This window comes from Amphiura filiformis, chromosome 16 (genome assembly GCF_039555335.1).
Source record: "Amphiura filiformis chromosome 16, Afil_fr2py, whole genome shotgun sequence".
NCBI lineage: Eukaryota > Metazoa > Echinodermata > Ophiuroidea > Amphilepidida > Amphiuridae > Amphiura > Amphiura filiformis.
In genome coordinates, this window is record NC_092643.1 from 6,595,241 (window position 1) to 6,664,539 (window position 69,299).

At 36.7% G+C, this 69,299-nt stretch overlaps 1 protein-coding gene across 1 annotated transcript; it reads right to left on the reverse strand.

Moving 5' to 3' along the window:
- Positions 1-4,021: 4,021 nt before the first annotated feature.
- On the reverse strand, positions 4,022-46,498 carry LOC140136350 (sodium-dependent noradrenaline transporter-like). The gene is made up of 12 exons (XM_072158081.1): positions 46,177-46,498; positions 43,787-43,918; positions 41,801-42,050; positions 39,241-39,379; positions 37,033-37,167; positions 35,520-35,623; positions 11,159-11,283; positions 10,301-10,413; positions 7,922-8,153; positions 6,764-6,864; positions 5,521-5,691; positions 4,022-4,141 (listed from the first exon to the last, which is right to left on the reverse strand). The coding sequence occupies exons 1-12, from the start codon at positions 46,493-46,495 to the stop codon at positions 4,022-4,024; spliced, it is 1,941 nt and encodes a 646-aa protein (XP_072014182.1). The 5' UTR covers positions 46,496-46,498.
- Between the last annotated feature and the right edge of the window lie 22,801 nt (positions 46,499-69,299).

Consider the following 69,299-nt stretch of genomic DNA (forward strand, 5'->3'; position numbering starts at 1 on the left):
ATTTTACAAACACGCGCGCAAGCTTTTTTTGGCCTTAGATATAAGCTATCTAAATCCTGTTTTGTGAATACCAGCTAGTTTTTTGGTAAATTATGATGTGAAAAATATATAAATATATACAAAACTTTGCAAAGGAGTGTCTCTATAATATATATATATTAAAAAAACCCTTTTGTATATATATCCGAACCCTCTAGAATACATAAAACACAATTAAAACAAGTTTATACAATCAAAAGTTGAACACGTAATAGGTAGGGGCCTATATAATACATACGATTTAAATTATTACAATAAGATGTGAAACCTACGGAAGCATATTAGTGCCAAAAAGTTTTAAAAAACATTTAAAAAAATATATTCCTAATAATTATTGGGAATATTCGCAATAACATTGCGAATATTTGCAATAATATTGCGAATATTCTCAATAATTATTGCGAATATTCGCAATAATATATTTTTTTTTTCACTTTTGGCACTAATATACTTCCGTAGAAACCAGCAGTTTGGACGGACTTAAATAATACTCAGTAAAATCAGCCTATAACCTTCCCACTAAATGTCATTTAAAAACTATTTTAAAGAAAATTTAAATAAAGAAAAAGATCATGTTTAACAATAATATTGTCAACATAAATATTATATTGTTTATAATAATAGCTTTGTAAAGGTATTGTAACGAGTCATGACTGGTGACTCGAGGAAAAATGAGGCGACTGACTCACGGACCTATTCAGCTGACTCAACTCGACCCCATTGACTTTGTACAGTGACTTGCCATGGATTGAAGAAATGTCTTGACTCGAGTCCAATTTTGTTGACTCGTTCACCTGTCAATTACAGTGTTATAGTTTGATCAGCTCGTAATCAGCGGGCCTTATAACATTGCGGATTAGTATTTATATTTTGTATTTCGAGAATTGTCTTGTGACATCTCACCAGAAGCATCACAAATTATTCATGTATAAGTCCTAGGCCCTATACGTACGTTGTGTATTTTCTTTGACACGCACAATATATACAACTATATCACTCTTAAAACGGGTCTACTTTTCGGCGTAGAGGTAAAAGCCTAACAATTCTCGCCGATTACGGGCTGATCAAAGTATAGAATACAACCCTATCATCTCGGAGAATTCAGGCCAGATCATAGACCCAAGAAGGAAGCCGTATGAAAACAAGACCACACTGGTTATTTTTATATTGAAGATTGTACAGATGATTCCACGAATACTTCCGTTTTTGTCATGTTTGTAATGACATGAAAATGTGTTACATCGACAGCCAATGGTTCAACTGCAAATGAAAACAACAAAAAAGAAATTTCCATCAGGAAAAATATTGTGATGTACCCTGTATAATCCTATTTCATGAAATAGGGGAAGTTACCTTTATAATCATGCAAGAGTTTGTTTATTATGACATCAGGGGGAAAACCCAGATGAATGCAATAACAACATCATTATTTATGTCAAGGGGAAAAATCCCCTGAGACAGATTGTGAAATGGACATAAAAGTGGGAAAAACCCACAGGAAGTGTCTATTATTAGAATATTGGGAAAATCCCAGTTTTGCTTCAAAACATCATGTTTGCAATAATTCTAGGCAGACCTGTATCGATGTGATTGTAATGTGAATGGATGTAGCTATAGCTCTCAAAAAGAGAGTATTTAATGTTAACCAGTTAAAATCAGGATACTCAAGAAGTATTACTGAGTGTGGCCCTGGAGATCATGAGTTTCCTACAGTGCTATTTAAAACAGCCTCTGAGCGATGGAGATGGATGGATATTTTCACCGACAAGCTGGAAATATGGTTATTTCAAAGCTACGAAAATGGCCCAAAGTAAGACATAGGGTCTACTGCGGATTGTGAAGGACCGTATATGGAAAAGGTTACAATTATTATCATCTGGATACAGATCTGACAGGCTGCAATAGCCTTTAATATTGACACAGTTTATAGTGTTGATCTGGGCTAGCTAGCTAATATGCTTACAGTCCAATTCCTTCAAAGAAAGGAAATTGTTAACCAGAATTAATGTATGTAGTCAAAGTACTACTATTTGCCAGTGTTGTCGGAGAAGATCTAGAATACGTCCAAGAACGTACTTCTTCCAAGAAAGGAATATATATTCTTCTGCCGATTTGCTGAAGTCTGGTTAAAGGAGCAACACAACTGTCAAAATAAGTGGGGACAACTGCATCGCAGTCCTGCTTCCTGAAGATATTGTGTGAAAGGTGGAAATAGCACCAAGTTTGGAGAAAGCAGCGCAAGGAGTTAAATTTGGAGAACTGCGCAAGGAGTTTAGCATAGGAGAACGGCGCAAGGAGTTTAGTATAGGAGAATTGCGCAAGGAGTTATAAACGTGTTTGGAGAACACCATTTTCGTATAAGGATTTTATAAGCAAGGATTTATCAATGCAAGTGTACAAAGGACTTCGCTGATTTTCGCAGGACAAATGAATAAGGATATATTACAGCAGTCGTCCAGAACATTGCAAGAACTTTATGATCACCAAGAAGAAGAATGCTGGCTAAGTACTAAATAGATAAAGAGTGATTATATTTGATTATTGTGTATGTGCATTGTTGTCATATATTGTACCAATAGTAACGTACTTTCAATTAAAGACTTAGATTTTGTTAGCATAATCAAACAGTGTATTTGTGTTGTGCATTCGTGTGAGTTCGGGTAAAAGGTGATTTTGGCCTTGAGTCAAGTACGACTCGTAACAATATTGTGATTTAAACTTATATTAATATTTCTTATTGTGTATCATTTTATGATTTATCATGCAAGATAGTGTAGTTTTATATAAATCCCCGGAAGGGTATCAATCATAATTTAAAATAGAACATACGTATTGCTTCAGATAGCTAATCACGGAGAGTGCACGTGTACTTTTTAATTAATAATATCATCATGAGAGACCACGTGACACGATCTATTCAATCAGTGATATAATGTATTTCGTGTTAAGTAATCCATAATGAGTTTGATCACTCCTTACTGCATACTTCCGCTGTTATTAAATCAATAACTTAATTAAAACTGGTTATATTCTGCTATTTATTCTTGCTTGCTTGTATTCGTTGCATTATGCATGACCTATGTAAAGGGTACACGAGGCGAAAATGCTAGAATCCCTGATTAATCTTTATGTGTCAGTGTTGTATATTTCTGTCTGGGATGATGCTATCAAAAATCTTACATCTGAAATGATAATCCAAATTCACATTACCTAGACTGACTCGCAGCATGATTTTTTTCTTTTTACCTAATCTAAATTCGACAATTTGCGCGAACACTCAAGTGCAGAAGTTCTTTGTCGTGTATGAAAAAGAATAATATAAAACTGCATTAAATTATCATTGTTGCTCGAGAGATTGGACAAGCTTGGACATACTAATCTCTCCAGCAACAAGGGATAAATAATAATGTACTTGAGCGGATGATGTTGACGCGACCACCCCACCCCACCCCTGAGTGACTCGTACATTGGACGCATCAACTCAGGACGCATGAGTCCAATGCTTTCCCATATGCATTCATTAACCTGAGGCCCCACCTGGATCATGCTTATTTCCAAGTCTGTGCACTGAACAAATCTTAATCTTTACCCAGAGCAGCCAGCGCACATAAACGTTGAAAAAAACCAGTGCCTCTAGCCGGATTCGAGCCGGCGACCAAGTAGCACGACGCTCTGCCAATTGAGCCACAGAAGCACACTGGAGAAGAACAGAAGATTTTTAGGTATTAGGTTCGAAGTCTGTTCACTATTTCCATAACGCACGTATTCGTCCATGCTATTTCTCGCACGGTCTGATGGAAGTGAGCCACCAACACTCGTTCCTTAAAGGCCGCTATAAATATCTGGAAAACACATTAAGTTAGGAGCTGTGTAAAGTTTGTTGGTATAGAGGTGAACAATAACTAAACATTGGCTTGATTATATTTTAAGCCTACTTAATTGGGTTACCCTTGAAAGTTTGCCTGGTCAACCCAGTCCCTCTTTAAGTTAGAAATAATGGAGCCATGAATACTAGTAATTTTCTCACCTCTGATCGTGTGCTGTCGTCACCTTTTGCCAATGAACATCGATCTTCAACAGGAGTTATGCTGTACAGGAATTTCTATAATGAAAGACAGACATAAGAAGACTAGTTCGCGTCTGAAATTCTGACAACTGGACAGAAAATGCCGTACTGCGCAGGTCGGTAACCAATCACGGCGCGCCTTTGCCCAGACGCAATTAGTCTTTTTATCTCTGTCTTTCATTATATTGTATCAAAAGAAAACTTTGAGTTAAAACTGTGAGTCTTGTAAAATTGGATTCTTTGTGCTCCTATTGTCGTCCCCACTTTTGATGGGAAGTTGAAATTAAGCTGAAATTTCGTTGTCGTTTACCAGAATAGGTAAAATGGGTACAAAAATACCTCCAAGTTATTGGAAGCGAGTTTCACATTTTGCTATGTGTAAAGTGTAACGGATAGGATACGGTCATGTCATCATGTTATACCATCGTGCCCAATTTTACAACATTGATGTTGTCGCGGATGTTGTTTGATAGGAATACATTAAACATCTCCAAGTCTCGTGCTAATGAATTTCTTGTCACGAAACATTGATTTTAATGTTACATGCTCATGGTGGTGAAAACTGTTAACGCAACATACATGTGGACTGTGCATACAACTGTTGAAAACCCCGGTTGAAAACTCCTCATGAATGTTTATTAGCATATCGACTGCTCAGTGCCAGAAGTAGGTAAGTGCAATAGCTGCCATGTGTAGCTGCCATATGTAGATGAGTACAAAATACTGTGTGTATTTTGTCAAATGGTCACAGGGCAGCTATTGCACTTACCCACTTCTGGCACTGAGCAGTCAATATATAATTACACGCACTAACATGCCTTGTCGTTAGCAGTGGGTCTTAATTAATAATCATGATAATACTAGTAAAACATTTACTTAGGCTCCCAAACTGAATGCACACAAAACGTTAAGCATATTAAAGCAGTGATGTAGGTAGCATCATGTTCACTAAAAGCAGCGCATCCAATATATTTTTTGAAAAGATCATTCTTAGTACCAAATTTTTTTATAAATTAGCAGTATCATCACTGCGACAATCATATTAGTAAGTACGTGAATACTAAAATAGTAATGTCAGAAACCAGAAACACCCTTATGCAATCGCAACAACCCATGACAGTGATTTGCTTTTGTGTCAATAGACATAACCCGGAAACTTTCTAAAAAACAATCTCATATATAAATACAGCGTGACAAAACGGACTTCGAAAAAATTAAATAAAAGGACCTTACCACCAATTGGCTTTGATTTTCTCAAAATATACCTAACGAAAGGATTGATCTATATAAAAACAACCTTAACTCAAATTGACTACTCAATTGATACTGCCCTGGAGTAGGTTATATTAGCTTAGACCACAGATTATAGAAAGAACCTTCTTAGTCCTTCTATCATAATCTGTGCTCAGACTTACTTCTTTAAAACTCTCGCCTTCCGCTTTCGCTAGTTCATATACCGCATACATAGGTACGCATATCATCGACGATATCGTAAGCAACCAGCCTACTATATTGGCCCATGTGGGATAAACGTAGTCATCAAGGGTTAGTGGCACACTTAAAATAAGGCTTACCAAAAAGATAAACTGCAAAATAGATGAGAAAAACCGGTTACATGAGAAATGAATCCTAAAATGGTTCATTTAAGTAAAACTTTGACCTGAACAAAGCAATTATTACAATATCTAGTTTTGATAGGTGATCCGACCTATGGAAAATCAACATTACTATCACAGTTGAATTATTATGGTGGGTATTTTGCTTTCATGTGGGGGGTGTGTATTTGTAGGGTATAGGCGAGTTTGGGGTGTGGGGGTGTGCGAACAAGCTAGCGTGTGTTTGAGTGTATTATAAAGTTTGATAAGCCAAGTATCATTGCATGGATTGTTTATGACAGGGTGCATGTGAGATATTATTTTGCAAGGTGTTCCGAACTGTGGAAAGTTAAATATTTCATACATTAGTATCAAATTTGTCTAGTACATGTTGAACACTGCTGTATAATGGTATGTTTTACTTCGTGTGGGTGTGATGTGTTTGTGGAAGGGGTGTTTGTGTAAGGATGAGGTGTATGCCTGCGTGGGGTGTGTTTGGTCGAACGGGCGGGGGGGGGGCACCAATGTGTGTGTACATTAGTTTTGTGAGGAATTCCTGAAGCAGGAAAGACTACATTGTTATTAGATTTGCTTCACACACAGCAGTGCAACATGCGAAAGACGATTATTACATTTATCTCAGTGTGTACATTTGTTTTGTGAGGAAATTCTGAAGCAGGAAAGACCACATTGTTATTATATTTGCTTCAAATATCAGTGTTGCAAGCCAAACGTTTTTGACATTCTTGAATGAGTTACATTCTTGTGATAGTTTTTGATTTAACATGGCATTGTTTTAATTGTTTTTAACTGAGTAGTATCTCCATATTCTAATTATTTTAAGTGATCAATATAGAGTGGATATAGACCATAGGTTTAAGTATCTTTTGAATTATTTGGAAAAAAATCCCAACAAGTTTAAGGTCTGCTACATACGTTACGATCGTCACCTCAACACGTTTATAATAGCTGTGTGTTTGACTATATCTTCACGATGTAGCTTTTAGTGGTATGTAACGTGGCATTAGCATGGATATTTAAATTAAGAACAAAAAATACTTACTATTAAAAATACAGGGGCAGCAATTTTCCAACAAAACCTCCACCAAGGACCAGGACTAAAACCGAGCATTTCCTTCACATTTGCAGTGAAGTGGTTTAGACCTGAAAAGTAAGAATTGTATCAGCGATCAAGACTGTGTAAAAGGCTATCAGCAACTTGTTCACTTTACTTGAAACTATTGATATGTTTCGCTTATCCAGTGGCGTAGCTGGGGTGGAAATTTAGTACCTCAACCACAGAAAAATGTGGACGGCAAAGAGTAAAATGTCATTAAAATTGACAAATGGGGACGAAAATTTGGTTTTTCCCCCACACTAAAAGGCTGGCTACACCACTGCGTTTATCCCCGGGGGTCACTCCCATTGTGGCCTGTACACCATCCGCGATAATGAAAACGCGTAAAAGGGTCGTTTTTCGTGGTAGGCACGATACGCGCGTATCGCGTTTAGGGTGTCAAAAACATGAAAAATTGGAAAAAGGGTAGCAAAATGGCAATTTCTAAATACGCGGAAATGAAATTTAGGGTATGAAATTTGATGTTAGGAATGAAATCCCTGTTTAGGGTGTCGTTTTAGCCAAGGGTTAAATCCTTGTTTAGGGTGCTTTTCAAAGTTGATTATCGCGGATGGTGTACAGGCCACAATGGGAGTGACCCCCCGGGTTTATCCGTTGTCGTATTATTGTACGTGTTATAACATTAATGTTATTTGTTATCATAATAATTATTATCTTCACAATTTTCAATATTCAATTCATATTTGGGACAATTACCAATTTCATGATTGTTATTGTCAGAAAACATGCCAAACTATTATGTTTTTGCCCGTTTTAAAATATTCGCAAAATTAGAAACTACATCTAGTATACCATTTAGCGCTCTTTCATTTTTCGTTCTATTTAAATTTAATTTTTTTAAATGGGCTACTTTGATTATCCTACCTATTTCAGTCACCATTCTTTTTTTCCTTCCTTCCTTCCTTCCACCCCTTCTATTTCTGTCTGTCTGTGATGTCGCTCTATCTGTCTGTCTTTCTTATTTTCTATCTCTCCCTCTCCCATTCTCCCCATCTCCCCTCCCTCCCCATATTTACTTATTTATTTATTTATTTATTTGTTTATTTACTTCTGTCGACCTTTCTTTAGTCCTTTCTTACTCACCATAAAACCATGATATTGCTATAACTTCAACAGTAACAGCAAACAACAATGCCGTGCCAGCAAAGTGCGTGTCTTCTAAAGTCAGAACATACAGTCCTCCGTACGTGACATTGAATAAGCCGAATAAGAAGACTGACCCTACCACGCCGGTAGCGACCCACTCGCGTCGGTTCTTGAAACTATTTGGAAACTCATCTGTGAGGCCTGTGATAACTGCTTCCATACCACCAAACTGTCAAGCAAAACACAAATGAGTAGGAAATTAAAACAGATTTTATAGTTTAAGCCCATGAGAACGACTTACCGATTGGCCAAAAGAGGTTTTCATTATCAATTGGCCCAATCAGCAACATTGTTAAAATAATTTCACCACGCAAAAAAAATGGGGTGAATTATTTGCAAAGCTCCATTCTGATTGGTGATTAAAGTGAAGGTATCATATAATTGACCAATCAGAGGCAATGTTAGATCGGCATGTAGTGCTCTGGGGGTTAAGGGGCGTGACCCGATCGACAGTCTCGTCACACATTTTACTTCATCAAAACTTGAACAGATTTTTGTCAGGGAGGTCGGATGATATATCGCGATTTTGACGTGGACGCGTATTCATGAAATCTTCACAAACAATTCTAGAATGTGTTATGTGTTGTCAAAACAAACTGTGTTATTCTAAAATCGCTGGAGCTCGACAACGAGCCCCACTGTATGATTAAGTATGTTGTTTTTCAATTTGTAATTGATAACCGTCTATTCTGAACGGGTTTTCAGACTAGTTAATGTTCGTCAAACTCGCACAGCACAAGACGCGTGTCCTGTACCGCCTGATTTTGGTATCAGAAAAAAGCTTTTGTCTCCAATTTATTTTTATCTGGATTTTGCGCCGACACTTGTTAATTTCGTATGTCTTTAAGTTTTAATTGTAACACACAAAGCTCATATGTGATGCGATCACGAAAATCAGTCGGAACTGGGAACTATTAATTTGTCAGTTTCTTATGGGATAGTAAAAAGCATTTAAAAAGCTTCATTTTGCAGAGAACCCCATTGAAATTAAACAACTAGTTCCAGAGATATGAGCAATTAAAGAGTTTCCAAAACAAGAGGAAACAAAAGGAAATATTGCCTTTGTTTGGCTATATCTCAAAATCATTATTTCCTAGTTCCGGCTGATTTTGCTTGATCGCATCACATATGTCAGTCCATTGTGTTTTGGCTTTTGCTATGAATCGCTTGAATTTAACTCAAACTTGGAATCAGCTTGTTTTGGTGACAGGCCTCCACGAGCAGTGGCTTAATTGTTTCCCCCATCAGACCTGGTGTCCCCCATCATGGACGGTGCCCCCCCCCCCCACCCATAGAATGACCCACGCTACGCCACTGTCCACGAGATCGTGAAAGGTCAAAGCTCCATATGAAAATTCGGAGGATCCACTAAGAGCAAAAAACACTTTGCTGTAAATGTTTTTGAATAAAGAGAAACAAAATGCGCTACCATTACATTTCTTGAATATTCAAAGGCTCGTGGCTCCACTTGATTGATCAGTCGCATATTCCAAAACTAAAAATAGATTGGCTGTCGCCGAAATGATTTCTATTTTGGTACAACTTCAACCCCAAAGCAACCCCAAGCTTAAATGTATGTTAATATTGTCTCATTCCCAGTCTATGATATTATTTTGTATCGACATGAAGAAAATGCTTACCAAATAATGCGCTATATTGCTTCAGTATCTTTAACGTAACTGCTCAATTAGCTCATAAAAATTCAAGTGGTGCAGTAAAAATTGCACTGGTTACTCGCGGGCAAAGCAACCACCCCTTCGGGTTCAGAGCGACAAGTGAAGGGGCAGGGAACGTGCTCTAACCATGCATGCAGACCTGAGACGAATATTCGTCTCAGATGCAGACAGTGTCGGGACTGGATGTCAGGAGACCTCGGGGATACTAGTATTCAGACATATGGGAGACCGACTTCTGTATAAAATTGGAATACTAAATATTTTATAAGTTATAGCGTCACTCTATAATATTCTAGAAACATAAACACTATCGCAATATAAAGCCAAATCGGCATCGGCAGTGTGTAATGCATTGTAGGACAGTTTTTGTAGTTTTGGGACACTTTACCCTCTGACCTATTGGGAAAATTCAGAAAAAAAAATTGAGCGTACAAAATATAATCCAAAATGTTTTACAAGAATTATAACAAACCCACAAAACATTGTTAACTTATAAATTAATTATTTAAATATTTTAATGGTATAACATTATGACAAAAATAAATTAATTAATAATAATTACAGTAATTTCCCCGATATGTCAGAGGTCAAAGTGGTCCAAAACCGCTCGCAAAAACCGGATTGGGCTTATTAAACTTACCGAGCTATCTAATCCCAATGTAATAAGCATAATGTAGAATAGTATTGCCCATGCAGTTGAACCTGGGAGAGTCGCAATGGCTTCTGGGTAGACAATGAACACAAGACCGGGACCTGGGTTGGATGATAAAATTAATCATCAATTTAAATTAAACTCACCCATCGCCAATACCAGATCCCTACTATTATATGGCCACACACGCCCTACCCACACCCTACCCATACACTCATCCCTCCCATAGATCTTGATCAGAGCCCTCGCAATAACCGAGAAAGTCCAGTCAAGTCCTTTCAAGTGGTGAACCATAAGCGAACCAGTAATATAGCCCCCTGTGACCAAGAAAGTCCAACGATCCAACCGATCTTCGGTCGCTCTTCATCAGACCAGTATCAGACCCTACACAAATACACACCAGCACCACGTTCTCCCAGCACCCACTAAAAGCACATACCTCTCACACCTCAGCATAACGAGAGCCTAATAAATTTTATACAAAAAAAGGTTATTGTTGAATCAGGAAAGACAACATTATTAGCAGTCTTTAGGCACAACATTTACTTTTTGGTCCCATAGCATTATCGGTGCCCTGATAGGTATACCGATGGCTCTTTTCATCCTGAACATTTACATAGTGCTTTCGTTTTTTATTTATCGGTACCTAACCGGACACCGATCGTGGTACAGGCCCAAATAAGATGTGTTGCCTTACCAAGGCTGCAGTTAAGACTTTTTTCCTGTCCGTTTTCTCTCATCATGCACGTACACCCACCTTCCCCGAAACATACGCGCATCCCTCCCTCACACACACACCCTACAACCCCACCCACGTAACATGCCATCCCCATCCACGTAACATACCATCAGTAGCTACTTCTTCAATAGGTCTGTTAAGTTTTTCTGACATATATCCTAATACGGCAAATATAGCAAATCCAGAGAAGAAACTTGTCACGCAGTTAATACCACTAGTAAGGAGGGCATCTCTGAAAGAAAGCATATAGAAACTTGTCAAGCGGTTAATACCACTAGTAAGGAGGCCATCTCTGAAAGAAAGCATATAGAAACTTGTCAAGCAGTTAATACCACTAGTAAGGAGGGCATCTCTGAAAGAAAGCATATAGAAACTTGTCAAGCAGTTAATATCACTAGCAAGGAGGGCATCTCTGAAAGAAAGCATATAGAAACTTGTCAAGCAGTTAATATCACTAGTAAGGAGGGCATCTCTGAAAGAAAGCATATAGAAACTTGTCAAGCAGTTAATACCACTAGTAAGGAGGGCATCTCTGAAAGAAAGCATATAGAAACTTGTCAAGCAGTTAATATCACTAGTAAGGAGGGCATCTCTGAAAGAAAGTATATAGAAACTTGTCTTGCAGTTAATACCACTAGTAAAGAGGGCATCTCTGAAAGGAAGTATATAGAAACTTGTCAAGCAGTTAATATCACTAGTAAGGAGGGCATCTCTGAAAGAAAGCATATAGAAACTTTTCAAGCAGTTAATAGCTCTAGTAAGGAGGGCATTTCTGAAAGAAAGCATATAGAAACTTTTCAAGCAGTTAATACCTCTATAGTAAGGAGGGCATCTCTGAAAGAAAGCATATAGAAACATGTCAAGCAGTTAATACCTCTATAGTAAGGAGGGCATCTCTGAAAGAAAGCATATAGAAACTTGTCAAGCATTTAATAGCTCTAGTAAGGAGGGCGTTTCTGAAAGAAAGCATATAGAAACTTTTCAAGCAGTTAATACCTCTATAGTAAGGAGGGCATCTCTGAAAGAAAGCATATAGAAACTTGTCAAGCAGTTAATACCTCTATAGTAAGGAGGGCATCTCTGAAAGAAAGCATATAGAAACTTGTCAAGCAGTTAATACCACTAGTAAGGAGGGCATCTCTAAAAGAAAGCATATAGAAACTTGTCAAGCAGTTAATGCCACTAGTAAGAGGGCATCTCTAAAAGAAAGCATATAGAAACTTGTCAATCAGTTAATACCACTAGTAAGGAGGGCATCTCTAAAAGAAAGCATATAGAAACTTGTCAAGCAGTTAATATCACTAGTAAGGAGGGCATCTCTGAAAGGAAGCATATACAATCTTGTCAAGCAGTTAATACCACTAGTAAGGAGGGCATCTCTAAAAGAAAGCATATAGAAACTTGTCAATCAGTTAATATCACTAGTAAGGAGGGCATCTCAAAAAGAAAGCATACAGAAACTTGTCAAGCAGTTAATACCACTAGTAAGGAGGGCATCTCTGAAAGGAAGCATATAGAAACTTGTCAATCAGTTAATACCACTAGTAAGGAGGGCATCTCTGAAAGAAAGCATATAGAAACTTGTCAATAAGTTAATACCACTAGTAAGGAGGGCATCTCTGAAAGAAAGCATATAGAAACTTGTCAATCACTTAATACCACTAGTAAGGAGGGCATCTCTAAAAGAAAGCATATAGAAACTTGTCAATCAGTTAATACCACTAGTAAGGAGGGCATCTCTGAAAGAAAGCATATAGAAACTTGTCAATCAGTTAATACCACTAGTAAGGAGGGCATCTCTGAAAGAAAGCATATAGAAACTTGTCAAGCAGTTAATACCACTAGTAAGGAGGGCATCTCTGAAAGAAAGCATATAGAAACTTGTCAATCAGTTAATACCACTAGTAAGGAGGGCATCTCTGAAAGAAAGCATATAGAAACTTGTCAAGCAGTTAATACCACTAGTAAGGAGGGCATCTCTGAAAGAAAGCATATAGAAACTTGTCAATCAGTTAATACCACTAGTAAGGAGGGCATCTCTGAAAGAAAGCATATAGAAACTTGTCAAGCAGTTAATACCACTAGTAAGGAGGGCATCTCTGAAAGAAAGCATATAGAAACTTGTCAATCAGTTAATACCACTAGTAAGGAGGGCATCTCTGAAAGAAAGCATATAGAAACTTGTCAAGCAGTTAATACCACTAGTAAGGAGGGCATCTCTGAAAGAAAGCATATAGAAACTTGTCAATCAGTTAATACCACTAGTAAGGAGGGCATCTCTGAAAGGAAGCATATAGAAACTTGTCAAGCAGTTAATACCTCTATAGTAAGGAGGGCATCTCTGAAAGAAAGCATATAGAAACTTGTCAAGCAGTTAATACCTCTATAGTAAGGAGGGCATCTCTGAAAGAAAGCATATAGAAACTTGTCAAGCAGTTAATATCACTAGTAAGGAGGGCATCTCTAAAAGAAAGCATATAGAAACTTGTCAAGCAGTTAATATCACTAGTAAGGAGGGCATCTCTGAAAGGAAGCATATACAATCTTGTCAAGCAGTTAATACCACTAGTAAGGAGGGCATCTCTAAAAGAAAGCATATAGAAACTTGTCAAGCAGTTAATGTCACTAGTAAGGAGGGCATCTCTGAAAGGAAGCATTATAGAAACTTGTCAAGCAGTTAATACCACTAGTAAGAAGGGCATCTCTGAAAGGAAGCATATAGAAACTTGTCAAGCAGTTAATACCACTAGTAAGAAGGGCATCTCTGAAAGAAAGCATATAGAAACTTGTCAATCAGTTAATACCACTAGTAAGGAGGGCATCTCTGAAAGAAAGCATATAGAAACTTGTCAAGCAGTTAATACCACTAGTAAGGAGGGCATCTCTGAAAGAAAGCATATAGAAACTTGTCAATCAGTTAATACCACTAGTAAGGAGGGCATCTCTGAAAGAAAGCATATAGAAACTTGTCAAGCAGTTAATACCACTAGTAAGGAGGGCATCTCTGAAAGAAAGCATATAGAAACTTGTCAATCAGTTAATACCACTAGTAAGGAGGGCATCTCTGAAAGAAAGCATATAGAAACTTGTCAAGCAGTTAATACCACTAGTAAGGAGGGCATCTCTGAAAGAAAGCATATAGAAACTTGTCAATCAGTTAATACCACTAGTAAGGAGGGCATCTCTGAAAGAAAGCATATAGAAACTTGTCAAGCAGTTAATACCACTAGTAAGGAGGGCATCTCTGAAAGAAAGCATATAGAAACTTGTCAATCAGTTAATACCACTAGTAAGGAGGGCATCTCTGAAAGAAAGCATATAGAAACTTGTCAAGCAGTTAATACCACTAGTAAGGAGGGCATCTCTGAAAGAAAGCATATAGAAACTTGTCAATCAGTTAATACCACTAGTAAGGAGGGCATCTCTGAAAGGAAGCATATAGAAACTTGTCAAGCAGTTAATACCTCTATAGTAAGGAGGGCATCTCTGTAAGAAAGCATATAGAAACTTGTCAAGCAGTTAATACCTCTATAGTAAGGAGGGCATCTCTGAAAGAAAGCATATAGAAACTTGTCAAGCAGTTAATACCACTAGTAAGGAGGGCATCTCTAAAAGAAAGCATATAGAAACTTGTCAAGCAGTTAATATCACTAGTAAGGAGGGCATCTCTGAAAGGAAGCATATACAATCTTGTCAACCAGTTAATACCACTAGTAAGGAGGGCATCTCTAAAAGAAAGCATATAGAAACTTGTCAAGCAGTTAATGTCACTAGTAAGGAGGGCATCTCTGAAAGGAAGCATTATAGAAACTTGTCAAGCAGTTAATACCACTAGTAAGAAGGGCATCTCTGAAAGGAAGCATATAGAAACTTGTCAAGCAGTTAATACCACTAGTAAGAAGGGCATCTCTGAAAGAAAGCATATAGAAACTTGTCAATCAGTTAATACCACTAGTAAGGAGGGCATCTCTGAAAGAAAGCATATAGAAACTTGTCAAGCAGTTAATACCACTAGTAAGGAGGGCATCTCTGAAAGAAAGCATATAGAAACTTGTCAATCAGTTAATACCACTAGTAAGGAGGGCATCTCTGAAAGAAAGCATATAGAAACTTGTCAAGCAGTTAATACCACTAGTAAGGAGGGCATCTCTGAAAGAAAGCATATAGAAACTTGTCAATCAGTTAATACCACCAGTAAGGAGGGGATCTCTGAAAGAAAGCATATAGAAACTCTCTGAAGGAGGCATCTCTGAAGCATATAGAAACTTGTCAATCAGTTAATACCACTAGTAAGGAGGGCATCTCTGAAAGAAAGCATATAGAAACTTGTCAAGCAGTTAATACCACTAGTAAGGAGGGCATCTCTGAAAGAAAGCATATAGAAACTTGTCAATCAGTTAATACCACTAGTAAGGAGGGCATCTCTGAAAGAAAGCATATAGAAACTTGTCAATCAGTTAATACCACTAGTAAGGAGGGCATCTCTGAAAGGAAGCATATAGAAACTTGTCAAGCAGTTAATACCTCTATAGTAAGGAGGGCATCTCTGAAAGAAAGCATATAGAAACTTGTCAAGCAGTTAATACCTCTATAGTAAGGAGGGCATCTCTGAAAGAAAGCATATAGAAACTTGTCAAGCAGTTAATACCACTAGTAAGGAGGGCATCTCTAAAAGAAAGCATATAGAAACTTGTCAAGCAGTTAATATCACTAGTAAGGAGGGCATCTCTGAAAGGAAGCATATACAATCTTGTCAACCAGTTAATACCACTAGTAAGGAGGGCATCTCTAAAAGAAAGCATATAGAAACTTGTCAAGCAGTTAATGTCACTAGTAAGGAGGGCATCTCTGAAAGGAAGCATTATAGAAACTTGTCAAGCAGTTAATACCACTAGTAAGAAGGGCATCTCTGAAAGGAAGCATATAGAAACTTGTCAAGCAGTTAATACCACTAGTAAGAAGGGCATCTCTGAAAGAAAGCATATAGAAACTTGTCAATCAGTTAATATCACTAGTAAGGAGGGCATCTCTAAAAGAAAGCATATAGAAACTTGTCAAGCAGTTAATACCACTAGTAAGGAGGGCATCTCTGAAAGAAAGCATATAGAAACTTGTCAAGCAGTTAATATCACTAGTAAGGAGGGCATCTCTGAAAGGAAGCATATAGAAACTTGTCAAGCAGTTAATACCACTAGTAAGAAGGGCATCTCTGAAAGAAAGCATATAGAAACTTGTCAAGCAGTTAATACCACTAGTAAGGAGGGCATCTCTGAAAGAAAGCATATAGAAACTTGTCAAGCAGTTAATACCACTAGTAAGGAGGGCATCTCTAAGGAAAGCATATAGAAACTTGTCAAGCAGTTAATGCCACTAGTAAGAGGGCATCTCTAAAAGAAAGCATATAGAAACTTGTCAATCAGTTAATACCACTAGTAAGGAGGGCATCTCTAAAAGAAAGCATATAGAAACTTGTCAAGCAGTTAATATCACTAGTAAGGAGGGCATCTCTGAAAGGAAGCATATACAATCTTGTCAAGCAGTTAATACCACTAGTAAGGAGGGCATCTCTAAAAGAAAGCATATAGAAACTTGTCAAGCAGTTAATATCACTAGTAAGGAGGGCATCTCTGAAAGGAAGCATATAGAAACTTGTCAAGCAGTTAATACCACTAGTAAGAAGGGCATCTCTGAAAGGAAGCATATAGAAACTTGTCAAGCAGTTAATACCACTAGTAAGAAGGGCATCTCTGAAAGAAAGCATATAGAAACTTGTCAATCAGTTAATATCACTAGTAAGGAGGGCATCTCTAAAAGAAAGCATATAGAAACTTGTCAAGCAGTTAATACCACTAGTAAGGAGGGCATCTCTGAAAGAAAGCATATAGAAACTTGTCAATCAGTTAATACCACTAGTAAGGAGGGCATCTCTGAAAGAAAGCATATAGAAACTTGTCAAGCAGTTAATACCACTAATAAGGAGGGCATCTCTGAAAGAAAGCATATAGAAACTTGTCAATCAGTTAATACCACTAGTAAGGAGGGCATCTCTGAAAGAAAGCATATAGAAACTTGTCAAGCAGTTAATACCACTAGTAAGGAGGGCATCTCTGAAAGAAAGCATATAGAAACTTGTCAATCAGTTAATACCACTAGTAAGGAGGGCATCTCTGAAAGAAAGCATATAGAAACTTGTCAAGCAGTTAATACCACTAGTAAGGAGGGCATCTCTGAAAGAAAGCATATAGAAACTTGTCAATCAGTTAATACCACTAGTAAGGAGGGCATCTCTGAAAGAAAGCATATAGAAACTTGTCAAGCAGTTAATACCACTAGTAAGGAGGGCATCTCTGAAAGAAAGCATATAGAAACTTGTCAATCAGTTAATACCACTAGTAAGGAGGGCATCTCTGAAAGGAAGCATATAGAAACTTGTCAAGCAGTTAATACCTCTATAGTAAGGAGGGCATCTCTGAAAGAAAGCATATAGAAACTTGTCAAGCAGTTAATACCTCTATAGTAAGGAGGGCATCTCTGAAAGAAAGCATATAGAAACTTGTCAAGCAGTTAATACCACTAGTAAGGAGGGCATCTCTAAAAGAAAGCATATAGAAACTTGTCAAGCAGTTAATATCACTAGTAAGGAGGGCATCTCTGAAAGGAAGCATATACAATCTTGTCAAGCAGTTAATACCACTAGTAAGGAGGGCATCTCTAAAAGAAAGCATATAGAAACTTGTCAAGCAGTTAATGTCACTAGTAAGGAGGGCATCTCTGAAAGGAAGCATTATAGAAACTTGTCAAGCAGTTAATACCACTAGTAAGAAGGGCATCTCTGAAAGGAAGCATATAGAAACTTGTCAAGCAGTTAATACCACTAGTAAGAAGGGCATCTCTGAAAGAAAGCATATAGAAACTTGTCAATCAGTTAATATCACTAGTAAGGAGGGCATCTCTAAAAGAAAGCATATAGAAACTTGTCAAGCAGTTAATACCACTAGTAAGGAGGGCATCTCTGAAAGAAAGCATATAGAAACTTGTCAAGCAGTTAATATCACTAGTAAGGAGGGCATCTCTGAAAGGAAGCATATAGAAACTTGTCAAGCAGTTAATACCACTAGTAAGAAGGGCATCTCTGAAAGAAAGCATATAGAAACTTGTCAAGCAGTTAATACCTCTATAGTAAGGAGGGCATCTCTGAAAGAAAGCATATAGAAACTTGTCAAGCAGTTAATACCACTAGTAAGGAGGGCATCTCTAAGGAAAGCATATAGAAACTTGTCAAGCAGTTAATGCCACTAGTAAGAGGGCATCTCTAAAAGAAAGCATATAGAAACTTGTCAATCAGTTAATACCACTAGTAAGGAGGGCATCTCTAAAAGAAAGCATATAGAAACTTGTCAAGCAGTTAATATCACTAGTAAGGAGGGCATCTCTGAAAGGAAGCATATACAATCTTGTCAAGCAGTTAATACCACTAGTAAGGAGGGCATCTCTAAAAGAAAGCATATAGAAACTTGTCAAGCAGTTAATATCACTAGTAAGGAGGGCATCTCTGAAAGGAAGCATATAGAAACTTGTCAAGCAGTTAATACCACTAGTAAGAAGGGCATCTCTGAAAGGAAGCATATAGAAACTTGTCAAGCAGTTAATACCACTAGTAAGAAGGGCATCTCTGAAAGAAAGCATATAGAAACTTGTCAATCAGTTAATATCACTAGTAAGGAGGGCATCTCTAAAAGAAAGCATATAGAAACTTGTCAAGCAGTTAATACCACTAGTAAGGAGGGCATCTCTGAAAGAAAGCATATAGAAACTTGTCAATCAGTTAATACCACTAGTAAGGAGGGCATCTCTGAAAGGAAGCATATAGAAACTTGTCAAGCAGTTAATACCACTAGTAAGAAGGGCATCTCTGAAAGGAAGCATATAGAAACTTGTCAAGCAGTTAATACCACTAGTAAGAAGGGCATCTCTGAAAGAAAGCATATAGAAACTTGTCAAGCAGTTAATATCACTAGTAAGGAGGGCATCTCTGAAAGGAAGCATATAGAAACTTGTCAAGCAGTTAATACCACTAGTAAGAAGGGCATCTCTGAAAGGAAGCATATAGAAACTTGTCAAGCAGTTAATACCACTAGTAAGAAGGGCATCTCTGAAAGAAAGCATATAGAAACTTGTCAAGCAGTTAATATCACTAGTAAGGAGGGCATCTCTGAAAGGAAGCATATAGAAACTTGTCAAGCAGTTAATACCACTAGTAAGAAGGGCATCTCTGAAAGGAAGCATATAGAAACTTGTCAAGCAGTTAATACCTAGTACTAGTAAGAAACTTGGGCATCTCTGAAAGAAAGCATATAGAAACTTGTCAAGCAGTTAATACCACTAGTAAGGAGGGCATCTCTGCAAGAAAGCATATAGAAACTTGTCAAGCAGTTAATACCACTAGTAAGGAGGGCATCTCTGAAAGAAAGCATATAGAAACTTGTCAATACCACTAGTAAGGAGGGCATCTCTGAAAGAAAGCATATAGAACTTGTCAAGCAGTTAATACCACTAGTAAGGAGGGCATCTCTGAAAGAAAGCATATAGAAACTTGTCAAGCAGTTAATACCACTAGTAAGGAGGGCATCTCTGAAAGAAAGCATATAGAAACTTGTCAAGCAGTTAATACCACTAGTAAGGAGGGCATCTCTGAAAGAAAGCATATAGAAACTTGTCAATCAGTTAATACCACTAGTAAGGAGGGCATCTCTGAAAGAAAGCATATAGAAACTTGTCAATCAGTTAATACCACTAGTAAGGAGGGCATCTCTGAAAGAAAGCATATAGAAACTTGTCAAGCAGTTAATACCACTAGTAAGGAGGGCATCTCTGAAAGAAAGCATATAGAAACTTGTCAATCAGTTAATACCACTAGTAAGGAGGGCATCTCTGAAAGGAAGCATATAGAAACTTGTCAAGCAGTTAATACCTCTATAGTAAGGAGGGCATCTCTGAAAGAAAGCATATAGAAACTTGTCAAGCAGTTAATACCTCTATAGTAAGGAGGGCATCTCTGAAAGAAAGCATATAGAAACTTGTCAAGCAGTTAATACCACTAGTAAGGAGGGCATCTCTAAAAGAAAGCATATAGAAACTTGTCAAGCAGTTAATATCACTAGTAAGGAGGGCATCTCTGAAAGGAAGCATATACAATCTTGTCAAGCAGTTAATACCACTAGTAAGGAGGGCATCTCTAAAAGAAAGCATATAGAAACTTGTCAAGCAGTTAATGTCACTAGTAAGGAGGGCATCTCTGAAAGGAAGCATTATAGAAACTTGTCAAGCAGTTAATACCACTAGTAAGAAGGGCATCTCTGAAAGGAAGCATATAGAAACTTGTCAAGCAGTTAATACCACTAGTAAGAAGGGCATCTCTGAAAGAAAGCATATAGAAACTTGTCAATCAGTTAATATCACTAGTAAGGAGGGCATCTCTAAAAGAAAGCATATAGAAACTTGTCAAGCAGTTAATACCACTAGTAAGGAGGGCATCTCTGAAAGAAAGCATATAGAAACTTGTCAAGCAGTTAATATCACTAGTAAGGAGGGCATCTCTGAAAGGAAGCATATAGAAACTTGTCAAGCAGTTAATACCACTAGTAAGAAGGGCATCTCTGAAAGAAAGCATATAGAAACTTGTCAAGCAGTTAATACCTCTATAGTAAGGAGGGCATCTCTGAAAGAAAGCATATAGAAACTTGTCAAGCAGTTAATACCACTAGTAAGGAGGGCATCTCTAAGGAAAGCATATAGAAACTTGTCAAGCAGTTAATGCCACTAGTAAGAGGGCATCTCTAAAAGAAAGCATATAGAAACTTGTCAATCAGTTAATACCACTAGTAAGGAGGGCATCTCTAAAAGAAAGCATATAGAAACTTGTCAAGCAGTTAATATCACTAGTAAGGAGGGCATCTCTGAAAGGAAGCATATACAATCTTGTCAAGCAGTTAATACCACTAGTAAGGAGGGCATCTCTAAAAGAAAGCATATAGAAACTTGTCAAGCAGTTAATATCACTAGTAAGGAGGGCATCTCTGAAAGGAAGCATATAGAAACTTGTCAAGCAGTTAATACCACTAGTAAGAAGGGCATCTCTGAAAGGAAGCATATAGAAACTTGTCAAGCAGTTAATACCACTAGTAAGAAGGGCATCTCTGAAAGAAAGCATATAGAAACTTGTCAATCAGTTAATATCACTAGTAAGGAGGGCATCTCTAAAAGAAAGCATATAGAAACTTGTCAATCAGTTAATACCACTAGTAAGGAGGGCATCTCTGAAAGAAAGCATATAGAAACTTGTCAAGCAGTTAATACCACTAGTAAGGAGGGCATCTCTGAAAGAAAGCATATAGAAACTTGTCAATCAGTTAATACCACTAGTAAGGAGGGCATCTCTGAAAGAAAGCATATAGAAACTTGTCAAGCAGTTAATACCACTAGTAAGGAGGGCATCTCTGAAAGAAAGCATATAGAAACTTGTCAATCAGTTAATACCACTAGTAAGGAGGGCATCTCTGAAAGAAAGCATATAGAAACTTGTCAAGCAGTTAATACCACTAGTAAGGAGGGCATCTCTGAAAGAAAGCATATAGAAACTTGTCAATCAGTTAATACCACTAGTAAGGAGGGCATCTCTGAAAGAAAGCATATAGAAACTTGTCAAGCAGTTAATACCACTAGTAAGGAGGGCATCTCTGAAAGAAAGCATATAGAAACTTGTCAATCAGTTAATACCACTAGTAAGGAGGGCATCTCTGAAAGAAAGCATATAGAAACTTGTCAATCAGTTAATACCACTAGTAAGGAGGGCATCTCTGAAAGGAAGCATATAGAAACTTGTCAAGCAGTTAATACCTCTATAGTAAGGAGGGCATCTCTGAAAGAAAGCATATAGAAACTTGTCAAGCAGTTAATACCTCTATAGTAAGGAGGGCATCTCTGAAAGAAAGCATATAGAAACTTGTCAAGCAGTTAATACCACTAGTAAGGAGGGCATCTCTAAAAGAAAGCATATAGAAACTTGTCAAGCAGTTAATATCACTAGTAAGGAGGGCATCTCTGAAAGGAAGCATATACAATCTTGTCAACCAGTTAATACCACTAGTAAGGAGGGCATCTCTAAAAGAAAGCATATAGAAACTTGTCAAGCAGTTAATGTCACTAGTAAGGAGGGCATCTCTGAAAGGAAGCATTATAGAAACTTGTCAAGCAGTTAATACCACTAGTAAGAAGGGCATCTCTGAAAGGAAGCATATAGAAACTTGTCAAGCAGTTAATACCACTAGTAAGAAGGGCATCTCTGAAAGAAAGCATATAGAAACTTGTCAATCAGTTAATATCACTAGTAAGGAGGGCATCTCTAAAAGAAAGCATATAGAAACTTGTCAAGCAGTTAATACCACTAGTAAGGAGGGCATCTCTGAAAGAAAGCATATAGAAACTTGTCAAGCAGTTAATATCACTAGTAAGGAGGGCATCTCTGAAAGGAAGCATATAGAAACTTGTCAAGCAGTTAATACCACTAGTAAGAAGGGCATCTCTGAAAGAAAGCATATAGAAACTTGTCAAGCAGTTAATACCTCTATAGTAAGGAGGGCATCTCTGAAAGAAAGCATATAGAAACTTGTCAAGCAGTTAATACCACTAGTAAGGAGGGCATCTCTAAGGAAAGCATATAGAAACTTGTCAAGCAGTTAATGCCACTAGTAAGAGGGCCACTCTAAAAGAAAGCATATAGAAACTTGTCAATCAGTTAATACCACTAGTAAGGAGGGCATCTCTAAAAGAAAGCATATAGAAACTTGTCAAGCAGTTAATATCACTAGTAAGGAGGGCATCTCTGAAAGGAAGCATATACAATCTTGTCAAGCAGTTAATACCACTAGTAAGGAGGGCATCTCTAAAAGAAAGCATATAGAAACTTGTCAAGCAGTTAATATCACTAGTAAGGAGGGCATCTCTGAAAGGAAGCATATAGAAACTTGTCAAGCAGTTAATACCACTAGTAAGAAGGGCATCTCTGAAAGGAAGCATATAGAAACTTGTCAAGCAGTTAATACCACTAGTAAGAAGGGCATCTCTGAAAGAAAGCATATAGAAACTTGTCAATCAGTTAATATCACTAGTAAGGAGGGCATCTCTAAAAGAAAGCATATAGAAACTTGTCAAGCAGTTAATACCACTAGTAAGGAGGGCATCTCTGAAAGAAAGCATATAGAAACTTGTCAAGCAGTTAATATCACTAGTAAGGAGGGCATCTCTGAAAGGAAGCATATAGAAACTTGTCAAGCAGTTAATACCACTAGTAAGAAGGGCATCTCTGAAAGAAAGCATATAGAAACTTGTCAAGCAGTTAATACCTCTATAGTAAGGAGGGCATCTCTGAAAGAAAGCATATAGAAACTTGTCAAGCAGTTAATACCACTAGTAAGGAGGGCATCTCTAAGGAAAGCATATAGAAACTTGTCAAGCAGTTAATGCCACTAGTAAGAGGGCATCTCTAAAAGAAAGCATATAGAAACTTGTCAATCAGTTAATACCACTAGTAAGGAGGGCATCTCTAAAAGAAAGCATATAGAAACTTGTCAAGCAGTTAATATCACTAGTAAGGAGGGCATCTCTGAAAGGAAGCATATACAATCTTGTCAAGCAGTTAATACCACTAGTAAGGAGGGCATCTCTAAAAGAAAGCATATAGAAACTTGTCAAGCAGTTAATATCACTAGTAAGAATCTCTGAAAGGAAGCATATAGAAACTTGTCAAGCAGTTAATACCACTAGTAAGAAGGGCATCTCTGAAAGGAAGCATATAGAAACTTGTCAAGCAGTTAATACCACTAGTAAGAAGGGCATCTCTGAAAGAAAGCATATAGAAACTTGTCAATCAGTTAATATCACTAGTAAGGAGGGCATCTCTAAAAGAAAGCATATAGAAACTTGTCAAGCAGTTAATACCACTAGTAAGGAGGGCATCTCTGAAAGAAAGCATATAGAAACTTGTCAATCAGTTAATACCACTAGTAAGGAGGGCATCTCTGAAAGGAAGCATATAGAAACTTGTCAAGCAGTTAATACCACTAGTAAGAAGGGCATCTCTGAAAGGAAGCATATAGAAACTTGTCAAGCAGTTAATACCACTAGTAAGAAGGGCATCTCTGAAAGAAAGCATATAGAAACTTGTCAAGCAGTTAATATCACTAGTAAGGAGGGCATCTCTGAAAGGAAGCATATAGAAACTTGTCAAGCAGTTAATACCACTAGTAAGAAGGGCATCTCTGAAAGGAAGCATATAGAAACTTGTCAAGCAGTTAATACCACTAGTAAGAAGGGCATCTCTGAAAGAAAGCATATAGAAACTTGTCAAGCAGTTAATATCACTAGAAACATCTCTGAAAGGAAGCATATAGAAACTTGTCAAGCAGTTAATACCACTAGTAAGAAGGGCATCTCTGAAAGGAAGCATATAGAAACTTGTCAAGCAGTTAATACCACTAGTAAGAAGGGCATCTCTGAAAGAAAGCATATAGAAACTTGTCAATCAGTTAATATCACTAGTAAGGAGGGCATCTCTAAAAGAAAGCATATAGAAACTTGTCAAGCAGTTAATACCACTAGTAAGGAGGGCATCTCTGAAAGAAAGCATATAGAAACTTGTCAATCAGTTAATACCACTAGTAAGGAGGGCATCTCTGAAAGAAAGCATATAGAAACTTGTCAAGCAGTTAATACCACTAGTAAGGAGGGCATCTCTGAAAGAAAGCATATAGAAACTTGTCAATCAGTTAATACCACTAGTAAGGAGGGCATCTCTGAAAGAAAGCATATAGAAACTTGTCAAGCAGTTAATACCACTAGTAAGGAGGGCATCTCTGAAAGAAAGCATATAGAAACTTGTCAATCAGTTAATACCACTAGTAAGGAGGGCATCTCTGAAAGAAAGCATATAGAAACTTGTCAAGCAGTTAATACCACTAGTAAGGAGGGCATCTCTGAAAGAAAGCATATAGAAACTTGTCAATCAGTTAATACCACTAGTAAGGAGGGCATCTCTGAAAGAAAGCATATAGAAACTTGTCAAGCAGTTAATACCACTAGTAAGGAGGGCATCTCTGAAAGAAAGCATATAGAAACTTGTCAATCAGTTAATACCACTAGTAAGGAGGGCATCTCTGAAAGGAAGCATATAGAAACTTGTCAAGCAGTTAATACCTCTATAGTAAGGAGGGCATCTCTGAAAGAAAGCATATAGAAACTTGTCAAGCAGTTAATACCTCTATAGTAAGGAGGGCATCTCTGAAAGAAAGCATATAGAAACTTGTCAAGCAGTTAATACCACTAGTAAGGAGGGCATCTCTAAAAGAAAGCATATAGAAACTTGTCAAGCAGTTAATATCACTAGTAAGGAGGGCATCTCTGAAAGGAAGCATATACAATCTTGTCAAGCAGATTAATACCACTAGTAAGGAGGGCATCTCTAAAAGAAAGCATATAGAAACTTGTCAAGCAGTTAATGTCACTAGTAAGGAGGGCATCTCTGAAAGGAAGCATTATAGAAACTTGTCAAGCAGTTAATACCACTAGTAAGAAGGGCATCTCTGAAAGGAAGCATATAGAAACTTGTCAAGCAGTTAATACCACTAGTAAGAAGGGCATCTCTGAAAGAAAGCATATAGAAACTTGTCAATCAGTTAATATCACTAGTAAGGAGGGCATCTCTAAAAGAAAGCATATAGAAACTTGTCAAGCAGTTAATACCACTAGTAAGGAGGGCATCTCTGAAAGAAAGCATATAGAAACTTGTCAAGCAGTTAATATCACTAGTAAGGAGGGCATCTCTGAAAGGAAGCATATAGAAACTTGTCAAGCAGTTAATACCACTAGTAAGAAGGGCATCTCTGAAAGAAAGCATATAGAAACTTGTCAAGCAGTTAATACCTCTATAGTAAGGAGGGCATCTCTGAAAGAAAGCATATAGAAACTTGTCAAGCAGTTAATACCACTAGTAAGGAGGGCATCTCTAAGGAAAGCATATAGAAACTTGTCAAGCAGTTAATGCCACTAGTAAGAGGGCATCTCTAAAAGAAAGCATATAGAAACTTGTCAATCAGTTAATACCACTAGTAAGGAGGGCATCTCTAAAAGAAAGCATATAGAAACTTGTCAAGCAGTTAATATCACTAGTAAGGAGGGCATCTCTGAAAGGAAGCATATACAATCTTGTCAAGCAGTTAATACCACTAGTAAGGAGGGCATCTCTAAAAGAAAGCATATAGAAACTTGTCAAGCAGTTAATATCACTAGTAAGGAGGGCATCTCTGAAAGGAAGCATATAGAAACTTGTCAAGCAGTTAATACCACTAGTAAGAAGGGCATCTCTGAAAGGAAGCATATAGAAACTTGTCAAGCAGTTAATACCACTAGTAAGAAGGGCATCTCTGAAAGAAAGCATATAGAAACTTGTCAATCAGTTAATATCACTAGTAAGGAGGGCATCTCTAAAAGAAAGCATATAGAAACTTGTCAAGCAGTTAATACCACTAGTAAGGAGGGCATCTCTGAAAGAAAGCATATAGAAACTTGTCAATCAGTTAATACCACTAGTAAGGAGGGCATCTCTGAAAGGAAGCATATAGAAACTTGTCAAGCAGTTAATACCACTAGTAAGAAGGGCATCTCTGAAAGGAAGCATATAGAAACTTGTCAAGCAGTTAATACCACTAGTAAGAAGGGCATCTCTGAAAGAAAGCATATAGAAACTTGTCAAGCAGTTAATATCACTAGTAAGGAGGGCATCTCTGAAAGGAAGCATATAGAAACTTGTCAAGCAGTTAATACCACTAGTAAGAAGGGCATCTCTGAAAGGAAGCATATAGAAACTTGTCAAGCAGTTAATACCACTAGTAAGAAGGGCATCTCTGAAAGAAAGCATATAGAAACTTGTCAAGCAGTTAATATCACTAGTAAGGAGGGCATCTCTGAAAGGAAGCATATAGAAACTTGTCAAGCAGTTAATACCACTAGTAAGAAGGGCATCTCTGAAAGGAAGCATATAGAAACTTGTCAAGCAGTTAATACCACTAGTAAGAAGGGCATCTCTGAAAGAAAGCATATAGAAACTTGTCAATCAGTTAATATCACTAGTAAGGAGGGCATCTCTAAAAGAAAGCATATAGAAACTTGTCAAGCAGTTAATACCACTAGTAAGGAGGGCATCTCTGAAAGAAAGCATATAGAAACTTGTCAATCAGTTAATACCACTAGTAAGGAGGGCATCTCTGAAAGAAAGCATATAGAAACTTGTCAAGCAGTTAATACCACTAGTAAGGAGGGCATCTCTGAAAGAAAGCATATAGAAACTTGTCAATCAGTTAATACCACTAGTAAGGAGGGCATCTCTGAAAGAAAGCATATAGAAACTTGTCAAGCAGTTAATACCACTAGTAAGGAGGGCATCTCTGAAAGAAAGCATATAGAAACTTGTCAATCAGTTAATACCACTAGTAAGGAGGGCATCTCTGAAAGAAAGCATATAGAAACTTGTCAAGCAGTTAATACCACTAGTAAGGAGGGCATCTCTGAAAGAAAGCATATAGAAACTTGTCAATCAGTTAATACCACTAGTAAGGAGGGCATCTCTGAAAGGAAGCATATACAATCTTGTCAAGCAGTTAATACCACTAGTAAGGAGGGCATCTCTAAAAGAAAGCATATAGAAACTTGTCAAGCAGTTAATATCACTAGTAAGGAGGGCATCTCTGAAAGGAAGCATATAGAAACTTGTCAAGCAGTTAATACCACTAGTAAGAAGGGCATCTCTGAAAGGAAGCATATAGAAACTTGTCAAGCAGTTAATACCACTAGTAAGAAGGGCATCTCTGAAAGAAAGCATATAGAAACTTGTCAATCAGTTAATATCACTAGTAAGGAGGGCATCTCTAAAAGAAAGCATATAGAAACTTGTCAAGCAGTTAATACCACTAGTAAGGAGGGCATCTCTGAAAGAAAGCATATAGAAACTTGTCAATCAGTTAATACCACTAGTAAGGAGGGCATCTCTGAAAGGAAGCATATAGAAACTTGTCAAGCAGTTAATACCACTAGTAAGAAGGGCATCTCTGAAAGGAAGCATATAGAAACTTGTCAAGCAGTTAATACCACTAGTAAGAAGGGCATCTCTGAAAGAAAGCATATAGAAACTTGTCAAGCAGTTAATATCACTAGTAAGGAGGGCATCTCTGAAAGGAAGCATATAGAAACTTGTCAAGCAGTTAATACCACTAGTAAGAAGGGCATCTCTGAAAGGAAGCATATAGAAACTTGTCAAGCAGTTAATACCACTAGTAAGAAGGGCATCTCTGAAAGAAAGCATATAGAAACTTGTCAAGCAGTTAATATCACTAGTAAGGAGGGCATCTCTGAAAGGAAGCATATAGAAACTTGTCAAGCAGTTAATACCACTAGTAAGAAGGGCATCTCTGAAAGGAAGCATATAGAAACTTGTCAAGCAGTTAATACCACTAGTAAGAAGGGCATCTCTGAAAGAAAGCATATAGAAACTTGTCAATCAGTTAATATCACTAGTAAGGAGGGGCATCTCTAAAAGAAAGCATATAGAAACTTGTCAAGCAGTTAATACCACTAGTAAGGAGGGCATCTCTGAAAGAAAGCATATAGAAACTTGTCAATCAGTTAATACCACTAGTAAGGAGGGCATCTCTGAAAGAAAGCATATAGAAACTTGTCAAGCAGTTAATACCACTAGTAAGGAGGGCATCTCTGAAAGAAAGCATATAGAAACTTGTCAATCAGTTAATACCACTAGTAAGGAGGGCATCTCTGAAAGAAAGCATATAGAAACTTGTCAAGCAGTTAATACCACTAGTAAGGAGGGCATCTCTGAAAGAAAGCATATAGAAACTTGTCAATCAGTTAATACCACTAGTAAGGAGGGCATCTCTGAAAGAAAGCATATAGAAACTTGTCAAGCAGTTAATACCACTAGTAAGGAGGGCATCTCTGAAAGAAAGCATATAGAAACTTGTCAATCAGTTAATACCACTAGTAAGGAGGGCATCTCTGAAAGAAAGCATATAGAAACTTGTCAAGCAGTTAATACCACTAGTAAGGAGGGCATCTCTGAAAGAAAGCATATAGAAACTTGTCAATCAGTTAATACCACTAGTAAGGAGGGCATCTCTGAAAGGAAGCATATAGAAACTTGTCAAGCAGTTAATACCTCTATAGTAAGGAGGGCATCTCTGAAAGAAAGCATATAGAAACTTGTCAAGCAGTTAATACCTCTATAGTAAGGAGGGCATCTCTGAAAGAAAGCATATAGAAACTTGTCAAGCAGTTAATACCACTAGTAAGGAGGGCATCTCTAAAAGAAAGCATATAGAAACTTGTCAAGCAGTTAATATCACTAGTAAGGAGGGCATCTCTGAAAGAAAGCATATACAATCTTGTCAAGCAGTTAATACCACTAGTAAGGAGGGCATCTCTAAAAGAAAGCATATAGAAACTTGTCAAGCAGTTAATGTCACTAGTAAGGAGGGCATCTCTGAAAGGAAGCATTATAGAAACTTGTCAAGCAGTTAATACCACTAGTAAGAAGGGCATCTCTGAAAGGAAGCATATAGAAACTTGTCAAGCAGTTAATACCACTAGTAAGAAGGGCATCTCTGAAAGAAAGCATATAGAAACTTGTCAATCAGTTAATATCACTAGTAAGGAGGGCATCTCTAAAAGAAAGCATATAGAAACTTGTCAAGCAGTTAATACCACTAGTAAGGAGGGCATCTCTGAAAGAAAGCATATAGAAACTTGTCAAGCAGTTAATATCACTAGTAAGGAGGGCATCTCTGAAAGGAAGCATATAGAAACTTGTCAAGCAGTTAATACCACTAGTAAGAAGGGCATCTCTGAAAGAAAGCATATAGAAACTTGTCAAGCAGTTAATACCTCTATAGTAAGGAGGGCATCTCTGAAAGAAAGCATATAGAAACTTGTCAAGCAGTTAATACCACTAGTAAGGAGGGCATCTCTAAGGAAAGCATATAGAAACTTGTCAAGCAGTTAATGCCACTAGTAAGAGGGCATCTCTAAAAGAAAGCATATAGAAACTTGTCAATCAGTTAATACCACTAGTAAGGAGGGCATCTCTAAAAGAAAGCATATAGAAACTTGTCAAGCAGTTAATATCACTAGTAAGGAGGGCATCTCTGAAAGGAAGCATATACAATCTTGTCAAGCAGTTAATACCACTAGTAAGGAGGGCATCTCTAAAAGAAAGCATATAGAAACTTGTCAAGCAGTTAATATCACTAGTAAGGAGGGCATCTCTGAAAGGAAGCATATAGAAACTTGTCAAGCAGTTAATACCACTAGTAAGAAGGGCATCTCTGAAAGGAAGCATATAGAAACTTGTCAAGCAGTTAATACCACTAGTAAGAAGGGCATCTCTGAAAGAAAGCATATAGAAACTTGTCAATCAGTTAATATCACTAGTAAGGAGGGCATCTCTAAAAGAAAGCATATAGAAACTTGTCAATCAGTTAATACCACTAGTAAGGAGGGCATCTCTGAAAGAAAGCATATAGAAACTTGTCAATAAGTTAATACCACTAGTAAGGAGGGCATCTCTGAAAGAAAGCATATAGAAACTTGTCAATCAGTTAATACCACTAGTAAGGAGGGCATCTCTGAAAGAAAGCATATAGAAACTTGTCAATCAGTTAATACCACTAGTAAGGAGGGCATCTCTGAAAGAAAGCATATAGAAACTTGTCAATCAGTTAATACCACTAGTAAGGAGGGCATCTCTGAAAGAAAGCATATAGAAACTTGTCAAGCAGTTAATACCACTAGTAAGGAGGGCATCTCTGAAAGAAAGCATATAGAAACTTGTCAAGCAGTTAATACCACTAGTAAGGAGGGCATCTCTGAAAGGAAGCATATAGAAACTTGTCAAGCAGTTAATATCACTAGTAAGGAGGGCATCTCTGAAAGAAAGCATATAGAAACTTTTCAAGCGGTTAATACCACTAGTAAGGAGGGCATCTCTGAAAGAAAGCATATAGAAACTTGTCACGCAGTTAATACCACTAGTAAGGAGGGCATCTCTGAAAGGAAGCATATAGAAACTTGTCAAGCAGTTAATACCACTAGTAAGGAGGGCATCTCTGAAAGAAAGCATATAGAAACTTGTCACGCAGTTAATACCACTAGTAAGGAGGGCATCTCTGAAAGGAAGCATATAGAAACTTGTCAAGCAGTTAATACCACTAGTAAGGAGGGCATCCCTGAAAGAAACCATATAGAAACTTGTCAAGCAGTTAATACCACTAGTAAAGAGGGCATCTCTGAAAGAAAGCATATAGAAACTTGTCAATCAGTTAATTCCACTAGTAAAGAGGGCATCTCTGAAAGAAAGCATATAGAAACTTGTCAAGCAGTTAATACCACTAGTAAGGAGGGCATCTCTGAAAGAAAGCATATAGAAACTTGTCAAGCAGTTAATACCACTAGTAAGGAGGGCATCTCTGAAAGAAAGCATATAGAAACTTGTCAAGCAGTTAATACCACTAGTAAGGAGGGCATCTCTGAAAGAAAGCATATAGAAACTTGTCAAGCAGTTAATACCACTAGTAAGGAGGGCATCTCTAAAAGAAAGCATATAGAAACTTGTCAAGCAGTTAATACCACTAGTAAGGAGGGCATCTCTAAAAGAAAGCATATAGCAACTTGTCAATCAGTTAATACCACTAGTAAGGAGGGCATCTCTGAAAGGAAGCATATAGAAACTTGTCAAGCAGTTAATACCACTAGTAAGAAGGGCATCTCTGAAAGAAAGCATATAGAAACTTGTCAAGCAGTTAATACCTCTATAGTAAGGAGGGCATCTCTGAAAGAAAGCATATAGAAACTTGTCAAGCAGTTAATACCACTAGTAAGGAGGGCATCTCTAAGGAAAGCATATAGAAACTTGTCAAGCAGTTAATGCCACTAGTAAGAGGGCATCTCTAAAAGAAAGCATATAGAAACTTGTCAAGCAGTTAATACCACTAGTAAGGAGGGCATCTCTAAAAGAAAGCATATAGAAACTTGTCAAGCAGTTAATACCACTAGTAAGGAGGGCATCTCTAAAAGAAAGCATATAGAAATTTGTCAAGCAGTTAATACCACTAGTAAGGAGGGCATCTCTAAAAGAAAGCATATACCAACTTGTCAATCAGTTAATACCACTAGTAAGGAGGGCATCTCTAAAAGAAAGCATATAGAAAGTTGTCAAGCAGTTAATGCCACTAGTAAGGAGGGCATCTCTAAAAGAAAGCATATAGAAACTTGTCAATCGGTTAATACCACTAGTAAGGAGGGCATCTCTAAAAGAAAGCAAGTTGAATAAAGAGGCACAGTTATATGCATGCCAATGAGTCAATTTAACCGAGAATAGTAAATCATTTTCCGACAATTCTATTCGAGCAAAAAGTTCCGTAGATAGAAATACTAAAATACTTCAAATTTATTGAAACATTCCAGTAATCGATTTAGGCAAGTACAGTGTCAAAATTTGATTATCATTTTTCTTGTCTTCCAGTAACCATGGTAACTGTCATTTTATCATGTCGTGGTTTATTTTTTCAGGCAATCCTTCAGATTGGCAGGGTTATATATTGTTACAAAGGGCTTATATTTGACATGCCCTAGTTTTCAGAGATTTTTATTCTGCTGGCGTTTTTCAATAGGTTCTTCCAAAACGGCCAATTATGGTACCGTAAACGTTCGCCTAATGGCGCTCTGGAGTTCATGGAAATGAGAGAGCGCCATCCCTGTAAAAGCCGATTATTATCACTGAGCATTAAGGGTACGTGTAGTTAAAGGGTGAAACATATCGACACATACACAAGATCGAACAAACTTGTTCATGATAATGCGGTAATCATTCACCTGATACGTTGTGGCCCAGCGAGCAGAGCATTAGACTATAGTGCGAGGATAAAGATAACTTGTGGAGAAGATGGTTCGAATCTCATGCAGTAATTTCTGACAGATGTCTGTCAATGTTTTTTTTTCTGATTTGAGGAAATTTTATTTTCTATTTTCTTGATTTTATCTTCAAAACTGTTTATATAATTTTATTATTTTATCTTGTATTGTCTTTTTTTCATGATTCTTTGTTTTTATCGTTTCATTTTAGAGTAACTCAATCCATTCAATCAAATGTTGTAATGAACCTGTTTGATTGTATAGGCATTTGTTATGTGTGTGAGACGAACTGTCGCGTGCGACAAGTCTTTCAATTCGCGTGAGTGTCCTTGCCTATGCATCAGTGGTTATAAGAGGTATATCATTTTATTCGAAAGGGGGGGTCCCAAATATACGGGGGTCATAAAGTCTTGGAAAGAATAATAGGATGGGGTCATAAAATGTTTTATGACCAAAATGTAGGGAGTCACACGATGACCATAGAAAGTGTGTTATTTTATTCAAAAAGACTGATTTCAATACCATTTTGGGGTTTGGGATCATAAAATTTTTGTTGCCGAAATAGGGGGTGCGCAATTTTATTGACGCAGACTTTTTGTAAATTTGGGACCCCCCTTTCGAAAAAAATGATAGCCCTCTAAGAGGATTCAAAAGATAAACTCTGCCCCAATAATCCCTAGCTATATTTGTTTGAAACTGTTCCACGGAGGATGTATCATAATAGGCTCAGTCTTCAAATGATATAAATAAAATTTGAATGAGTGAACGAACAAAATCATACAACGACCAACTGAGGCTGCGCATATGACGTATCATCCCGTAAATACTACTCAAATGCATTCAACAAAAGCATGATTGCATCTACCGCGACAGTTCGTCTCACACACATAACAAAATGCACTACGATCAAATAGGTTGATGACAACATTTGATTGAATGGACTGCACTATGGGGGCTATCCCTGTAAACCGGTTCAAATCCTTTGTTTGGAGCCAATCGATAAACGCAAGGCTATCATTGAATACTGGCTATGAGCGTGTTTATAGTGAGACAATCTTTCCGTTATTTAGCTAAACTACTGCGTAGTCTAGATTTGCAATGGTTAGTAAAACATAAACAAATATAGACTGCGTGGCAGTCCAGCTAAGTACCGCATAATCTGGCTCACTATAAACACGCTCTAGGATTCCACAACACAATAAGGCGCTTTGGAAGGCACACCATACCCTAATGGCTTTCCATATTATGTGCACTCAACAACTATTCAGTATCGAAGCCCGGTATCGAAGTTACGTAATGTTACTATGTCAACGGGATCACGCGCTTAAGTAATGAACCACGATCGAAAGAATCAGTACACAAAAAAGGCATACCAAAATAGCGTGATCGTAATGATCGCCATACAAACAGTGCTTGGTTCCGATACCATCACGGAGTTACGTAACTACTTCGTGGTCTGATAGTTAGGCCTATATGATCAATGGTCTGATCTACTTGGGTTCGATCCTTTTAAGAAAAGAAAAAAATAGCTGATCATTTATAATGCATAAATGAATAAAGTAATGTAGTTACACAATTTGAAACATTGAGGCCGTTCTATTTTTTTAAAGGTCATTTAACTGTTAAATGTAGTGGAATATATCACGCATTGCTAGGTAGCAGGTGGAGCAAATTTTGTCGACGGTTTTTGTTGCCGTTTGTTCGCAGTGCCTATTTATCTTTAAAAAAAATAAGAAAATTAAAATTAAATTTTAAAAAATTCACAATACTCGTTCGTAAAATGGGGACAAAATCCAAAAACATTTCTTGACCCTTCTTCACATAAAAGTGGGAGCAGAAATCAAGATTCGAACAAGTATCATTCACCATTCAAGGCGCACCCTCTACCGACTGAGCTAACGGGTCAGACAATAGAAGGGTGTAATTTTGAACTGAAGAATATTAAAAAAATATGAAGAAATTACAATGTTATAAAAAGATTTACCAAAATAAGTTAGGTATAACGTATTAATCGATTTACAAATTAAGTCCAATGGCACTTTGAGAAAGAATACCCGAAGAAACCCCAAAACATTTGCTGCTCTAGCAACTAACCTAGTGACCTAAAGTATTGGGTCATGTCACGATATTTTTTCTGAGGCATTATGTCCAGGTTGCTCAATTTAACATACACGTATCCTTAATGCTGTTGAGATTTTACAAGGATGGCGCTCTCACATTTCTAAGAATCCAAAAGCGCCATTAGGCGAACGTTTACGGTATTTTCTTCCATTCCTATAGTCTTTCGTCGTCATTTTTGGTTAATTCTTGGCTCTAAATAAAGTTGATGTAAATCAATGGTGTTGTTTTTATAAGAAAATAAAACAATTATAATGTATTTCGACGCGCCTTAGAGTAGACTATTTTATTATATTTTGTTATTCTAATTAAGTGTTTACATACCTGTAAATATTGTTATTGAATTTGTTGTAGCTGGCATATGCAATATGAACTCCAAACCCAGCCCCTATGGAGTAGAATATTTGAATGGCCGCATCTATCCACACCTAGTAGAATTATTGTTAATAAATACAATAATTAGAAACAAAACATTTAACAAGTTAAACAGAGTTTGACAAACTATGTAGCAAGCACTAAGAAACTATTATTTTATAGGTTATGTAGGTTTCCTTAAAGGCACATTTACAAATTGTTTTAGGATGATCGACTGAAATGTGTAGAATGTCCTTATTTTCTACTCAGCGTGCTGCTGCTTGTGCTCTCAACTCTTCGATCACGTCTAAGAAGGCAATATAAATACCAATAATGATCCACGTGACAAGCACCAATGAGTTTCACTCAACATTTACTTTTGAAGTTTGTGTAATATTACACAAACTTCAAAAGTTAATTTTGAGTAAACACATTATACACATATGAATCACCAAAAATAATGTGTGCAAAATTTTAAACTTAAAACCTCTTATTGTCTCTTACTCACTATTTATTCTTCTTTCTTTATTTCGACCTTTCCACGTTCCTTCTATTATTTAGTTGTCTGAGTATTTTTCATGCATAGGGTGGAATATTGTGTAGTTAAGTTGTCTGATGCGCGCTTTTGAAAAGAGTTTGTGTGAGGAAATCCTAAACAGGAAAATCTACTTTGCTAGCACTGTTGCAACTTTAAGTACAGAACTGTGGGGTAGGGGTGCTTGGGGTGATCAGGTACATGTAAGTCTACTTTGCTAGCACTGTTGTACTTTAAGTACAGGACTGTGGGGTGGGGTTCTATCTGTATCTGTCTGGTCACGTACAATCACCATCTCTGGTTGTCGCATACGTTGGGGGGGGGGGGGGTCATGTGCAAAGTCGCGGTTAAATATTAAAGTGGGCCTTTGAAGTCAGCGTCTTGATGTTGATGGTTTGTGTGAGGAAATCCTTAAACAGGAAAATCAACATTGCTAGCACTGTTGCTTCTTTGAGTACAGGAATGTGGCGTGTATATGTAGGGAGGGTGTGGGGTGTGGGGGGGTATAGGCTTATGTATACATGGGGTGTGTGTGGAGCGTACTCGTACTTAATACGTTGGGTGGGGGCGTTTGTAAATGCCGTCAAACGAGGACCTACATATGGATACACACCGTAAAATGAGGACACACCTCCAAACGAGGACGTCCTCGGTTTGAAACTATGCCCAGGATGACGTAAATGATGCAAATATGCATATAAGATAGCATATAAGATAGGTCCCCCATAGCGGGTATTGGACGGGTCTCAGTTGGATAGTAAGTTGTCTGGTGTGTTTGCGTGAGGTCCACGGTGTGTCGATTAAAAACGGGTGTGTAAGTCCTCGGTTAGATCCTACTAAAGTTGAGGTCCTCGTTTGAACGTATTTACAAACAGGGGGGTGTGTGTGGGGTGTGTTTGGTGGGTGTGGGGAGGGGTGTTTTCACGTTTGTGTATAGGGTTCGCATACCTCAGGCGTTTTTAGGCGAGAGAAGTCAGGCGTTAGGTAATACTTAATACCCTGAGCTGAGCCAGGCAGAGTTGCACCACGAATGAGAAGAATTGTAATCACTATGTACGGCAAGGTAGCTGTCACCCAAACAACCTGCAGTTGTCATAAATACGAAAAGGAAAATAAACATATAGGCTATCCATTGCACCAGTTCTAAAGCATTTCATGCCATATTCGTGCACAAATTATACATGAATTACGTGAACCAAGACATATACAGGCTGTATAAAAATGATCAGTTTCCAGTGGCTGTGGCTGGTATATTAAAATGCAGTATAGGATCCACATAATTTGTTGATGAATGTCATAAACAGTCATATTACAATAAAGTATGGTCATTTCAAGGAAACCATAGGGTTCTTTGGGAAGAAGCAGGCTCTTCATTTACCATCATTTTGATACAGCTGTACAATTGTGCTTAGTCACTATACATTGCAACTTTTGTCTGCAATTACGTTATTTTTAGAAAGCACTTTCTTAAATAAACTTCTCAAAATACAGAGTAGCGCGCTTTTTTAAAATCAACATTGCGTTATCGTCCTATATACAAATAGATTGTTGAGTGTCTGTCTGTCTTGATCATACGTTTCTCTGAATTCTCTCTGATTTGTTCTTGCTCTGACTCCATCCTCTTCCTCTCTGTCTCTCTCTCCCTCCTCTCTCTTCCCTTCCTCTCTCGTTATCGCTCTTTCCCTTTTTCTCTCTCCCTCGCTATTTATATCATCTGATTTCTTTACGTCACGGTAGTCAAACATCAATATGTACGGCTCTGATGTACGTCTGTACATATTCCTTTGGATCTTATGTATATTTCATATTATCTAATCACTAGCGATAAACGATGAAAATGGACCAATGAGATACACCGTTGTTTCTTGTGACGGACAGTACGAAACAGTTTATTGGCCAAAACTAAACCCTTGTTCGGTTGCTGCTTTAAAAGCTTTAACGGTGTAGCTTCAATTTCTCCGCGAAAAGATCCATTTCATTGACGCCTCTATAGCCCCTATGTTCTATTTTCTAACTTAGGGCTTCATTGTTGAACCAATGTTTCTGCAATATTCTGATTTTTTTACTTCACATAGTGCAGTTTCGTCCAAATTCACCGTGACCTTTCCAGCCATAAACCCGCTCATTGAAGATTAAACCGATATATGCAGTACTAAACCATTATATAGTAATCTATTGTCCAATGCAAATTTTTTATATTACCACCTGATAATATTTATCCAATGAGCGACCGAATTGTCCGCTACGGACGACTAATCCAATCAATAATGACGCTATTGACATGTACGAGCGGAGCTCCACTGACCGAGTTTTGGGGTATTTTTTACTGAAAGGCAGCTGTTTGCTGTCATTTACTCATCAAGGCGGACCACCGTTATTATAAGGACTATGCCAATTATTTAAAGATTGACATGTAGAGAATAAGCCATACTTGATTGACAGAAAGTACTAAATTTGTACCTATGACGGTTTAATGACACCAATCTTCCAAATATGACCAAACCAGGGTTGCCCGGTGAAGCAAAATGTGCATTGGAATAACACGGCGAGTTTGGATAGAGGGTAGGATTTCTTTTTAATAAAGACGTATGTTCCCCCGTTATTAAAGCTTGTACCGGGTTGAAGATTCAGATATTTGGAAAAGAATAAGTAATTGAAACATAGAGCAAGTACTAAAATCAAAGCTTTTATACTTTTTGATATATGATGATAACTAGTTCATCCCATATAGCTACAACACAGCGCTACCAGTAGGGTTCAATTGCCTATTGTGAGTGCCCCTGTGTTGTGTGCATACATGTAGTTAACAGTAACTGCATGATGAATGATTTAATTATTAAACTCTTCTGTTTGCTACTGTTAATGCCTCTTTTGTATTCCATTATTTGTTATAAGCGTATGATATGTGAATTTATTACTAATTGCATATATTTTGTAAAATATTTCAAACATTTTTACTATATCAGTCGCAATTCAGCCTCTAACAGGGCCCTTAGCTCATAAATTCAATTCATACTTCAATTAATCGCAAATGAGAAGCGATTGATACTGACCAATGATAATGTTTCGGTATTTCAGTAATATACGAATCGCCCCATTGTCAAAATAACAAGCGATTGACCATATAAAAATAAATCAGTGTATAAATATTCCCACCTTGCCTGACGTTTTAACTCCTTTCCATATTGCAAAATATACCACCAGCAGAACAGCCATAAAACAAAGAAGAAGTTCCCACTTTATTCCACCTATGTCATCTATACCAGTACTGTTATGAATCCCCAATACACCGCGACTGTCATAAGAATAAAATTAATATCAACAAATGTTATAGCATTGTTTTGGGATGGTCGATTGAAATGTTTAGAACTAATACTACTACTACTAATAATAATAATAATACTAATAATACTAAAAATAATAATAATAATAATAATAATAATAATAATAATAATAATAATAATAATAATAATAATAATAATAATAATAATAATAATAATAATAACAATAATAATACTAATAATAACAATAATAATGATAATAATAATAACTGGCGCGCAGTACATAAATAAATTAATTAATAAACATGACAAAAGGAACGGAGTCAATCCAAAAATACATTCCAATCTATTTTTCAATCTGTTTGGATTGATTCTTATCAACAACTACTAAAAGATTTTTTAAATCGGTCAATTCAAAAGAACATTATTTAAGTTTTATGTTGAAGATATGTCTATTTCCAGGACTCTATTGCCAGAAACTTACAAAGACACAGTGACACTGCTAAGTTTTTTTCCCCTGAGTTATTGGGAAATGCTAAAAAAAAGTTAAAATTTGAAACTTATCACCCGGCTAGAGCAGTTATTTTGAGATAAAAGATGCAAGGTTGATTTCACAGATTCCTTTAATTTGAATTGCAAATGCTCTATAGTAGTTATATTTTAAGTCAATTAAAATACGCTTGGGTAATTCAAGGAAACTAAAATTGCGAATTTCGTCCCATTTCCCTTAGACTCTTTAGGGAAAGGGGGAATGTGGGACGTGTATGCACATGTATAGGGAGGAATAAAGAGACGGAAGAAAGCATATATGAATTCTATAATGTCAATTTAAGATTCGTGTATCGCATTTGCATGCAAAAGTCGCATTAGCCATGTTAACCTATATTTTTTTGTACATTATTTCGGAATCCTGATCAAATATAGTAAATCAAACATATATATCCTAAGTTCTGCTCTTTGTAGCATGAATAGGCTTATATACGTGTTTGCACAATATAATTATTTTACAGTAACTTTCTGTAAAATAAAGGAAAATTACAGTATCTGAGAGCACATCAGACACAACATTGCATTCTGAATACGAGGAATGTCCTTCTGAATCTGATATCAAATAATATAATACAAATTTTATGACAAAGTATTAAAAAATTATATTTTTAAACATTTAACAGTCTGTAAACGTTATCAATCCAGTGATATGTACTTGTAGCTGGGATGAAAATTCGTCCATCATATGAAAATTTTGCCCTTTCTTATTGAATACCTTTCCCCCAAAAAAATACCAAACATTTTTAGGTGTTTGGGGTCAATTGTATATCTTCAATACGAAAGGTCACAATTTCCATATGATGGACGGCTTTTCCGTATAATTTTATAAAGATCTTGCCTCATATCATGTACTTGACAAGTAGACATTGTGGTTTATATAAATAATAGGGAATCATTTTATTCCAAATATGTGCATAGAAATGGATAGGGTTTTCCCCTATACACTTTTAGCAGCGTATCTCAGCTCATCCGCCTTCTAGTCGTGTAATAGAATACATAGTTTTGAAATGCCATAACTATCGATCTTATGCATCCATCATGTTCATTCACCTTATTTTCCCCCGCCATTTTCCCGCCATTTTCACCAGACAGCGTAAAAATGAGCTATAATTTTCGAGTTGCGTAAGCATTTACATAGGATTAATGAGATTTGTTAAAAAGCACTATAGGGCATAGGCACAAAATATGCTGTACCACGTGTTAGTAATTTGTGATTTATGAAGACAATTAATTGTCCTTAAAAAGGAAATGCTTAAAAAACACTATGGATTACAATGGCCTCATCCCAATGACATAGTTCAATAAAATAACCTCAATTAAATAATCATAGTGCAAAGTTTGACCTCAAGTTGCAGAGTATGAGTTTTTGTACCCAAATTTTCCCAAGGTCATTCAATAACTGTACAAAAGTATTGGGGTTAGAGAACTGTGCCCTGATAAATGAGCATGTTGTGGATCCTATATAGTGAAACATACCATAAAGATTCGCACAGGGGCTCCTTTAGTCCTTTGCCTTAGGGTACCGTAAATTTCGCGGATAAATTGAGAGCTCCATCTTCTGAAAATCTCAACAAGACTTTGGGTCCTTTATTTGCTGATGGGATTTAAAGGGAGGTAGTTTGTGCCTAAAATTTCAGTTATGCCAAGGATTATTTGCCACTAGACGAATCTTTACAGTTCAAGTTGGGAGAGTTTTGTGTCGTGGTGATGATGGTGGTGGGGAGGGAGAGGCCGGGTGTGGTACGTTGTTAAGCCTACTTATGATAATCAGCAGACCTATTATTTTGTGTCAAATGCAAATATATGAAAAGAAGGAAAAAGGAGGAGGTTAGCTTATTTTTTATCCACGCCTATACCAACAAACTGAACAAAGTAGAAAAACTTACTTGAAAAATTCCTCCGCCGAACTGGAACCGGTTGTTCCGTTAATAGGGATGAGCACGCCGTTGACTTGAAGCCAGGTATCATTAAGCTGACTAGAGTCGTAACAATACGGTGTATTCCATGGGTGGTCACAGCCCGTCCACGGTAATTTAGTCGTAAATGAAGAGAAAAGATAGTATACCGCCCATGCTATCAAGACGTTGTAGTAGAAAGCAACGTACCATGCGATTAACACAACCGTCCAACCTACCCCTGAAATTGAAGAACCCAATAGAGGTTATCCGTGTTCTATGAGCTGCATATCCTATCAGCGACTGCTATAATAATACCTTATTTTCAAAAGAAGTACCTGCATGTGCAACCATGACTGCTTCAAAATAACCCGCCAAAGTCATGCAGGTAACTCCGAGGTCGTGCATTGAATTGGTTTGAATGAGGAATACTCTATCTATACGGAAACTAGCGCCTTTTGTCACACGTGAGTAAAGTGGATAACCTCTATTATTGGATAAAAGCTAAATAGAGTGTTGATAACTATAACAATTATACAGTAGCGTTGTGCCGGGTCTTTCCAACCTTGGCATAGATCATTTAAGATTTCAAGGTCACGTAAGCTTATAGAAAAGTAACAGTGTGCCGCCTAGCATATGCCTAGACCATAAGCTTTGTAGGCCATAAAGCTTGTAAAAAAGGTAGGCCTAATACGCCTACGTATAACATGTATAATGTACTTAACCATCAACAATACCCAAGATACATCCTCCCACACAACCCCACCACACCACACCACAAACACCCCACACTCGACACCATCAATACCCACCAAGATATGAAAATTTGAAAGCGCTATCTTCCCAGCCTTTATCATGTTTATCGTTTTGCTTAAGGGATCTAAAATGAGCGTTTATTGCGTTTCGACAGTATTTTTTGTGGGACATGAGAGCACCTCGGACCTATCGAATTGCATTCTGAATACGAAGCATGTCTTTCTGATATCAAATAATTTTCAATTTTGAAAATCACAATATAATACAAATTTTATGACAAATTATAAAAATTTGATATTTTTCTAAATTTTTGATATATAACAGTCCTTGAAGTAAATTATATAAATCTGATGACATATTCTCAAAGTGTATGTAGCAGGGAGGAAAAGCCGACAGTCAATTGAAAATTTTGACCTTTCATATTGAAGATATGGATTTTTTCCCAAAAAGACCTAATTTTTTTTGGTGTTTTGGGAAAAAATCCATATCTTCAATACGAAAGGTCAAAATGTTCAATTGATCGTCGGCTTATCATCCCACCTACATACACTTTAAGTATAAATCATCAGATTTATAAAGTTTACTTCAAGTACTGTTAAATATCAAAATATCAATTTTAATGATTTGCCATAAAATGTGTATTAAATTGCGAATTTCAAAAATCAAAATTATTTGATATCAGAATGACATTCTTCGTATTCAGAATGCAATTCGATATGTCTGATGTGCTCTGATGTCCCAAAATAAATACTGTCCAAACGTTCATACCCCAGCCCTTAAGATGATGCATATATCTAAATGAATCTTCATAGATCCGAACTATACGTCTCTAAATGTAAAAGAGTGAAAAACTCACTCCCAAAAAGAGTGATTCACTTATAAGACCACTCAAAAAGGAGTTAAATGTGTTTTTAAACTTTAGAACCACTCAAAAGAGTGAAAACCACTCTTTAAGAGTGAATTTTAACTCTTTCAAGGAGTTAAATGAAGGACAACTTTAAAATGTGTTGTCCTTCATTCAACTCCTTGAACGAGTTGAAATTCACTCTTTTAGAGTGGTTTTCACTCTTTTTTGAGTGGTTGTGAAGTTTAAAAAACACATTTCACTCAGTTTTGAGTGGTTTTATAAGTGAATCACTCATTTGGGGAGTGAGTTTTTCACTCTTTACATTTAGAGGCAGTTTTAGATTTTGAAAATAGTGTGAAAATATAGTACTTTACCTTTGAATAACGGACATATCTTCCATAAGCTTATTGTACCTGTCCTGTGGTACTGGCCTAGAGCCATTTCCATGTAAAGCATCGGTATTCCTCCAAATATGAGGAATATCACGTACGGAATAAGAAAAGCACCTGTTCAGAGAAAGTCAGTTTGATAATAATAAATAATTCACAGTTTACCGAATGTAATAAGTACATTTTAAACCGAACGCTGTAACTACATAGGCTATAGAAGCGATTCATTGGTATTATCTCTTTCTCGTAATTGACAGCTGTCTTTCAATTATATTTCAATCTCTTTTTAAACATCCATCTGACCTTTTAAGAAACACATGAGGAGTATAATATTTCAGAAAATTTAAATTTAAGCTTTTTCATTTCATTTCAATTCTGTTTAATATTTAATGGTCGCATTGAATATTTGTGTTTTTGATTAATGTTTTCATCAGGCTTGATGTCGTGTGGACAGCTTGTTTTGCTAGTTTACCTTTTAATCTATTCGTTTATTGTTATTTTGAGTATTTCTTTGTAAGTTAAATGTGTATCTTATATTTGCTGTGGATATTTATATAGATCATAGATGTGTTATTTATATAGATGTGTATTTTTGATGATAACACAATTCTTTATAACGAAAACGATATGGCCATTAAAAATGACGTATAGAATTATATATACTACGCCAAAAAGTATCCTTACACTTGGAAGAAAAATCCTAATTTTAAATCTAAAATATATGTGAACATTTATTTGTTTAATAGGTGCACTATCTAATCCGGCATATTATGACACCCCACTGAATCCAATGTGACTTCAAGAAGCAAAGTTACAAGCATTTGATTAGACAAAGGTCCAGTTTTAAAAGTGACAAACTGTCCTATTCAAAACTCCACGGACTAGACATCTGGTTTCAGAGTGGTGAATATATGCGTGCCTTTAATTTAAAACAAAAGGAACAAAAGAAAACTGAAACAAAAGAACGGACAAATAAAATGAAAGTTATGAAAAGTACAAAGAAGTAAAAACTGAAATAAAAACTGCTATAAGTAAAGCTACATTGAAGAAACTGTGTGGTCTCTTTGTTGCGCTTGTTGGAATCTTTTTGCGCCTTGTATAGACCAGTTTGTCACTTTTAAAACTGGACATTCGTCTATTCAATTGGATTTAATGTGGTGTCATAATGTGTAGGATTAGATAGTGCATTAATTAAAATTTTTAATAAATTTGCCCCAATATTGTTCAGTTTTGAAATTGTGATTATTTTTTTCAAGTGTAAGGATACTTTTTTGGCGTAGTATATAAACTCCTCAACAAAAGTTTGGAAAGTTTTTTCAAGCATCTGTATCTCAAATTATTTGTGTCATATTTATATCGTGTTGCATATCTATGGGTAGCTACATTACTCCCCTTTACAATGACACCCCATTTGAAACAATAACATTTTTCACGGCTGAGTACACGCCTTGTGAATGTAGTGGGGTCTCAAACAGAATTTGCCAAAATGGGGTGTCATTGTAAAGGGGAGTATTGTAGCTATCCATTGATATGCAACACGATATGAATTTGTCACAAATAATTGGAAATACAGATGCTTGAAAAAACTTTCCAAACTTTTGTTGAGGAGTTTATGAGATATAGATACATGTAGGCGAAACGAAAAAATACATTAGACAACGGTCAAAATAAACTGAAACAATATAGCAGCAATAACTGTCAGGAAATATTTCTGTCCATTTTAAGCCGAAATAACAAGATAATGACAAACCCCGCTGGCTATTGTGGCCATTTAACGTGGACATCTAGTGGTGACTTGATGTCTGTTGGCTGATTCCAATAAGGCGTGTGTTGAGACATGTGACATTACAATTTTACAAATATGCCAAAAAGCAGGTTTGAAAAAAAAAGAAAATTAAACCAATTTCATATTATCAGATCGTATACTATAGACATTTTGGAATTTTGCTTTGACAAAACCAAGTGAATTTTTACTCACTACAATATATGGTCAGTCATACCTGATGAGGGCCTCCAATGAGTAGGATGAAATACCATAGTGAGTAAAAATTCACTTGGTTTTGTCAAACAAAAATCCAAAATGTTTATTTGCTGAACAAACAAACCATTGCATCTATTCAACGTACATACTATAGCTTTATACGGAGAAAATAAGTATCAAGGAAACAGTTGAAGAGCGAAAAAAATACAAAACGAAATCAGAACGAGAAATAGAAAAAAGATACATGCATGGAGAGAGGGGCAGACAGAGAGAGAAGAGAGAGAGTGGAAGCTGGGAGAAAGAAGGAATAAAGCGGTCAGAAACAAACAGATAGTCAAACGGATGACGTGACGTGACAACAGACAGACAGACAGACTAAAAAGACAAATCATACCTCCCCCATTTCGGTAGCAAAGATACGGAAATCTCCAGACATTTGCCAAATCTACAGCGAATCCAATAGCAGAAAACAAGAAGTCGGCTTTCTTGTCCCACGTGTCTCTTGTATCGTCTTCATCATTCGCGCTTATTTTCGTATCCAATCCGGTACCATCTGGCTTGGTGGCGTCACTACTGTTCGTAGTACCCCGGATGTCGACATCGTCTATGTCCGCTCCATAATTAACTATACCTCCGCCGATGGTTTCATCGGTTTGTACGTAACTTGAGACGACGGCTAAGGGCACGTTGGTTACATCGGTATCTGTGTCCATTGTACTTTGTTGCGATATCTGTGGGGAAATTTTGGATATTTTGGAGTGTAAGTAAACCGAGGACTTCAAAAACGAAGACCCCAAAACCAAGAACTCCTAAAACGAGGACCCTAAACGAGGACCTGGGATTTTCAATGCTTTTCTATGCATAACATATCAAACAAGCATTTTTTGGTCCACAGTTTTGAACACCGAGGATCACATTTTGAATGTTTTGCTAACCGCGCATAAAGAAGAAAAGACAAAAGCACGTCATTTTCCCTTCAAATTCACACTGCCGATGATAAAATATTTTGATAATGAATATTGTCAATTCCATACGAATTTCAAGCCGTATACATATCAGCACTATTAGGGTATCGGATAGTAACGTTTGCAACGTTTGAAATTTGCGATATAATATATATTTTATGGCAAATCTAATGCTACTTATGTACTTAAAGTAAAGTGGATGTAGCTGGGAGGAAAAGCCGTCCATCATTTGAAAATTTTGACCTATTGTATTTTCCCCCAAAAGACCTAAAAATTCATTTGATAATAATTTTGCCCACCCAGTAAATTCAACATGCACATTGCCCCAAAATGCCCACTCTGTACTAATCCCTAAAACTAAAAAATGGGCACTATATATTACCATACAAAATTGATTTTATTAAAGTTCAATTCGAGCAGGAATAAATATCAACCAGAGGGAAGCTACATTATTATTTTTGAGCAATTTCCACACAAAACATAAAAGTGGGAAAGTTCCCTTGTCTAAACAGTAATAGTGGCCCTAACAAAAGGTTTTCACCAGGGTTGTTCATCACAATATGAAGCAAAATATTGTTGGGTAAGGCTGAAAGTCAAGAGGTGTTACCTGTTCAGACTTTCTGTGCATGGCACACCGACATCGCCTGGCTACTAATTACTTGGTGCATCAGATACTAAAATCAATACCCAGGATCGATACACGTGAATGTGCTATGCACAAGTTTGATATGAGACGAAAATCTTTGGATACCGGGGTAGAAAATGATGAATATCTCCCGTAAATGATTTCGTCTGAAGAGGCCAGATGTGGTTCCTTGCACTTGAATGTTTTGAATAGATATAGTCGTTAGCTAGCGTCTTGAGAAAGAAGCTTGCGTCTTGAACTCAAAAACTGACAATAATTCTGATTTTATATGTGCCGACTATATAGCGCAGTGTATAGGCCAATCGTGGAGGTAGTCTAAAAGCAGATGGTCACTCACACACTAGCGAGGTCAGTCACCGGGCCATTGTCAGTAGCCTTAGTCAGATGTCTTTCGGCCCATTATGCGTCTCAAAACTAGGTCAGAACAACATGGCCATGCGTGGCGGTGGATTCAATCTACCATGGCGATTTCTGCCATGAAGATATCGGGGCGATGACACTGTGCACGGTTTACCAACAAACTGGAAAGTAGTTTGTGTAACCTACAATAAGTGTGAATTATCGTGACAGCATTTGGTTGATACAATGTTGGTGATGACGAAGGGCATAACGTTTTAACGGCATAATTGTTTTTTGTAGTGAATCTATAATTTACACGTCTACAAAAGGATCAGTTCATTTTTTTTCAGCACTCGAACATTAAATATTACAATTACACACAATTTAAATCCGATTGTACATATTAAAAGACATAAAACATAGGATTAATGCAAAGTGAGAAGCACCAGTTTATAAAACGACAAAAATGGGAATATTCGTAAACTTACAAGGATAGCCCAAAAAGCCTCTAATAAAAAATGCTTCCTTTGCCACAAACAACATAACAGAGTGACTCACTTGCACACATGTATTGACATAAGCCAGAGCCTATAGGGTGTTTGTAAATTTGGGGTCAAAGGTCATTATGACGGTCATCGTGACGGTATGTTCACACATGAAATATTTTTACCAACTGTTTTGGGGGGTCAGAGGTCATTAAGGGGTTACTTCCGGTCTAAAACAAAATACCGTCAAGATTTTTTTTAGCCAGGAAAAACATAGCAGAGAGCCGGAATGTTCACACATGATTTTCTGTTACCCAGTGTATATGTGGTATTTTTTACTTGGGGTCAAAGGACATTAATGGGTCACTTCCGGTCTGAGACGAAATACCTTAAAATTGCATCTTCTGCTACAAACAACATAGCTGAGTGACGCTAATAGCACACATGAATTGACATTAGCCAGTGTCTATAGAATGGCCCAGTATAAAAACGGCCCATGACACATTGTTGAAAAATAGAGGGCGCTGTTGAAAAATGTCAAAGGTCACCAAAGGTCATCCATACAAACATAACACATCATGAATGTAACTCGGGTTTGTTGTCAATTTATTCTTTTAAGCATCAAATTCCTTATGTATTTTATTGAACATTCGTACATTTACAGTGCCGATTTCCCCCAATGACGAAAAATGTGCCATGGGCCGTTTTTATACTGGGCCACTCAATTTAAAGGTACAATTCATGTAAAAGGTACGGTATGCATTTCAAAAACTTCCGCGCGAGTCCTCTCGCACCCACCCTTCAACGTTTCGCACATCATATTGATGCCCCCCCCCCCCCTCACATTAAAAATCTTCCGGAGCCTCTGGTATATTAGTATTCTATATTAGTATGTAGTTGAGTTAGAATCATGTCATATTGGTAATTACCCCCATCAGAACTACATGATGCAGTCATGTCTACAGTAGAATTCATCTCGACCTTTGCAGGACTTAACCCCATTAAAAGCTATTAAACCAAGATAACACTCATTGAAACAGCTCAACTGATTAAATCGGATCTTCTCTGGTTGTGCACAAGTGACTGTTTTCATGTGCGATATCGCAATAAAGCTGGTATTCATAGCTTCAGTTGGGTAACCGATTATAAAGGAAACGAAAGGAAACAATGTTATGTGTGGCTTTGTTCACGAAATCAGACAATGTCGTGCTTTTTGTAAACCAGCATTCTTGAAAATGAGCAACATAATGATTTTTGACTTAACACGGTTTAGAAATAATTTCTTCATATTTTTGGTGTTATCTGTCGTTTACATGTCCTTCCTAAAACACAAAAGTACGACCCTCTCCAAACACCTAAATTAGCTAAAAATTTAGGACATGTTACAAAACTTTATTTTCTAGAACCTATTTAGAATAATTTAAATGTAGCTTTTACCGGTTTTTTGTGGCATCCTTCAGAAGTGAGCGGTCCGATACCAATATTTTCGGTCAAATCTCCATTCAAATAACACGGGGAGTTGGCTAGCTATGCCTTGCCCTCACTCATATTTTACAAAAGTGCGACCATTTCTGAACATCTAACCTAGCTGTAATTTTAGGTCATGTTAGAGAAATATATTTGCTAGAAGTTTTGGAGAATAAATAAAATATTGGCTGGTTATTTTCACACAGTGATGTTAACTAGGCAAGTGTCCATTCTCCCAACATACATCATTTGTAGGGGTCACGCGTCAATGGTGAGAGCACTGTGTATTGTGTATAGGAAAACGGACAGTAACTGCAGTATGACCTGCCGATTGGCCAAAAAGAAGTTTTCATTATCAATTGGACCAATCAGCAACATTGATAGAATAATTCACCACAAAAAAATTGGGTGAATTATTTACAAAACTCCATTCTGATTGGTGATTAAAATGAAAATATCGTGTAATTGACCAATCAGAGGCAATGTTAGATCGGCAGGTAGTGCTCAGGGGTAAAATCTCCTCAGAAGTTTCAAAGCTGTCAAAGTCTACCCATAGACCTATACCCTTACCAGTTACCACGTATACAAACTCACCGTTTGACCCTCAAATTCAAACTCGTAAATTATCTTAAACTTAATGAGCATATTTTGATACTAAATTCTGTCAATTCCATACGGATTTCAAGCCTCCAAATGTCGCCAAAAGTATACATACCAGCACTATTATGCCATTAACAAATTTGACACTTCCATCCAGAAAACCACCGAGTGTTCATGCATATCCCGGGTTCATATCGCTTTATAAACATGGTGCCACATAATTTAATCTGCACATTAAATAGTACATATACTACTACAGCTATTCCAACGGAGTCCCTTATCACATTGCTAACATTGATATCGATATAATGCCCGATTCAAATAAAATGACACGCTTGCTTTAACGTGGTAAACTTGCTGTACAAACTTGTATTACAGTATACCAACAAACTCTACGCAAGGTGAATGCAGAGCGAATTGAATTCATGCTGGTAAAAGAGTGCTCATGGTAACCCAGAATTACATTGTTTGACCAAGCTTAATTACTACGGTTCAACGGATTTTTTAAATCACATTTTCTCACGCCGTTTTTCTGTTTACCATTCTTATATATCAAGGCGATATACTTCATTGAGGCGATAGACTTCATTGTGTTGATTATGATAAGGAAAATGCACTGCATTAATTTTAGTTAAGATAATTGCACGAGACTGTTGAGTTATTGCATTTAGCTCAAGAGTCATAGGATTGAGAGCTGAATGAATATGAATGCACTTTTGACGAATGCACTTTTGCGAAGTAATTATCCACCATATACTTCTGAGTGCACAGTCATAGAACAATAGGTAATTAATTACTGCATATTATATAGTTTGAAAATTTAGGAAAGAAATATCTTAAATTAAAACACTGCCAGGGGTTCCGTGACCTATGACAATGGTATTGGTATAATTAATTTCCCCCTTCAAAAGTATTGTGATGCAACACACAATTGAAAGATATTAAGTAAAACCATTTATTCACGCTTCTATATGTGAGAAAAGACACTATAATATCAATGGGAATTTATATAATATGAAAATACTATCAGCATGATTATGATGATAAATGCGCTAATATTGTATGTGTATGTACATTTTTATACATGATTTTATTTGTAAAATGAACATTTTGTAGTGATGACCTGTTGTGACGTCACCCCTGCTATAATTAGCTCGATTATTCTCATTAGAGTTTAATAATTATATTAAAAAACATAATTTAATGACAATAATAGCTAGCTCCAAATAGATCACAACTTCCCAAGTCCCAATACCCAACCTGGTCTTTTTAATAATCAGTCTATGTCGCACTGAACCCACATTCGTAACCAGTCTATATGAGACTGAATATTGAGTCGAAATTACCAATGTTACATTAAGATTACTCTTGCTTAAATTACCCCCTCTGTTGGTCAATATTACATAAATGTTACTCTTGATTACATTAAGGTTACTTTTGCTTTCTTTACCTGCGGGTCCATTTTTATCTTTTGGACGCCAATAGTCCTCACTATGAGAGTTTCCGGCCTCAGTCCTGCCGGATTTGTGGTCTTGATGTTTTTGTTGATACTTGGAAGAACTTCAAGTCATGAATATCACCGAAATCAAACAAAGAGAATAAATAAAAACACAAAGCACAAAAACATGCCAGCCAAACAGACAAAAGAACTAAATTTATAAAGAAATAGCAGGCTAACTCGTTATGAATTCGGCAGAGTGACGAATCGAGAATTTTGAGCAAATTGAGTTTTTGTATGCTTATGATTATGTTTCAGGTTATCTTTTATTTCCACTAAAAATTAATGGTAAATCTTACTCACCGACGTAGTTATTAAAATTTTGATTTGGACGAATCGCGCCTAAGTGCGATAAATGAATTCGGCAGAGAGACGAATCGTATACTTAGCTGTACAAATCATGTTGATCTATAGTATTGGATAGCGGGAAACCCCGAAGTTTCTATATTACATGTCCTATACTAATATATTTGATACCAAGGTATAGCTGTAGGTATCTTCTATCCAGTGATACCAAAATAAGTACAAACATTCCCCACATAATATTGCTGTGGTTTAATAATGTGAGTGCGAGCCCGTGGAAAATCCCGGAAAATCATACGCAAAATATAGGCCAATATTGTTATTTTTGCTTTAAAATCCTCGAGTTTTTGCTAAATATTACAGAGATGACTATTTATAACTTATATAGCAAGTTAAGTCTACATAGCCTTAGGACAACTAGTAATTTCTACACAAAAGCCGCAAATCAAAAATGCGTGCTATTGTTTACACGTAGTTGAATGCGTATTCGACCTCTCTCTGCGCAGTGGTTGAGACATTTTGGATACAGCATAAAGCCGAATAGCTGTTAAAACGCGTTTTGAGGGTTAAATCGAATGCTCTAAATTTTTAGAAGGACCAATGGAAAGGTACCAAGATTTTCAAACGCCGTTTACTCAGAACAGCAATTTTGCGTATTCGGCACTCTGCCGTGTTCATAACGAAATGAGGTGGGATTGGATCAATGTGAAGGCCTGATTGATGGGAATAGAGCAACAAAATGGGTGAATTCAACTCACTTTTGATTAAATTGTACTCAAATTTAGTAAATTAAACATTTAAGCAGTATAAGCAGTATTGAGTTCCGTTTGACTGCTCTGTTCCCTTTTTACTGAACATTGAGTAGTTTTACTATTTTTTATTTAGAGTGTAGAAACGAGCACTATAGAAGTGTATTCAAAGGTCACACAGGCCCAAGCTTTCATACAGCTTTAAAATGTGCTGTGAAATTTGTTTGTATTTAAGATTAAAAAGACTTAAAGGTTTGTCGTTTGGAAAAAAATTCTTCCATACATAGCCTGAGTAGTTATCTGCGCAAGAAAGTTTCTTTACACTTAAAACAGTGACAGACTCGATTTCTTAAAGACACTAAAACTAACTTGCCAAATAAAGTGATCGACAGGGGTAATGTGTTAACTTTTTAAAGGTATTTTAATCCTTGCATGGTAGGATAATGTAAAGTTACTGATACAGTCACATAGCAAAAATAGACAAACAAAATGGTTGGGAAAAATAGGCCAATAAAATATGTCCTAAAGTATAAGAGGTGTGCTAACATACACAGACTACATGTCATGATGTGGCACAATAAGGGTCAAATTTGTCATCTACTTCTACTTCTATGCTACTACTCATCAAAGCCTGTTCAGCATCTGGATGAGGACTTTGGTGGTCGGGGTGTCTATGCAAAAGTGCTCTCCAAGTTTACAGGTGCTGGTTTGGTGCGAGTAAAAATTCTGCTATGTCTACTCTCTGCTAATGGCTCCCTTGAACTGCTCTATGGTGGGCAGTTCAATGATGGCTTGGGGAAGCGCATCTCATTCTCTTATGCTTATGATCTTGGTGAAGAAGCTGTGCTTGTATGTGTCGGAGTTGGCGCGGAGTCACATGAAGCGTTGATGTTGACTGCTACGTGTTGATCTGGATCTGGCCTATGTAATCTTTTATGGGTATGGAGATTTGCTGGTTAACAATCTTGTAGAACATAGTGAGCCAGGCATGTCTGCGTCTTTCTTCCAGAGTGGGTATGCCGAGGTCTTGTCCCCTAGTACTTCTCTTTTGTAGTTTCCACAATTGAAGCGGACGGCTCTCCCCGGGGCTCTCCTCTGGATCATCTCAAGTTGGTCAATCTGATTTTGTTTATGGGGATCCCAGACGGCAGATGCATACTGTAACTATGATCGCACTAGTAAGGTGTAGGCCTGATTCTTAATATTGGATGAGTATTTGCCAAGATTCCGTCTTATAAAGTCAAGGGTATTTCCAGCTTTGGTTTCCAGCTGAGTTGTTCATGAATTTCTACTCCAAGGTAGGCATGGCTGGAGACTGCACGGAGCTCTTCTTTTCCCATGATATATTTGTGGGGGATTGGCTTTTTCTTCCTGTAGCTTCCTCATGGTGTAACACTTCCTGGCGTTGAATTTCATCTGCCACTGATGAGACCAATCTTACAAACTGCTCAGATCTTCTCGCAGCTGGTTTGCATCTTCAGGTGTTTTGATGGTACGAACTACGAAATAATAGGCAGCCATCTGCAAACAGTTTAATGGATGAGTTGAAGTTGTTTCCAATGTCATTGATAAATAACAAGAACATCAGTGGCCCAAGGACCGTGTCCTGAGGCACTCCAGAATCAACGTGCACTGTGAATGAAGCTTCACCTTCGACTACAACTCTCTGGGTTCTGTTGGTCAAACATGTCTTCATCCAATCGTTGGTCTTATCACGTACACCATCTTCTTGATGAGTCGTTAGTGCGTTAGTCGTTAGTACCGTATCGAATTTGCTCAATGTCGGAGTAGTCTGTCCGTACGAGCAAAAGTTACAGCTACAAATACAAACAATCAATTGATTGGAGTTTCAAATTTTTCAGATTTTCTTCTTTTTGTCAATTTTTCACGTGAAAAAGTACCTAATGAGAATTTTAAAGATCTATCCCTATTAAATTTTGTACAATTTCGCAGGGATAACTGATAGCACCTTTAAAAAGGCGTGGTCCGATTTTTCATGCTCTGTTCTCTATCTTACATTGAGGCCCCGATTGAGGCCTGCCATTAAAACAATATGTTTCCAAATTTTAGAGTAAAAATGTGTAAAAACAATGTATCATACGATAGTACGTACACTTTCGGTGTGGTTACCACAAATCACTACGTTTTTGTCAGGCATTAAATATCACTGGGATAATAAGAAAAATATGAACTTTCTTCAGATACCAAAATTTCAATTTTGATGAAGCTGTCAATTGGGTCAAAGACCTTTAAATAGATGGAGCTAGAGCTGTAAGAAAGGATTTGTTGTGAACACAGACCGTTGCAACTGTCTGCTTGTATTTTGTATGTCTGGATTGTCTGCGTGAGTTTAAGCAAACTACTTGTACATCTGGTAAATATACACATTACATTGACCAAAGTTCTCAAGGACTACTTGAAGCGATGGCACAGAAAGAAAAGTAGGAAACGTCAATAAAGACACAGACGTAACACAGAAAGAAATGTAGAAAATGTGTATAAAGCAAGGCAAACAGCACCATGATAATACCTTGTGTTCTTCTTGATAAACTGTACTTGGTACTTTAATCATACTCTCGTTCAAGTTAAGTGATCATTTCATGGAAGCGAATCTTGATATTTTCTGTTGCTTACAAAGTATAAACTGAAGTACAAAGTACCGACGCGGACGCACACACTGTGCCGACTTTGAAGGCACGCATACCTGCAGCAGAGACGCAGCACTACGTACTGTTTACGCGCTGGTTGGCACTTTGTACTTCAGAGTAGACAAACTGTAGGTCTCATGAGATGCATGTGAAGGCATGCCAGATGAAAATCTTCTAAGTGCTAGCCATTTTAAAATGACTAGCACTACTTCAGAATAATGTCGACGCCTAAGTTAACAGTTGCCATTGTAGCTGTAGCAAGTAACAGAGTAAGCAAGAATATCATGATTACAGCTAGCTGGCTGTAGGCTGACTAGGCAAGTGGTGCGTCTTAGACTAGCGACTTTCTGTAAAGCGTAAAGCGCAATGATCTTATGTATTTGCGTGATTTTGTACCCCTCCCTTCGAGCTTCGCACTCACAAACATAAATTATTACATGATTTGTTTACACACTCACAGAATGACAATTTCGATGTTTTCGCCAGCGCATAGGGCGCTGGTACCTAATTCTGAGATGGGGTTTGTGTACACTAAAGATTAGCTAAGATTATAGCCTTCTTCTATTGGTATGAATTATTTTTTTACTTCTCGTGGTGGAAATGTTTTTGATGTCTGCTAATTCGATTTGCAAGGAAAAGAAAGTATGTTTTGCCGTTTCAACGAACGAAAACGATTGAGTATTGCCAAAGTTATGTTTGAATTAATTATGACTTAAAAAGTTATCATAGGTTAGGCCTACACATATAAACATAAACTTGTTCAGCAATCAGCATATCAAAAAAATGACATGGTCAAAGCGGTGGAAGCTCTATAGTCCGAAGGTTCTTTAGTCCGACGGTTCTTTAGTCCGAAGGTTCTTTAATCCGACGGTTCTTTATTACGAAGGTTCTTTATTCCGACGGTTCTTTATTTCGAAGGTTCTATAGTCCGAATTTCAAAAAAGGTTCCCTAATCCGAATAATAAAAGAGGTTCTTTAATCCGAATTTTAAAAGCGGTTCTCTAGTCCGAATATGAAAATAGGCTCTATAGTCCGAATTTTAAAAGGGTTCTATAGTCCGAATATAGAAATAGGCTCTATAGTCCGAATTTAAAAAGGTTCTATAGTCCGAAATTGCAAAACGGTTCTATAGTCCGAAACGGATACCGTGTTCTTTAGTCCGAATTGGTAAACGGGTTCTATAGTCCGAATTTTATTTGTTATCATTTGTTTCAGTGTCAAATCATCGCTTGTTAAATATAAATCCGCTGAAGTTTAACATGGTTGGTTTCTCTGGATATTTTTTCGTAGCATACATTAACGTTCACCTTTATTCTGGTGATATTTTCTTCATTTTTATCCGTTTTTCATTTTCGACCCGTTCAGGGTAGACCCTGAATACCCGTTTCTGGCCATTTTTCAATCCGAGGGCCTACTTTATTAAAAAATTGTGTTATGCAACTTGTTGGGCGATCCAAGTTCATGTATAGATCTCAAATATTTATTTAAGCTATAACATGCCTCTCTTTTTTCCACAGAAAGGCCAAAATATCTCTAAAAAGATTTTTGTTTTTACCGGAATCCATCTACATTACATCGTCATTACATCGTGATTTGGTGGTGTGCGCCCTTTTAATAGCAGTAGCGTCATATCCCGTTTGCCATATAGGCCTACTCTGCTTTAGTATTATCTAGCTAGAGGGCGCAGTATATGTTAATGTTTTAAATATTCGGACTATAGAACCTTTTTACTGATTCGGACTAAAGAACACGGTATCCGTTTCGGACTATAGAACCGTTTTACAATTTCGGACTGGAGAACCCTTTTTTGAATTTGGATTATAGAGCCTATTTCTATATTCGGACTATAGAACTCTTTTAAAATTCGGACTATAGAGACTATTTTCATATTCGGACTATAGAACCCTTTTTTAAATTCGGACTATAGAGACTATTTTCATATTCGGACTAGAGAACCGTTTTTAAAATTCGGACTATAGAACCTTCGAAATAAAGAATCGTCGGAATAAAGAACCTCTTTTCAATTTTTTTTCGGACTAGAGAACCTCTTTTAAAATTCGGACTAACGAATGCTATGAACACGTGTTCGGACTAGAGAACCTTCGGACTAAAGAACCTTCGGATTATAGAACCTTCGGATTATAGAGCAGTCCCCGTCAAAGCGGGGGAATGATCACGACCCGGGATCACGAGGTCATATCAGTGGACTACTAGCATAGCATGATGTTTGGTTGCCTGTGAGTGCATAATTGATATGTTGATAACAGATCTAATAATGTTGTGGAATCAAAATCTTCATTATATGGACCACATTGAAGTCAAAGTAATTATCTATCCTATCCTGTATCGTTTTATGGATAAAATTGACTCAAAAAGTTATTGATGATATTATTGCTATCTTTAACATCAGTTTTGTCTTTTCAACGGGAAAAATTCGATTGAAAATAAAGTTTTTAGGGGCTAGCTATAATATTGAACAATATATCCCATATTTTGACATGCACTTATAGAAAATAAATAAATTATTGTCTTACTTTATAAATGATAAATACTGTAAAATGACACATAACTAAAGTGAGGCCAATTTCTGTCTTTTGTATTTGATTCATAAAATTACATTCAACAAAATGATTGAAGACTGAGAAAACACACAATGCAGACTACAGAATGGAGTAGGTAAGATGCCATGTCCATAGCTTTCCAGGAGTTTCGGACTAACAATCAACACATTCAAAAAATACAGTTTAAAAGTGAAGATTTTTAGTAGACAATGTGATTATTTTCTCTGTGATGATTGTCAGGCGATAAGAGCAGGAGAAAAAGCAGCGGTGCGACCAAAAACCAGGAAAATAACTATTACCATGGATAAGGCTACTACTGAAGTTATCACAAGAAACATTAACATCATGAACTCTATGAACGTGCAACAACTGCAACATCTGTCTGAATCGACTTTAAGCAAAGTAGCACAAAAAGATCTCACCAACCTGCTCGGTCCCAACTACAATGAAACAGAAATAGCCAACACATCATTATCCATAGCACGTAAGCTATTCCAACATTGTACTACAAGAATTGAACAAATGAATGTACCACAGCCAATGTCTCCAATGCAAACCGAAACAAGTGTACCAAAAGCTCAAATGAATGCGCAAATATCACCAATAAAAGCTCTTGCTGAAAAACTTTGGCCATCACAGACACCAAAGAGAGCACAAGATATCCGAACAAGCAACGTGACTACGACTCAGCAGATCCAATGTTCAGGGGATGAATGCTCCCGTAAACAACTAGGAGGCCGAACAATTGACTGTTTGCTATGTCTGAGCCGCTTCCACCAAGAATGTGTTGGATTATCTAGGAAAACACCATCGTGGTTTTGCCAAACTTGCCGGAATATCAAAGGTGAGCTACATACCACCAAATCACAGCTCAAAACGTGCCTAGCAAAACTTCACACTGCTGAAGAAACTATACAAACTCAGCAAACTCAGATTGATAGCCTCAACACTCGCATATTAGCTGAGATTGAAACCAACAAGAAACTTGAAACACCAAAGTCTTATGCAGAAAAAGCATCAAACGCCACAAGTAATCTACCAACACCATCTGCTAAAGAAGTAGCTCCTAATTCAAGTAACAACACTGTGTCTAACAAATCTAACCATGACAACATCGATGAAGACCGCACTTTGTTAATTGGAGATTCAATCATCAGAGATATCAAGGAACGTGGACTTGACAAAACATCAGTAGAATGTTTACGCGGTGGGACAATTCAAGATGCCCATGAGTCGTTAAGAAAGCGTAACTTGGAGAACTTTTCGACAATAATTCTGCACATTGGTACAAACAACTGTACCTCTGATGATGCCGAGGCAAGTGCAGAAACGGAATATGAAAATATAGTAACTGAACTAAACGAAAAAGCACCACAGTCTATGAAAATCATATCTACTGTAATACCAAGAACCGACTCACAAGGGAGACATCAAGAGCGAGTTGACAAACTAAATACAAAACTGAGGAATATCAGTACAGATCAAGGATGTGTACTAGTCGACAACGACAAGAACTTTAAGCTCAAAGACAATTCCGCGGACAGTAGTGCCCTCACGAGAGGACTTCATCTCAGCAGAACGGGTACCAAAAAACTATTAAATAACCTACATGCCGCGCACCATATCATTAAGAAACGTGAGCCAAGCATAACTGAAGACGGAAATACTTCAGATCATCATGAAGAGACTATGAATCGCCCAAGCCAACATCAGCGACGACATACGCGACAACTACAGCATACTCATCAGCATCATGCCCCACGTCCGTACCGTATCCTCATCAGCATCATGCCCCACGTCCGCATCCTCATCAGCATCATGCCCCACGCCCGCGTCAGTGGACTCGCGTTCAGAAAAATCCACATAGGCAACATAACCAACCTCGCGATGGATATAAGCAACCTAGATGTTATTTTTGTTACGAGACAAATCATATGAAGAATAACTGTAGGCACCAGAATTCTGTAACCTGCTATTCTTGCGGAATGAATGGCCATAAAGCGAGTTTATGCAATGAGTTTCATGATAGAAATATGAATACCAAATACTAGGAACTGGGCCAAGTGCGTGCCGGAAAAAGCACTTTGGTTACAAATGAAGACAATTATTGTAAATATTATGTTAATATTGCAAACTGCTTTGACACTCTTGCCGATGAACTTGTGAATTGTACTAATGCAAAGATTAATTGTAATGATATCGTTAATGACTCTATTGCTGAACATTGTACAATTAACAATATTCCTACAAATAGACCAAATGTTACAAACCATGATAACCAAAATACCATAAGTAATTCAAAAACTAATAATATAAATAAATGTTTGTAGCAATAACCATACTGTTAAATCTAAAAGAAAAGTCCAGAGAAGAGGAAAGAAAGGTAAGAAAAGGGTAAAGAAAACATACACTGATATTAATATTATGTTTAATAATCTTGACGGTTTTAAATCTAGAAGTTATGAAATTGAAAGATTGTGTATAAAAGAGAACATTCATGTTTTCGGTATGGCAGAAACCTTTCTTAAATGTGGTGATACAGTTAATATAAAAGGTTTTAATTGGATTGGTAAAAATAGAGTAAATAAGAGAAAAGGTGGAATAGGTTTTCTTTTATCAGATCAAGTTACAGTTCTTGATGAAAATTTACTTGGTTCCGCCGATGATGAACTTGAGCGTCTATGGATTAAGGTTCACTTTGGTGATCCTTCAATACCTTTTTATTTGCTTGTATGTTACTTTCCAGTAGAAGGTGTCAATTATGATCTAACAATGGAGTTGTACCACCAAATCCTCTCTGAAATTTTACGTATTGAAAGGGAAACAATTAACTCAGATCCTCATATCCTCATGATGGGGGATTTGAATGGGCGTATTGGCGATGTAATCCCTTTTGGTGATAAGATTAAAAATACCAATGGTGAGTGCTTGTTAAACTTCAGGGATGATTCACTCTTAACAATCCTCAACTGTACAAAGCTTTGTAAAGGTAAATTTACTTGGAGAAGAGGAAATCAAAAAAGCTGTATTGATTATATGTTATCATCTGACAATGTATTAGAATGTGTTAATGAACTTATTGTTGATGAAGAAGGTGTATATTCTTTAGGTTCTGACCATGATGTAGTATTTCTAAAAATGACACTTAAAAACTCAACTGCCACTCTTGGGGAAAATAATCTACCCAATCGTGTTGTCTGGGACATCAAACCAGATCAGGACTGGTCGATCTTTCACAATGAATTATCCAGGCAATTTGGTAATTGGCATAATTCAAATTATCAAGATGTTAATACTACTTGGAATTCATGGAAAACATGTCTACTTAATGCCGCAAATAATGCCTTTGGTACTAAATCAATTAATCATAACCAAAAATTTTGGTTTGATGATGATATAGAAAAGGCCATAAAAGAGCGCAAAGATGCTTGTAGAAAACATAGAAACTCATCTAAAACAATCACAATAATGCTGAGAACGAGTTACTTTGGCGTGATTATCAAAATAAACGTAAAACTGCCAAATCTATTATTCGTCAAAAGATCATGGATAAGCGTCTAACTAAAAGTGTGGAAGTACAAAAGAAAGGCGGTCCTTCCTGTAAAGATTTCTGGAAAATTTTACGCGGTAACAATAATACTAAGAATAATATTCACCACCTAAAAGCTCCTGATAGCAGTACAATTATTCATGACCGTACTATTATGAACCAAACTATCATGCAGCATTTTAATAGCCTTGGTAAAATGTATCTCAATTTAGAAGGTAACAGTCTGCCGCCTGGACAACCAATTCTTTAGAAATGCTTAGTCGCGCTAAAAGTCGATCGATACATGTAAAAATCAGCACAATTCAGAGATACACCTTTTTTTTTTTTTTTTAATTTTCTCGGTCAAATATAAAGCAATATTTTTTTTTTTTTCTTCAGTAATGTCAGTTAAAAACTTGGTGCTTGGATATACATTTTTTTTAAATCCTGGTGTTAAAATTAAGCATCAAATTGTGTCTTTTAGTGTGATATTTTTGATTTTTATAGGCCTTGAATTCGCCTGCGAGCTTTTTACGGAATTCATGTTTTAGTGTCTCAAACTAACATAGTTTGCTAAAGAAAGATATTTCCCACCTCTGTAAAGCACATCGTGTGGGTCTATATGTTATAGTTTTGTCAGAATTTCCGTTTTCGTTTTACCCTTTTTCCATTCAGTCTCCGAAAATGTCAAACTAAGTAAAAGTAGGCAATGGTGAGTACTTTTATCTCGAGAGCAACCAGCTGAAATAGTCGATATTTCCTTTGTTGTTATCCAGGTCAATTTTTCATTGAAAGCCAATTGCCCGACCAGCGATTAAATCCCCAATTGGGTGTTCTGGTTAAACATGATCAGTAGGAGCGCTATAGGTCTGGGAATTTCTTTGCTATATTGAAGTTCTGGCAACACTATAGCCATGCCGGTATTCCTATTAAACCCAGGGATATCGATCCACAATGCTAGTACTAGCCTTTAGATTTCACGTGTTGATTTAGAAATTTTGTCAGCCGACAGTGAAAGATGGTGAAATCAAAACGGAAATTCTGACAAAACTATGATATATAGCTCACGGTGATGTGCTTTAGAAAGTTTGGGAAAATCCTTCATTAGCGAACTATATTACTTTGAAAAGCTAAAAGGTTGATCCAAGAAAAAGCTCGCGGACCGAGCTGAAGCCTATAAAAATCGAATATCTTACACTAAATGACTGAATTTCAGGCCTAAGTTTAACACCAGGATTTTTAAAAAAATCAGTATCAAGCATTATAGTTTTTCCAGCCATTTACTGAAAAAATGAAAATTATTGCTTTTCATTTGGCTGAGAAAAAATTTTACACTGAAAAGGTGTAACTCAAAATTTTGCTCATTTCAACACCAATTTCGATCGTTTGTATTGCCTCATTAAATGACTGAGTGAGCCTTGCAGAACAAAAGAATCCGTTGTGCAGGTAACTGACTGGTAAAGTTAACTCCAACCCGGAAATATCTGAGTATACTATCCGTGCGCTAAACATGTTGAGTAACACACCTGATGCTAATGAAGGAGAATGTCTCTCTGATATTGATATAACTGTTGATAATATAAAAGAGGCCCTTTCAAAATGTAAAAATGGCAAAGCACCAGGCTTAGATAACATCACAAATGAAATGTTAAAAATGGCGGTGATATATTGATTAATTATATGCATGCTTTATTTAATAAGTTATTGTATTATGAACATGCTCCAGACGAATGGAACATGGGAATTATTATTCCCATTCATAAAAAAGGCCGTAAAGATGATTTAAATAATTATAGAGGAATTACTTTAAACTCTTGCGTTGCTAAGATATATAACCGAATTTTCGCCAATGTCATATCAGAATTTGCAGAAAAAAATAATCTTCTTACTGAAACTCAAGGTGGATTTAGAAAAGATCATCAATGTCAAGATCATATATTTTCTTTAAAAAGTATTGCAGCCACAAGATTGTCTGAAGGTAAAAAGACTTTCTTTGCCTTTCTTGACTTCAAGAAGGCATTTGACACTGTTTGGAGAGATGGGCTTCTTGTAGCTGCATGGAACTCTGGTATAAGAGGTAAAATATGGCGTATCTTAAAGAATTTGTATAATAATGTTAAGTGTTTAGTAAAATTTGGTGATATTGAAACTAACTTTTTTGCTGTAGATGACGGCCTAAAACAGGGATGTGTTCTCTCCCCAGTTTTATTTAATATTTTCATAAATAATCTATCAAAGATGCTAAAAAAGTCCAACTTTGGTGTTGATATATGTAACATTAAAATTAACTGCCTCCTGTGGGCAGATGATGTGGTATTGATTGCGGAAAATGCTCACGACCTACAGAAGATGCTTGACACTGCCTCATCATTTGCTAGCATGTGGCGTTTATCTTTTAATCTCGATAAATCAAATGTACTCAAAATAGGTAAACGTGCTAATCCTAAAAATGTTTGGAATCTTGGTAACGGTTGTATTAAAGAAACAAACAGTTACAAATATCTTGGCACCCATATTAATTACAACCTATCTGATCACCTTCATATAAAAGAAGTTATTCGTAAAGGTCATAGAATTATAGCCTATATTAAATCTATTATTGATAGTCAAGATGACTTTAATCGGGTATACTACGGAGACCTTCTTTGGCGCACAATTGGTCTCCCTACAATTAATTATGCATGTTCTACTTGGGTTTGTGGAGGTCAAACTGATGTTAATAAATTAGAAAATCTTCAATACCAAATGGCGAGATACATTCTCAAAATCCCCATCAATACAGCAAAAGGATCCATATATGGTGATTTAGGCTGGGATGCACTTTCATCCATTCAAAATGTTCAACGTGTTGGGTATTTTCACAGACTCATTAACATGAACCCAAATCGTTGGCCAAAACTTTTCTTTAATGTTATGTTTAATGTATATCGGAATAATCATAATTTACGGTGGAAATGGTTGTCGTGTATTGAAGACAGACTTACAAAATGCGGCCTAGATCACTTATTTAACAACTTTAGTTCCGAAAGTAATCATAATTGGCTTCAGACTTTCAAATCAATAAATAAGGATATTGAATATAATGACTGGGTTAATTCTGTGAAAAATAAATCATCTCTTCAAAACTATTCATTGCTTAAGCAAGAAAAATATCTTGAGCCATATCTTACTGGAAAAACCGACTTCCAGGGTGCCAAGCTCAAGTTTAAAGCTCGAACCAACACCCTTCAAATCGATAATAACACCCGCTCATGGGCCAAGACAAATGATGGTGTCTGCCGCTTATGTAACTCTGGTTTTGAAGAGGATATTATTCACTTTCTGTTTACATGTAATGCATATAATGATATTCGTATTGATGAATTTTATAAACTAGAGAGATCTTTAATTGATATTAATTGCCAATCTGCATGGGAATGCTTCATTTCAAATGGAAATCTTACTAAATTATATTTTGCTTTAAGTGATATCTATCAATATGATAATGCAGTAGGTCAAATTTTTGATACGTATAGCAAGAGTTATCTCAAAAAAGCATGGGCCAAAAGAAACAGCACACTTAAGAATCTTCAAATGTAACCATCTTGCTATTCAATTGTATATATTATATTTGTGTAAAATTTGTATATTAACTTATTATGCACTCCATATTTTGTGCACATGTATAATAATTATGTTGTAAAGTGAGAATTGAGGGATGCATGCGGGGGGTGCGTATACAAACGTAGAATATTTGTGGGGTGGGCGTGTTAAGTGTACTAGATGTACTAGTGTTAAATTTAGCTTGTAAATTTTGTTTAAGTGTATTATCCTTTTTACGTAAGACATTTGTATATAAGCATAAGTATGTTTCTTTTTGTTTTTATTGATGTTCTATGTAATTGTATTTTTATGTTGGATGCACTGCACATGAGTGCATGTGCCACTGTTACAAAAGTGATTCCAATAAATTGATTGATTGATTGATTGTAGTGAATGATCAGTCCTTTATCATGTGCTTGCCACTATCTACTTTATAGTAAACTATACATTGCGAAATAATATAAAATTATTTTAAAATAAAATGTGCATGTAAGTTGAGTTAACATAGCGAATTAACTAACAACTGCAGTGTATTTCTTAATTTTTATAATAAGCATGGGTAAAAAGCAGTAAAGACAAAAATACAGAACAATTTGGAGTAATGAATTAAAGAGTTGACAGGAGTTATAGGAGTTAATGTGTTTTGCTGTTTCAGTGTGCATGTTCTCACCATTGATGGTTTGGTGAACTGTCATGTAACATGGATGTAAGCGTGATCCTAAAAATGCCTTTCACGGTGACCCAAACTATTTACAAGACCTCTTCTGCATTGACGCTGGCCTTCCCTTTTAAAGGGAATTTTTATTACATTATGTTTCGACTATATTTATAAATACGTTTTTATAAATACGCACGTGACCACCTCCGCGCTGCCATAACAGCTTGTAGACAGTAAGTCTCGAAGTGACCTTCTACATAGCGGGTGGTCTTCATATACATTTGAATGCAAAAGCGGAACAACATGAGACTACTGTGCAGCAAAATTGTCTATTTGTTTTTCAACTTTGTGATTATATTGTAAACGTTTCCGTCGTTGAATATTTTTTCCGTCGTCAAATACTTTCAAAATTTTGTTCTTGATAACATATTACAAATTCGGAATCCCCATGTGTAATAATTTTGCTATATGCTATAATTAATACTTAAATTTGATGATATTTATCTACAGAGTTCCTATTTTCTGTATAGTGGTCGATGCATGAGGATTTGGTCACGCTTGCTGGTCTTGGTATGTCGTGCCCATGGGTTACGTGCATATTTATAAAAACGTATTTATAAATATTGTCGAAGCACACTGTTTTAGTACAAGTTAAAACTCCTATAATATATCACAACTTATTTACTCCAGATCTATTTCAATATGATTAAAATACAGGTGTATGACTCGCCCACAGAAATTCATCATCTTTATTTCGAATTTAAACTTCAGAAAATATTTGAAGGCAGTGCCATACTCACCACAATCAAATGTAATTTTAGATAATATTTGCAAACATAATGCTAGAAGAAATAATATAATCGCTTTAATACTTGGCAAGGACTTGGACCAAAATGATAAAGCTATATGATATATACTATAACACGATTAGGTGAAAAGTGAGAGAAGAAAGGTGAAAGGAAGTAACACAATTTATTACAAACGAGACTGGAGGAAAATTAATTACAAACAGAGAAGAAGAAAAAAAATGAAATTATAACTAAGGTATGCGGGCCTTATGGCATGCCATATATGCGATTTACTATCGTTTTGCCCTTCTCGTACCCTTTTGTTGCGCGGGATATATACCTCGCTCTTTTGAGATACCTATCCGGTGTGTAAAAACGCTCTTTGATCACCACCTGACTTAAGCTAATTGTGGGAACATCACTATGGACCACAACGGCCTCATTCCAGTGGCATAGTTCAATAACCTCAAGTAAACAATCATAGTGCAAAATTTGACCTCAAGTTGCAGAGTATGAGTCTTTGTACTCAAATTTTTAAAGGTCGTTCAATGAATGTACAAATGTATTGGGGTTAAAGAACTGTGCCCTGATAGATGAGCGTGTTGTGGATTCTAGTGCATCCTCACTCATTTATCGGCAAAATCCCGCCAGTCAAACCACGACTAGCGTCTCTAAATATATCTACAGATTTTCGAGGGTTGGTATTTCTTTGTCACCTATCAACATGATAGCAATAAATCCAAGGTTATTCTTGTTAACCATACTGTAGCAAGGCCAAGGGTAAGGGGTTGGCGAAGACCCGCGAAATTCATTTTTGCTTTAATATAAACAAAACACAAAACATGCTGCAAAAGTCCAACTCTTCAGGTGGTGACCGTTTATAATAAATTGGTGTCCATAGTATATGCATGATTAATACGTCTTACCATTACGTCTTATATTACTAAGTTAACGTGCAACACAGTTATGTCATATTTGTATAATAAAATTAGAGATTAATAAAATGAACACTTACCATATATGTCCTCCTTTCTTGTTATAAGAACTTCGAGATATCAGTCGTGAAATTTGATGCAATTTTCTTAATAATTCTAGTTGCTGTAATTCATAGTAGCTTTCATGGTAGAAATAGAGCAGAGTCTGATGATCCAGGACCGACATATATATTGACAAACGCTTTATGATTGCAAGAATGTGCATTCCGTGATATCTACAATTTATATTTGCTGAGCACTTGACTGAGAATGTTTGTTCCCAAACAGAAATAGTTTATTGAATTCCAAGGTCTTTATAATATATTGCATGACATTTTCCCTTCATGTCGTGGTTGGTAAAGCCTGTGTGTATAAAATTCACTCGTTGTTTTGTAGCTCTGTTTTGGCCATAATTATTTATATTCGGGAATAATTTGATATTGGCATTCTTTTATTGTTTTCAAGCTTTTATTAATTAACTTTTATGATATGACTTTGACGCCAGGTCTGGGGTATCAATTTTTGTTAGTACCGATCACCGTGGACGTTACTTATTTGAGTTTTGTCGAAAATATTTTTGCATTTTTTGCATTTAACAATCTTTGATCACCAACTCACTTCGGCTTCTCTAAAGATTATAGAAATTAGAGAGTTGACATTTTTTTGTCACACACATATCACCGTGGCCGTAACTTATTTGTGTTTTGCCAGAGACTTTTATTGCATTATCATTTTGCTTTACCACAATAATATACATTGATATATCCACCCCCCCCGCCCCATCAGAACAAAATAAACTACTGAACATATCCATTTGTAAGCGCTTTTTAGCAAAGTCATAGTTCATAATCGGAAGGTTGCGGGTTCGAGCCCCGGCGACGCCATCGTGTTGTGCCCTTAAGTAAGGCACTTTATCTCGATTACTCCTCTTCACCCAGGTGTTTAAATGGGTACCGGCATTCTTAAATGCTGGGAAGGTAACAGACTCGCTGTAGAGGAGGTGTAGCGATCCCCTATAGCAACATTACATGGAGGAGTCTGGCCCAATCGCCAATGAAAGAGAGATGGGCACTCCGATCACTGTTTATACAGGATCGTCTCCTTTACCTTTTTACCTTTACTAGTTCATTGAATTTACAACCGTATGACAAAACAGGCGAAATCAGTAACTTTTTGCACAATATTTGCAATTTAGAGAGAATTGGCCCTTGCTCATTCTAATGAAGCTAGTATATGACCAATATAAGTGTGTTCTTTCATTTTATTACATTAATTTGGAAAATATTGTAAGGAACACTTGAGGTTTTGACTTTTAAAATCTACATTTTGGTCTCAAAATGTGCTTGGATAGGTAGTTTTCAACAGATTTACCTTGCTATAACATTGAATTGCGTTATCTGTTGACCTAATGTAAAAAGGTATTTTTAGGGGGAAGTGTTAGATTTCGTTCGATACAAAAAAATATCTGATTGAATAAAGGGAACACTTGAGGTTTTGGCAAAACTAATCACAGATGTTTATTTTCCACTAGATCTCACATAGCTCTTATGATGCTATGCACTCAACCGTGTAGTATAACACAGACTGTGTGGAGACTAGACGCGCTGTGCTGGAAATATCTGTGTACTCGGGTGTATCGAGGTGGAAATTGTGCTTATAGATGCAATTATAAGAGAATCGTTTTTGTATTCAAACCTTTTCATATGAACTAACTGTTTGAGGCCA

Bases quoted from the DNA above. Each gene is read 5' to 3' on its own strand.
- LOC140136350 (XM_072158081.1), bottom strand. From the start codon at position 46,495: ATGGACACAGATACCGATGTAACCAACGTGCCCTTAGCCGTCGTCTCA. The intron at 37,168-39,240 runs GTGGGAATATTT...TGACAACTGCAG, and splicing joins GAGTTAAAACGTCAGGCAAG to GTTGTTTGGGTGACAGCTAC. The intron at 10,414-11,158 runs GTATGTTACGTG...CATCCAACCCAG, and splicing joins TGAAGAAGTAGCTACTGATG to GTCCCGGTCTTGTGTTCATT.